The 71144-nt window shown below is 44.9% G+C and overlaps 2 protein-coding genes and 1 long non-coding RNA gene across 8 annotated transcripts; 2 read left to right on the top strand and 1 right to left on the bottom strand.

Moving 5' to 3' along the window:
- The first annotated feature begins 7960 nt into the window (after positions 1-7960).
- Positions 7961-16327, top strand: PGRMC1 (progesterone receptor membrane component 1). Its single transcript, XM_082716818.1, has 3 exons — positions 7961-8401; positions 11763-11918; positions 14995-16327. Exons 1-3 carry the CDS (start codon positions 8074-8076, stop codon positions 15096-15098), a joined length of 588 nt encoding a protein of 195 aa, XP_082572944.1. The 5' UTR covers positions 7961-8073; the 3' UTR covers positions 15099-16327.
- Positions 16328-18523: 2196 nt separating this feature from the next.
- Positions 18524-46762, bottom strand: LOC309856095 (A-kinase anchor protein 17B-like). 6 transcript variants are annotated; one of them, XM_082716815.1, is made up of 8 exons: positions 46464-46524; positions 45912-45988; positions 44860-44938; positions 40361-40465; positions 27990-28758; positions 26463-26590; positions 24744-25011; positions 18524-23083 (listed from the first exon to the last, which is right to left on the bottom strand). In XM_082716815.1, the coding sequence occupies exons 5-8, from the start codon at positions 28740-28742 to the stop codon at positions 21455-21457; spliced, it is 2778 nt and encodes a 925-aa protein (XP_082572941.1). In that variant the 5' UTR covers positions 28743-28758; positions 40361-40465; positions 44860-44938; positions 45912-45988; positions 46464-46524; the 3' UTR covers positions 18524-21454. The 6 variants fall into 6 exon arrangements, with proteins under 6 accessions (XP_082572941.1, XP_082572939.1, XP_082572940.1 ...); XM_082716813.1 differs by lacking the exon at positions 45912-45988 and having other exon boundaries at positions 46464-46637; XM_082716814.1 differs by lacking the exon at positions 45912-45988 and having other exon boundaries at positions 44860-44974; positions 46464-46530.
- Positions 46763-46965: 203 nt separating this feature from the next.
- LOC309856097 lies at positions 46966-59206 on the top strand. The gene is made up of 3 exons (XR_014307066.1): positions 46966-47150; positions 54592-54735; positions 58941-59206. It is a non-coding gene; the product is annotated as an uncharacterized lncRNA (long non-coding RNA).
- The last annotated feature ends 11938 nt before the right edge of the window (positions 59207-71144 follow it).

The raw sequence follows: 71144 nt of genomic DNA, 5'->3' as shown, positions 1-71144 counted from the left end.
TGCCTGCCTCTCTGCCTACTTGTGATCTCTGTCTGCCAAATAAATAAATAAATAAAAATCTTAAGAAAAATACTAGTTATCATTAACTTTTTCTTTTTTTAAGCATTACAATGTCCCTCTTTCTAGGCGAGGTAATGGGCAGAGACAATGAAAACTTGGTCCAACATTTCAAGCTGAAACCACTGTTTGCTTTAAGGACTATAGAAATCTGAGTTGCATCTTATTATGAAATTATAAAGTACATTCATTCAAATGACAGCGTAAAAGAAATTTTTAAAACGAAGAATATGTCCTCATTAGACATTTGCAATTGTTCTTTCCTAAACACATACAACTAGACACGGCTCTTAAGAATCCAAATAATCAGCTTGAACTTAATGAGGAATCCTATACTTACCCTAACGTGAAAGGCGTTCACACTGAGATGTTCCAGCCCCAACTTCTGCAGACTCGAGTGGAAGTTGGGACATGCTCTATTACTCCATGAAAAAAATTTCATTTACGTCGGAGGAAATTATCTTAGACTAACAGTTTAAATGAGCAAGAGCTCACATATGTTAGAGAAATCACCTTGTGCCTTACAAAGGCAAAATAAATTGTGTAGACCCCTTCTCTGGAGAGGCCATCAGCTCACTCTCAAGGCTCTGAAACTCAGTAAGCACAATCGGGGAAAAACAAGGCAGGCTCCAATATGAGAGTTGGCCAACCCACATTTCCCAAGGGAAGCAATTCCTGGTTGTTCTGGTTAAGTGTTCTCTTGATCCCCGAGCGCTTTTGAAACCCATTCCATTCTTGAGATCACTCTGAAATTGCCTCAATCAGATGCATGAACCCTTTTTTGGTAACTTTAAGTAAAACACACCTTTTGAAAATTGCATACAGTCAAAACTTTTCAAGTCCTGATACATAAAGCACAGAAGCCGGGGGTCTCCCTGGGACAGTCTAAGGCTTACTTTTGCAACCACCAATTGAAGTTTCCTCGACACCTAAGTTTGCCTTTGGGGATGAGAACTCAACACAGAAAACAAAGTCAGTTTTCAAATAGCTACTAATTTAGAACAAAGCTGTACGACACAACAAAACCCCATTTATTACATTTTATCTTCTGCAAACTTAAAAATGTTTAAATAAGAACTCCAGGCCCCAATGTAGACCATGAATCTACTATTAATTTTTTTCAAAGATTTTATTTATTTATTTGACAGGCAGAGATGACAAGTAGGCAGAGAGACAGGCATAGAGGGGGAAGCAGGCTCCCTGCTGAGCGGAGGCTTTAACCCGTTTTGCCACCCAGGAGCCCCTACTATCCATTTTTTTTTCTTAATTTTCCATCTTCCTAGAAGTATGGTGTTTGGGGGCAGACAGGTCAACATCAGAGATCAAATCTGTTGCCCCTGAATGCAACCTGGTAACATAAAACCGTTTGGTAAATGGACCCATGGCCAAGAGTCTAAGACTACAGAATTAGAGGCTTTCTTTTGGATTCTGTCCCTTAATAGGAAAACCATGAAAAGTCTTCCAGCTCAGTAGAGACCTTGAACAAAGCATGGTAGGGGTGCCTGGCTGGCTTGGGCCCTGGAGCCTTGATCTTGGGGTTGTGAGTTCGAGTCCACATGGATTGGAGAAATTTCTTGGAGAAAAAAAAATTAAACCTGGTAAAAGTGGGCAGCTTTGCAGACCCTGGGTAATGCCAGGCAAGTTCAACAGGCCAGAGGAGTGAGTTTTCATGATGGGGCTCTCACCACTTGCTGGTTTAGGACCAGTTTTCCATGGCCTCCTCCTCCGGCATCATTGTCCTCCCGACACTCATCTCCTGTCTGGTCCCCACGTTGTCCACGGCCATACTGCCTGCCTTCCTTAAAGCCTGCATCCGCATCTGTGCAAATGAGCGGGTCACACAGACGAGTTCCTTGTCTGCAGCTCACAGCATTTTCTGCACCTGCTCTTGAATAGGACTCCAGAACCCACATCCGGGTCCATCACGATATTCTTTATGCCGCCACTTTTGCTCAAGAGTTCATAGATGTGTCCTTCAGTGGTGTCAAAGGAAAGGTTTCCAGTATACAACGTGCAGCACTTGTTCAGTAATTTTTCCTGCTCTTCGTAGTCACCCCAGAAGACGACCCGTGGTCGCTCCGGTACTGGCTCGGCTCCATGTCAGAGTCACTGCCCAGCGTGCCTTTCCAAGGCCTCTGGGCATCAGGGGCAGACAGATGGACGCAGCACAGCCACCAGAGGAATCACGAGGTGGCAGACGCACTGTTGTCATTTACTATTATGCACATTTCCTTCGTGTCTTGTCTGTGCATTTTTGTTTCACATAGTGGTTTTCCATATTCAAATCAATTGAAGTCCACAAATATATTCCTGAGCACCTGCTATGCATCAGCCATGATTCTAAGTATGGGGATATGGTACGGAAGGAAATAAAATCTTTCTTCTTCAAATTGAAGGAGATTACCAAAAAAGTGAGTAAAGGATATTGTATATTAGGAAGCAGTAAATGCGATAGAGAAGAATAAAGCCAAGAAGGAGGATGGGGTGGGGGGGAAATGTTTCAAAATTAGAAAGCAGTAAAGGAATGATTCATGAAGATATCTGGGCAAGAACATTCCAGCAAAAGGAATCACAAATACAGGGTCCCTGAACTTGAAACATGCCTAGTTGTTCCCGGGCCAGTAAGGCGATGACTGCAGCTGGAAGTTGAGTGACCAGGAAAGGAATTGGGAAATGAGGTGCTAACATCCTAAATGTAAGGGTAGGGTGGGTGGTGTGAATCCTGTGTGTCCCTGTAAGCTGCTGTAAGGACTTTGGGCTTTTACTCTGAGTGACATGGGGAGCATCTTTGATAACTTAGGTTGTTTCCAGTTTTTGCTACCATCTATCATGCTTTGTGATTTTTTTCTGTTTTTTTTAAGAGTTTATTTATTTATTTGAGTGAGAAAGAGGCAGAGATAGCGAGAGAGAGAGAGAGAGCAAGAACAGAGGAGAGGGAGAAGCAGACTCACCAGCTGAGCAGGGAGCCCAAGGTGGGGCTCCAACCCAGGACCCTGGGATCATGACCTGAGACCAAGGCAGATGCTTAACTGACTGAGCCACTTAGGCACTCCTGTGATTTTTCTATATAAATCTCTGTTCACATCTTTGAGCACTTCCCTAAGAAAAAGTTCTAGAAGTTAAATTCTTTGGTCACAGGTTAGGAATAATTTGAGGCTCTTGCTGCATATTGCCAAAAGGGCTTTCCAGAAAGTCTATACTCACTCAAAATATAATTTAGTTCAACAATATTGAGTGCCCACTACTTTATTGGGATAGACATGGTCAAGGGACTTGAAATACACTGGTGAACAAAATCAATCTTTCATTCTAGCAATTTCACTCTTGCCAGCATTGTGTCAGAGTGTCTGCCTTTATTGTATGCTTGCCAACACCCTGTATTACCATTCTTAAAAAGCTTCAAGAAACAAAAGGCAAAAGAGAATGCTCCTGTAATTTGAATGATGAAAAGTGGTACCTTGTTATTTTGTTCTTGTAGATTTGATTACTAGTGAAGTTGAATTACTTCCCACACATTTTTTTTGCTCATCAGCCAATTGTCCTATTTTTCTTTAAAAGCTTTCGAAAACCTTTGAAAATAATTTAAAGAAGGCAGGAAGTTTAGAAACGTCAGCAGATTTAATATATATCTTGGGAAAGAAGTAGTGCTCAGGTCAAGTACATAAGCTTTAGAAATTGATCTGAAGCCAAAGAGCACATATAATGCAACTCTCATGTTCTGGAGAGGGCTTTTTAGTCAGGAGCTTCCTTCCTATTTCCACAGAATTTAAGAACTCTGGACAAGACCTTTCCACCGACTATAAATTAGAAGGGGGGGGGTGGTGCTTTTCCCCAACAATCTCAACATCCCAGTGTTTCCAGTGTTACTTAAGAGCCCACCTTAATATCAAATCTGCTTTGAGAGCATTTATATTTTCAAGCTGTCATTGCTCAAGGTTTTAAGTTGCACAACTTTTCTACCCTCTGTGTGAGGCAAGACTTCCTTCAATCTATTATCCAGGGGAATACAGAGATGTAGCAGAAAGGGCACTGTACTGTGATAAATGAAAATTATAAATAATCCCAGCCCTCCCTAAAGGCATTTCTCCCACTTTTTAAGATAAAATATAGGGATGCCTGGGTGGCTCAGTGGGTTAAGTGTCTGACTCTTGATTTCAGCTTGGATCATGAGCTCAAGGTTGTGGGATTGAGACCCACATCAGGCTCTAGGCTCAGCGGGGAGTCTGTTTGAGATTCTATCTCTCCCTCTCCCTCAGCTCTCCATCCCCCATTCTTTCCACTACAAAAAAAAAAAAGATAAATTAGAAAGTAAGTGAGATAACATATAGCATTGTGTAAGTTTAAGGTGTCCAACACGCTGATTTGACACATTTATATTGTAATAAAATTGTTATTGTAGCGTTAGCTAACACCTGTGTCATCACTTAATTTTAATTCCTTCTAGTGGTGAGCACAATTAAGATCTAGTCTCTTAGCAAGTTTACTGTTTAAGATATGGTTTTGCTGTCTAGAATCACTGTACTATACAGCTCTTCAGGACTTACTTATCTACTAGTTGTAAGTATGTAGCCTTAAACAACTTCTCTTCCCTTTCCCCACTCCTAGCGCTTGGTCGCCATCATTCCACTGTTTTTTGTTTTAGTTCCGTGTCTGTTTTTAGATTCCACATATAAGATATATCACACAGTATTGTCCTTCTGTGTCTGACAATGCCCCCACTTTTAATAGTACTTATTTTTGAGGAGAGAGAAGAAGGGCTTTAATATACTTTTTGTGTCTGTCCATAGTTTGAATTTTACGACCTTAAACAAATATGACTTTGAAAAAATTTCAGGGGCACCTGGGTGGCTCAGTGGGCTGGGCCTCTCCCTTCGGCTCAGGTCGTGATCTCAGGGTCCTGGGATCAAGCGCCACATTGGGCTCTGCTCAGCGAGGAGCCTGCTTCCCCCCTTGTCTCTCTGCCTGCCTCTCTGCCTACTTGTGATTTCTCTCTGTCAAATGGGTGAATAAAATCTTTTTTAAAAATTTCAGCAAAGGTTATCTGGGTGGGAACTGATGATTTATTCTTACTTTTTTTACTTTTTATCTGTTAGGGAAAAGACCCCTGGTAAACCATTTATAATTTTTAAATTTCCCTAGTTTTGTAAAACAAAACCTGTGTGTGTGTATAGGTGTGTGTATGTGTGTTTCACGTGTCTGCAAGAATATAAACCAAATTGCTAATGTGTGGGTCCCATTCAAAGATTGTCTGGGGAGCTGGGAGAGAGAGAATGAATCTCATTTTTTCTTTTATGCACTTAAGTATTGCTTAAGTTTGTTACAATGAGCATGTATTACTGTTCTACTTTTTTTTTTCACAAAAGTAATAATAAATCATTTTTTTTCCTCCTGGGGCTAGAAGTGACATGTGATCATTGTGGAAAACATAGAGAAGTACAAAGAAACTAACAATCACAACAGTTAACACTTTAGCATGTTTCCTTTTAGGCTTCCTTTTCATGCATTTTTTTTTTTACAGAGTTGAGTTTTCATACTGCATAGTTTTGTATCCTGTTTTTCTCTCTTAAGATTAAGACATAAGCATTTTCCCATTTCATGCACGTCATAATAATGTTTTATGGGTTTGTCACATTTCAAGCGGATTAATTAGCTATTTCTTAAAGTTTAACATTTAGGTTGTTTCCAGTTTTCTCATATTCAGAGTGATTTTCTGGGGTGTCTGGCTGGCTCAGTCAGTAGAGATGCAACTCTTGATCTCGAGGTTAGGAGTCTGAGCCCCACATTGGGCAAGGAGCTTACTACTCAAAAAAAAAAAAAAAAAAAAAGGTTTTCTGATAAGCATCTTAATATAAGATTTTTTTTTTTTGTATTTCTAAGTGTTTCCTTAGCATGGATTCCTAGGTCAAAGTACTGGACCAAACAGTAGATTTCTAGAAGTGGGATTAAAGGATAGAGAGCGTTTTTATGAATGACAAAAGATTATATCAATTTCTACTCCCAACAGTGTACAAGAGTCTCATTACTCTTGTGCCAGTCTTGTAGATCATCTTTTTTTCATTGCATCTTTTTGACAGGAAGGTGGTAGGTGAGTGATATCTCCTTTTTTCATTGCCAGCAAGACTGAACATTTTTCTTTTTTTTTTATGTTGTGGGCCAATACCATTTTCTTTTTTATTTTTTTAAACATATAATGTATTATTTGTTTCAGGGGTACAGGTAAGACTGAACAGTTTTCATATGCTTATTCACCATTGGTATCCCCACTTCTGTGGACTACCTATTTCCATTTTTTGCCCATTTATTGACTAGCATCTTCTGGATTTTCTTATCAATTAAAATGAGCTCTTACAAGGTATTAACCCTTTCTTTGTCGTTAGATGTAAATTAAAATATATTTCAAAAGTTTGCTTTTGGTTTTGTGTTTGGTTTTTAAAAGTATCTTGGCCATAAACTTTTGAAATAAAAGGTAACTAGAGTCTAACTAAGGCCTTGGGCCCTCATTTTAAGCCTGTTTTCCCTTGATTACATGGAGGAGGTTTGACAAAAGCTCTGTTAGGGCCATTTCAGCTAACCCTAAATTTAGATCTGTGAAGAAAAAAATGCGTAGGCCCCATTTAAGGATTATTCTGCTCCTATGCACTTTTAAATTATTTAAGAAGATGGGGTGGGGGCAGGGATGGAAGCAGTTGGTGCCAGAAATTTTTAGAATTCTGAGGTAAGACGCCAGTTCTCTCAAATCTCTTGCGTGTTGAGAGGCGGAATAAACTACGTGCAAGCAAACAGAACTCTTGGTGGAAAAGTACTGCTCTGGGCTGCAGATGTGTGCAGGACTTGGTTTTAATTATTTTTCCCCCTTCTCTCTATCCTTTCTTCCGCTACCCACCCCGCCCCCCACGCCCGTGACCGTGAAGAGGGCGGCAGGATTAGGGTTCTGAAGGATAGAGACGGCCTTTCCTCCGTAAGGCCTGTTCCTGCACAGACGGTTAGCCCATCAGTAGCCAGTGGACCAACTCCCGCCTTGTCTGGGATACAGCACAGGGTCATTGAGCCTGCCAAGGGTAGCTCGACAGACTACAAATAAAAGAACGCTGCCAACAAAGAAACTTCGGTCATTATTCCGAGCCAAAAAAGAAAAGGCGCAACAACAGAGTTGTGCGTTGGGACTGAGCAAATTTGTGATTGCGAAAGGGTTTAGATTTCCGAGAATGAACCAATTTGATCTGGCAAGCAGATCTGTCTCCCCCAAATACTGGGAGAGGTGTCAGGCGTGGGCGGGGGGGGGGCTGTGCGCGGACTTGAGCTACAAGGGGGTGTCCACACCACAGCCTCCAGCGGGGAGGATTGGAGAAGGTCGTTAAGGAGAGTGAAAGCGGGTTCCCAAGGTGGAAATGGGTAGTCTGGGCCTCCAAGGTGGAGAGAATTTCCCTGCTGTCCCCCCCAAGGGAGCCTCGCGGTCCCGGGGCTATGGACGGGGAAAGGTGAGGTTTCAGAATGGAAGGCGAGAGAGAAGCTGAAGCAAGAGGAATGGAGTCGTGCGTGGCGCGCATCAGGTGGCCGAGCGGGCCTCGGCCAGAGCTCTGCAAAGCCGAGGCTCTAGGAGCGGGTCCCGGTGCAAGAAGCCCGGGAGGGTGCGGAGGAGGGGTGCGCGCCGCGTCGCGCTCAGCTAGAGGCTGGAGCGGGGATCGCGTGAGGATAGGGCCGCGGCCTCGCAGGTAGGGCCGAGACGGGGGCTCCTCCCGCCGCCGCAGGGGAGGCGGGATCCGGCCGGGGGCCGGGGGGAGGGGAAGGACCGTCCGGAGGCCAGGTGGGGGGCCAGAGTCGGACCCTCCGGGCGCCCGGGCAGCAGAGGGGGAGGCGGGGCCTAGAGGCTCCGCCCCGGCCCCGCCCCGGCCCGCCTCCTCCGCTGGCTAGTCCTTGTCCGCGGAGCCCCGCGCGCCACTAGCTCGCTGAGAGGGAGGAGAAAGCCGCCAGTTCCGGAGCCCTCCCTAGCCCGGCCCAACCTTTGCTCCAGAGATCATGGCTGCCGAGGATGTGGCGGCGACCGGCGCCGACCCGAGCGAGCTGGAGAGTGGCGGGCTGCTGCACGAGATTTTCACGTCGCCGCTCAACCTGCTGCTGCTCGGCCTCTGCGTGTTCCTGCTGTACAAGATCGTGCGCGGGGACCAGCCGGCGGCCAGCAACGACAGCGACGACGACGAACCGCCCCCGCTGCCCCGCCTTAAGCGGCGCGACTTCACCCCTGCCGAGCTGCGGCGCTTCGACGGCGTCCAGGACCCGCGCATACTCATGGCCATCAACGGCAAGGTGTTCGACGTGACCAAAGGCCGCAAGTTCTACGGGCCCGGTAACTGCGGCCGCCCAGGGGACGCGGAGACAAAAGAACGGGCCCTGGCCCGGGGCTGGGGCCGGGGGGGGAGCGGGGCACCCCCCTCGGCGGCAGTGGACGAGGGTCGCTCTAGAAGGGCTGCGGCCGGCGGGGGACGCCGCCAGCGCCGGGATGGACGGGTGGGGGGGGACGGAGAGGAGGCTGGAGCGCCCGGGCCGGGGCGGGGGGCGGCTGCTGGAGGGGGACCTGCGGGGTGGGCGAGCTCGCCGCCCTGAAAGAGGGGGCACGGCCGCGCGCAGAGTTGAGGGAGCTTCGAGGGCATGGGGTTTGGGGGGTTCCTGGAAGGAGGGGCGGTGTCGGGCTGGAGAAGGGAAACGAGGGTGTCTCGAGGGAAGCGCGGGGGGGGGGGGGCAGGTCCAGCCTGGGAGAGGAGGCAAAGGCCGCTGCCGCCGGGAGGGGCCGCGGAGTGTGTGAAGGTGTGGGAGCCAGAGAGCGGGGGTGGGATGAGCGGCAGGTAGCAGCCAAGTGCGTGCCAGCGGGCGGTGTGTGAGTGCGTAGTCGGTGGCTGTGGCTGGCCAGGCGCGAGTGTGCGGGCGTGCGCGCGCTCGGAATGTGGCATGTGTCAGGTATGTGTGTGGCATGTGTTTGGTATGTGTGTGCGCGTGCTGTGTGTGGCCGACAGAAAAGCTGGAAGGTGAACGGGGAGGCTCGGTGGGGGGAGACGGGGCGAGCTGATGGAGGGAGGTTGGGAGGAGGCTTAACGTAGCGGACAATGGGAACGTGGCGAGATGAGAAGGTAATAGAGCATTTTAATCTATAGCGGGAGAGAAAGGACTAGAAGCCAAAAAAAAAAAAAAATTAAAAATGGAGGGAGGGAGAAGTGGGAGGATCCTGGGAAACAAAAGGGGTAGGGCTGTGAGGGCTGCTGGGTGTGGGGATTTCAGGAAGAGCCAAGCAGAGGGGAAATGAGGGTGGATGACTGCTGAGCCGTTGGAGGGGGGCAGGCTTGGAGGGCCGTAGGGATGAGGCTTTCTAAGCCTGGTTGCGGATCAGAATCACCTGATGCGCTGGAGAAAAAAAAACACCGATTCCCGGCTTAATCGCAGCCACGGTGGAGGAGGCTCTGTGGGGGAGGTCCAGCAATCTGCATTTTAAGCAGCTCCCCCAGGCGCATTTGAGAAGCGGCTGGGTTTGGAAAGTCGCGCCCTGTAGACTATTCCGGAGAGGGGGAGGAAGAGATTTTAGCTCCTCTAATACGGACTCCTAAAAACAAGGAGCTCAGGGAGTGTGTCCATATTGAGGGCCCTCTTCCCCACTGGTGTGGAGAGAGGGAAAAGGATAGAAGGTGGTGGTCTCTGTCATCTCCGCTCCTGCTTTGTTTTACCCGCCCAGCCCAACTAATCAAAATCAGATGGGTGAAGGTTCTTCAGGAACTGGTCCCCCTTACCAGTTTTTCCTTGTGGCTGATTTAGAAGACCTACTTTCTGTAGGCCATGTAACTGTCCAAAGAATGTGGGAACCACACCTTCGTTGTTGTCACTTCCCCTGTCACTTCCACTTTACATAATCCAGTAAATAGCTGTCCCTCCTGAGCTACACCATCAAGGACTTCAACCCAGTGCATGGGGTAACATCCTAGGATTATAATTTGCAAAGTCATTGTGAGGAATGCAGGCCTGTGCACAGAAACACAAAACTCGGGGGAGTCAGGCGACCTGAGTTCTGATCCTGGTTGGATTACTGACTAGCTGTGTGACCTGGTGCAAAGCATTGTTCCCTCTCTGGGCCTTAGTTGTCCCTCTGAAAAATGCTAAGGATGGCCCCCCATTGTGAGATCTCCTCAGTCTCTATCCTGTGGTATCATCCCGTGAGCCCATGAATATGTGACCTCACGTGCAAATGACCGTTCATATTATAGAGGATTTTTAAAAATTACTCATTCCAGTGCCCACCATTCCATGCACGGCGCTTTTGTGGATACTGGGAATACGGCTGTGAGCAAAATAGACACACATCTGTGCTTATGGGGCTTACATTCTAGTGAAGATACGTTCTGGTGAATAATCTCTATTCTCCAAAGACGTTTAATACTCCCCTTGAGCCATTTTTTAGTGTTCTGTGACCATAATCTCTGGAGTAGCACAGTCCAAACCAGAACAATTGGCCTGGTTTCAAGTACTAGATGCTACCATGTCCACTAGAAGTATATCTATTTATATACACACACATTTGTGAAAACCGTGAGATGGGTTCTTTTTTTTTTTTTTTTAACCTTCGTTAGACTCGATAGCATACAATGAAGATCGCAAGAAACTGGTTTTCTTTCGAACCTTATTTGCATTTAAAAGTTGATCATACATTTTGTATAATTTGTTAAAAAAAAATTCCTAGGAGATTGAGGTTTCCAGTGACCAGGCCATATTGAAACTGATCTCATACTTGGCATTACGGTTACCTACAAACTAATGTCAGAGTTGCTACCCAGTCTACCTGGGGGGGAACAGCATACAGTTGAAAGTACACTGGCTTCTTTTCCTTTACTTGTGCAATATTTAAATAAGTCTACACATCCACTTTAAGTACCTACAGAATAATTCACCACTCTCTTAGACAAAAGTTCAGTATAATATTATATATAATAGGATTCTAATGTTTTATATAATTTATAAAGTTATTTGGGGATATTGATTCAGCCATTTTTTTTTCCCCATGAAAGTCTAAGGTGTTTTGAATCTTCACACTCACCGGAGCGATGGAGCTGATCTCTGCTACCTCTTTACTGACAGTTTTGATGATGTAACATGGGGATAGATTTCTGGACCACTGGTACTCTTTATCAAATGATTACTGCTACAGATGCCACATGTTTAACAGAGTCTCACAACCAAAGATCACTACGAGATACTTTTGACTCATTTAAAGTACCAGAATACATTTTATAAGGAAGTGTTTTCATTATGCCTCAGTACCTACTATCTTAAGGAGCCATAACTGTCACTGATATAGCCCAAATGCCTAGAGCTGAGACAGGCTCTGGGTTCAACATCCTCAGTGAATTCTGACCTTTGGATTCAGTATTATCTTGGATGATTTCCCACCACCCCAGCACCCCCAGCAGATAATCATTTGTGGCTCGTTTTATTAGCTATTTGAGAATTACAGGAAACAGATGATAACGTATAGCATATTGATTCGTAAGAGTCTGATGACAAGAGGTCCTTTGGGAGCCGCCACATAATGGAGAAAGCACCAACATCACATGGAATTTGACACTGCCAAAGGGGGTGGTCTTTGTTGATGGGGAATTTTCTGGGTATGAACCACGGAGAAATTGACTGTCTAATAAAGAATTGGTCTTTGGTTTTGTTTGTTTTTTAAGAGGGGCCATACGGGGTCTTTGCTGGAAGAGACGCATCCCGGGGCCTTGCCACGTTTTGCCTGGATAAGGAAGCACTGAAGGACGAGTACGATGACCTTTCTGACCTCACTCCTGCCCAGCAGGAGACCCTGAGTGACTGGGACTCTCAGTTCACTTGTAAGCATTTTTTTAACAAATTGTGCCTGGATCAAATTTCTACCAGTAATAGGATTCACAGCAGTACAATAGTTATTACTAAGCAGCCTGGAACTGGGGAGCATTTTGATAGGCTCCTGAATCTTGGATGGATCAAGTTCATGGCTTGGAGTAATTGCAGCAGTGCTGAGTCACTTGCTGTGCTTGCCTCCAGTTTTGAGCCAGTTCTTTATGGGAACTTGGGTTTCTGTTCTTTAAGTCTTTCGACAGTTTCGCCTGGATTCCACACTAGGGTTTGGTGCTTGGTGTGTAGGGGAAAGGCTCTGTAGGGTACAGAGAGAGGGATTGGCAGAAGTCTTGTTGTTTAAAAGCAGCCCACATTTCTGTTGAAGAATGGGAGACTTGTGTTCTGCTACCAAACAGCTTCTCTCTGAATCTAATTGAGCCTAACTATAGGCCTCATCTACAAATGATGCTTATAATCTGCCCAGCAACAATGGTGTCTGCATTTTTAAAAAGAGAGGGAAAAAGGAGCCCCTTGTTTCCTGGCTTATGCTCCAAGGCTGAGGTCTTTGGGAGGAGGGGGGGAATGAGGATGGGGGTTAAGTTCCAACCTTGAGGCTTGAGGAATTGGCTTTGGTCAAACCGAAGTCTAATGATCACTTTAGTGATGCTGCACTAAGAATTTGACTAATCTTTCCCAGCTTTGATGGTATATAAAGACCATGACCCGCGCTTACAGATTTGTTATTTTACAGTGCATCTTCTCTATTTGCTCTTCTCTATAGCCAGTTAAATATTACTGACTCTTTTGGCTAAACCCCACCATTTTCTTTGAAAATACTGCTGACTTCAGAGTTTCTGGGTTGATCATTAGCCAGCTGTGGTTCCACCTTTAGGTTTTGGGTCCCAAGCAGACAGAAGTAGAGCTTTCAAGTCTAGAGGCAGGTCTTTTTACTTCAAAAACATAATTCAGCTACCCAACATCACCCCTGATTTTTTTTTTTTTTTGGTAGGGGGTATCCTAAGGATGCCTTTGTAAATACAGATTCTTCTGTGTGGGACCAACCCGTCATAATTTCTAACTTACACAGCTCTCTCTTCTAGAGCTTGCCTTTGTCAAGGAGGTGAAGCCTGGGTCTGAATGTTCTCCCCCTTAAACCAAGACACCCCCAGATCCCCTGGTGCCCTTTGAGCGCCACTCTAGCCTGGCATGGGAGCCCCTTAAAGCAGGTTGCCCGGCGCTGCCTGCCCTGTGTTTGTTGTGCGGCCCCGAGCACCCTGGGGACCTTTTATAACATGTTCCAATAGGGAAGTTCCCATTGTTCTCGGTGATTATTTTGCACAAAAGCAGGTCTGGCTACCTGGTTAGACGGGTTGGTTACTCCTCTCTAATTCCTACCCATACGCAGAAAGGGGAGACTCTCTTGGCCTGGGACAGCGATAGGATTAACCCCGCGTTAGGTGGGCCCCAAGAATACGGCCAGCCGGGGGGTGGGGTGGGGCGCAGTCTGTTGGCTCTACCCTTTCTCATCTCTTTCGGAAAAATGTTTTATTTCAATTCAGTTCAATTGACCTTTACCGTAGTACAGTAGTTTCAGAGGTAGAGCTCAGTGGTTCTTCGGCTGCACCTGGCTGCACCTTACACCGAGCGCTCACCCTATCACGTGCCCTCCTCCAAGCCCCGCGCCCGGTTCCTCTCCAGCAGCCGTCAGTTTGTTCTTTGCAGTTCAGAGTCTCTTACGCTTGGCCTCCCTGTTTTCGCCTTGTTTTATTTGTCCCCCCCCCTTCCCCTATGTCCACCTGTTCTATTTCTTAAATTCCGCAGAAGAAATCACGTGGTATTCGTCTTTCTCTGACTGACTTCGCTTAGCTGAATAGTTCTACCCGAGTCATTGCAAATGGGAAGGTGTAGTTCTTTTCGATGGCTGGGTTTCTGGTCTGCGCTCTCAGATCTGTTTCCTCCCGTGCTCTCCTGCCTCCTTAAGCACTCACTTAACTGCTATGCATAGCTCTTTCCTTGCGTCAGGGAAAAAAGACGTGGGTCTCCTGCTTTCCTCCATCCACCGGACTCCTCACCCCTTCCCTCCACCATCAGCCAACTACGAAGTGCTAACCCCTAACCGCTGCTTCGTTTCCTCCCTGCACCTGCTTAACTCCTGCCGCCGTTTCCAGCCCCACGATTCCACTAGGTTGCCCCTTCTCTGAGCTTTCCAGGGACCTGTTCCTTGCCAGCAGTAACCTGACTTGTCCAGCCCTTGCCTTGGATTTCCTGTCACGTGCCCTCCCCACCCCACCCCCGCCGAGAGTCTCAGTCTCCGGAGTCCCCGGGTTGGTCCATGGGAGCTCCAGTTTTAACTTCATTAACTCACGCTTCCAGTTTTCCTTTAAAGTAGCTCATACCCTGGCCTTTCCGTTCCCATGGACACCCTAGTACCGGCTCTTGTTCCTCCACACGCACACCTACCCGCTGGCCTCCTGGGCAGCCTGCACCTGCTCCCCTCGCCAGAATCCGCCCGGTAACGCCTCTGCCACCCCGTGTGCGCCAGAGCACTGGCTTCCTTTGTCTTAAACCCTTGCCACTTATGGGATCAAGTCCAAACTCTTCAGGCTGTCTTTCCACAACCTTCATGCTACACTGGCTTCTCCACCCTCACTCCCACTCTGTCGCTGTCAGCTTGCTCCCCAGATCTGTTTGGCCTCACTGGCCCGCCTTTGTACATGGCATTGTCACTTTCTGGAACCCCCTCTTGCTTCAGGTCCTTCCATGCATTGTCCAACGCACAGCTGCCTTCGTCAGGTGTTCGGAAGACCTCCTAAGGACTCCTCCGGAGCCCTTGCTCTGCTCACTGGCCCCCCTGCACACAGACATGACTCACTTGGACCTTCCCTCGCCCATTCTGTGCCCGAAATTGCTACCTGTTCGCTGTTTTTTCCAAACTCTTAATTCTTAATTCCCCGTTGACGAGGACGGTTTGGGGGGCGGGGGGTCCCGGGCGATTGACAGCTTTTCGGGAAGCCCAGCCCGCAGGCCTGCAACGGATGCTTTCAGGTGAAGCAGGACCGTGCTCATTTGTGTTTTCTTCTCTCCCTCCAGTCAAGTACCATCATGTGGGCAAACTGCTGAAGGAGGGGGAGGAGCCCACTGTGTACTCTGATGAGGAAGAACCAAAAGACGGGAATGCTCGGAAAAATGATTAAAGCAACCAGTGGAAGCATATCTATTTTTGTATTTTGCAGAATCATTTGTAACATTCCAGTCTGTCTTTAAAACATGGTGATTTCAATATTTAGAGCAGTTTCGAACTCGCTGTTAAGTTTTTGTAATTAACATCACTAGTGACACTGAACCAATTAACTCTTCCGTCTTCAAGTGCATGGCGTGTTTGTGTGTCACAAATCCAGACCGTGAACTGCAGTGCTGTAACCAAACATCAGGACTTTCCCCTTCTGTCTGTGGTTAGTGCCAGCTGCCTTTAAATTGGTTTTTTTCCTTGAGCGACACAGGTAAGACTTGGGTATTTCCCCCAAATAGGTTTAAGAAAAAAAAAGTTAACTGGGCAAAGTCCTAGCCTTGAGAACCAAGGATCAACTTCTTGTCCTCATGTTCTCAAGATAGCAAATCCCTTATTTCTCAATTGACTTAACTGCATGATTTCTGCTTTATCTACCTCTAAAGCAAATCTGCAATGTTCCAAAGCCTCTTTGGTATTGACAAAAGAGAGCTGCCCAGAAAAAAAAATTTTTAAAAAAAGAAATCTCAAAGCTGGGCCTGGTCGGGAAAAATACATTCACTGTGTTCATAGACTTACATCATTCTTTTTGTCCTCTGGACACTCAGATGCCTCCACTAACACAGCAATGTACAGTAAGGCTTAAAACAGGATCTGAACATTCAAAAGAAAGCTTTGGAAGAAATCCACTGGCTTGCTGAGAAACCTAAATACAGGAAAAAACGTAGAACTATCTCTCCCATTCCCACGTTCACGGTGGGACAAGAGTGATTTCACACAGTTTGCCAGGAGTGGGAGGGTATGCCTCTACTCTCCGGGGAGCCTTCACACCCTCCCCCGCCACCTCCCAGGAGTGAAGAAAGTATACATCACTAGCCAAGGGGTTTTTTAAAGTATATTCCTTAAGGTAACAGTTAATTCTTCTGTTACAAAACCATAGCCACTGCAAGAGTAGTAGGCCAAGTGTCTAGGTCTTTGATATTGGTCTTTTGGTTAACAATAAACTTCGCTTAAGTAGACTGTACAGTTGTATGAATTTGTAAAAGTATTATATGAACTAGTGAGGTTTCAAACTCTTGTAATTGTAGTTGAATAGTCCTTGTATTTTCTTGTGAACTGTGTTTAATGGTTTTACCTCAAATCAGAAAACAAAATGAAGTGCTTTGGTCAGTTAATAAAAAATGGTTTTACCCAGTACAGTGTGGTGGGTTTTTAAAACCTTTAAGGTTCTTTAAACCTTAACCTAAGAAACCAGATTCGATCATTTTATTTTAGCTTAATACTCAGTTTCGTGTGTGTGTGTGTGTGTGTGTGTGTGTGTGTATTCCTAAAGAAACCAGTAATGGGGCAAAACTTCAGAGGCCTCATACCACAAACCAAATACCAGCTTGTCCTGTTAAGAAATGGTGAACTGGGGCGCCTGGGTGGCTCAGTCATTAAGCGTCTGCCTTCAGCTCAGGTCCTGGGATGGTGCTGCACTGGGTTCCCTGCTCAGCGGGGAGCCTGTCTCGCCCTCTGCTCCTCCCCTCCACGTGCAGGCTCTCAAGTAAATATTTTTTAAAAACAGTGAATTGAGATTAGCTAAACTGTACTCATGAAAATGTGCAAATTGTCATTTTTAAGAAGTTAGTGAATTTATTTTTGTGACTTGTCAGTCTCTGCCCCTTAAATCAGAACTTTCTAAACTCGAAGCCACCTCTTCCTTGAGGTCCATAGCAAGGTTATCAAGTGCTAACTTTACTAAGGACATTAAAAGTGCCTTCGCAGGTTTGGCTGTTTCTGTTTTCAGATACCATCTGATCAGGAAGGCATTCGGAAATTCTTATATGCTAGCAACGTTAATTCGCCTCCTGTCAAAAGGTCAGATTTGCATACGCAGTTCGTTGTGTCAGCACAACTTCTCCGAATATTAGTGTTTTGCCATTCTAATGTTCAAATCGGCAGAGTTTTCTTTTCTTTTTCTTTTTTTGAGAGAGAGAAAAGGCACACAAGCAGGAGGAGGGCAGAGACAGAGGCAGGCTCCCTGCTGAGCAGAAAGCCAGATGTAGAACTCCATCCCAAGACTCTGAGATCATGACCTGAGCTGAAGACATCCCTTGGTCGAGTTTTCTTACAAAGGGATGTACTCCGACCCAGAGAGGGCTCGCAGCTTTCTGCTTTTTATGTTCCCAAACCGTTGCCTCTTTCTGTTTTTAAAAGGGCCCTGTCCCCACCCCCACTAGGTTTCATTCAACTGATCGAGTTGCCCATTTCGTGCCAAGTACCCTGTTACACCGTGTGCTTCAGGGGAAGGGGTGGAAGACAGAAGCTGGGCCACCTTGCAGCCTGAAATCTCATTCAGATGTGAAGATTAGGCTACTCCTTTTTCTGAGTTAAAACGGGTTTGATGCCAAGAGGAAACCGTCCAGAGCCTGGTTAAAGCTTCGATCTCAAATAGCTCAACTCCCTGCCATTCAGAGTGAAATCAACATTGTATTGATTACATGTAAAATGATATTATAGTAAGGCAGGACTTGGGTCTAAAAACTTTTCAAATCTAGCTGGCATATTGAGAAACCACATTACATAAAAGGCGCCATTTAAGATGGTGGGGCGTGGTGGTTACAGGCACCCAGCCAGCGGGGGTGGTGGCAGGTGAACCCCACGGGTTTGTTCCCCTACTTCTATCCAGGCCCCCACCCCCCCACAGAGGCACTGTGTTCTCTCCATGGTTTCCGTACCTCCCAAATCTGGCTGTGCATGCCACATTCACCTTACTACCTCAGAGGGCCAAAGAGGCTAATCCAAGATCTAGAACAAGCATCAGGATAGCCCTTGCTGTTTTGGAAAGCGCTCTGCGACCATCCTTCCCTCCCCCCGCCCCACAACAAGGACCCTTTCAGCTGTAAGGGAACCAGATGGAACTAAGGTACAGCCTTTCTTATAGAACACTGGGAGGCAGCTTGCACGCTTCACGTCAAAACGCAGTAACTCTGGACTGATCAGGGACCAAGCAGTGAAACCCTTAGCTTCTCCGACTAAACCCCCCGCCCCAACCTACACCCTCGCTGACATCAGGAGATTGTAGAACTCCTCCACCAGGTGCTACAGGGGTGAAGGGAAAGGCCACTGGGTCCATTTCGCTGCCTTCTAAGATTATTGATGAAACCTTTGCCGAAGGGAGGATAGTCTTCAGTCCAAATATTGTTATTTCAACTTATCCAAAATGAAGATAAAACCGTGATCTCCCAAGTGCATGAGCTCTGACATAGTCTGTTCCCAGACCTCGGCATCACGGAGGGAAAAGTCATGTAGAGGCCATATCAAAACCGGATGTGTGTGTCTATTTTCATGGAAAATGCTGGAGATGTGGGACATCCTAGCCAACGTGCGTGGCAAATGAACAGGCTCTAGTCACCTTGACCATTTTATTTTTAATATATCTGAAAATTAAATATGTACTATTTCTCTAACAATGCAAATGAGACAAAGGGTTGGCATCAGGAGTGCAAAGCAGCTTACTATAAGTAGAAACTCACCCCCCGCCCCATGGAATTATTAGCATTTATTTAAAACATTGTAGACAGTCTCACAACAAATAAAAATACATTTATTTGGTTCTTACTTTCAAAATTACCAGGTTATGTGGCTTTCTACCTGAGAAATTCAAACAAATTGAACAAAAAGACATCGACAGGTTTTTAGTTTTCTTGAAGCGCTATTAGCAGCACATACAAGGGAAACACAAGAAAACACCTATTTAAAAAGACAGAGTTTAAAGTTCAGGCCCTTACTTACTTAATAGGTCATAGAAAAAAGATGAGAAAATACTCTTGCACCACTTAAAGAACAGCACAATGAAGAAGAACAGTGTTAATTAATAGAAAGTGATCACAATATTTTCGGTTCTATTTCATTCCTTACTAAGCCACTCATTCCACTGAAAAGTACAGGATAAATTGTTCTTTTCCTCATTTAAGGCCTACACACACACACACACACACAAAGGTTTATTCAAATCTAAAACACATTACCACAAGACATATAAAAATCCAAAGTTGTACAGAACGTAAACATGAAACCAGTATTTTTACTTACTTCTAGGCCCCAGGATGGTATTTAGCAAACAAACAAAACCAGACAAAATATTAGATAGAAGTGACTTAGCACCGGTTCTATTGTCCCCCCCCCAAAAAAATTGCACATGCTGTATTCCGTAATTTTTTTTTTTATGTCTGGTTACTGAGAAGCAAATTGTTTTCATGCCCAAAAATCTCTGCAAAGAAAAATTATCAAATGGCAGAAGAAATGAAGATTTGTTTTCAAAACAAGCACAACTGCTTTCCATTACAAACTCATAATGTTCTTTGTTTCAGTGGCATGAAACATGAAAAAAAAAAATAAGGAGCAAGGGTCTCACTGGAGGAGAAAAAAATACCTAGTTACCAAAAGTTGTCTGACAAAACACAAGCTCTTAGCACTTTAAAAGGCTACTCTGGGCAACAGTACTTTGAACATTAACAGTCCTTGCTAGTCCTCAGAGGAGAAAAGGCACTCACCCCACGAGCCATTTTTTCAGATGTGACAAGCCAAGCCTAGTGGTGATGGTAGAGTCACTAGCTTGAAGTGGAACTGAACACGAGGAAGCCCACAAATCATTCGTTGGTTACCATCTCGTTAATAATAAGCATGACCTGCTACGTTACATTCATTTTTTTGAACTTCTGCATGAACTAGTGTATCTCTATTAAATGCGATTAGAAGAGATCAATGAAACAATGTGCGGTTCTTACTTTCGGTGAATTAGAAGATCGCGTGGCCCCTTCAGCTATCAGGCTGGTTCTGAGCACAGGACGAGCCTTGTTATTCGGGGCAACCCCACTGACCGGCATCCCACCCTTGGCCCTAACAGCTGGTACTTATCTACAGAATGTCAAGTTAAGACTGAAATGAACCACGCCCTATAAAAACATGGCCTTCCACTACTTCTGTGAATGGAAATCTCCTTTTCCTGCCGCAGCCAGTCTAACCTCATTGATGTCTTCCACTGCCGGGTCAGGTATAAGCTTTGTTGGTAAAAAAAAAAAAAGAAGGTCATCTACTGCCTCTGGGGTCCTAAATCCTATATAAGGCAGAAGGAATCAGCCGAGCTTTCAATAGAACATGCGCTGCATTGAGATGTAAGTCTTTACGAATCTATAAAATATCTCCATTTAAAAACATATTCAAGAAGTCCAAAACCAGTAGGTAAAAAGATAAATTGCTTCTGTTAAGAGATTACAAATCCTACACACATACCGATTTTTTCCCCAGCTAGAAAACTAGGGCTTTGCCCTTGACTCCTCCTAACTCCATGGCATTACAGAGGATCGAGGAGGCACTTGTTTGTGTTTGATAAAAGTCAGTTTGGGGATAGTCAGTGGCTTTTTACAAACTGATGTCACCCAACCCTGAGTGAAAGAATTACAGAACCTGAAATGGATTACTGCCGTGTCCCAGCTTCCGAAGAGACATTCATGGCACCCCGGGATCTTTCCATCTTGCCTTTTGCAAATCCCACTGGTTATTTTGCTTCAGTGCTCTTGCTTTTCGAGGATGGAATGACATGGGATACTTCTAAAAACAGCTTTGTGAATGGTCCGCTATCTGTTTAAGCATCAAGAGACAATCTGAGGCCCTTTCCGTGGATTGTTCCGAGTTTTGTTTCACAAAGGACAATTCTCTAGAGTACTGTGAACACGCTGATGAAATTAATTTCCTCCTGGTGGGTGGTCATGAAACCATCGGTGTCACAAATGAGTCTGTGATGTGTCCTAACTGTCATGTCTTCTGCTACCTGTCGTTATGTCTGGATAAAAGGAAAGTTTTGTGGCCACACCTAGCTTTTCTGACCAAATCCAAGCACGGGTGAAAAGATCCTAGTTCAGCTGCCGTTGTCCCCTTTGAAGGTAACGGACACTAAATGATGGTGTTCTAACAGCTAGAGAGCCGCAAGGGGGCTATTGACTCCACGCCATGTCCATTTGCTTTCTGGCTGGCACTGGTCTCAGGTTGCAGCTGCACTGTACGAAAGTCTATCCTTGGATCAAGCTGTACAGGCATGTGGTTTTACCAACCCTTGGAATCTGGATGTTTCTTATTTCCAAAGCTTACCAACACACCTGCAGTCATTTATGCTTTATACTTTGGCGAGGGAAACAAGGTTTTGCCTTTGACCTTGCCCAAGCTTTTAAGTGCTGCTCTCTTGCTCTGTAGTTCCTAACTACATTAGCTGTATTTGGTTTTAAGTGTTCTATCCTGCACATTGTTTGCTGAGAATGAGGGGGTTTCTGATCTATGAGGCCTTTAAAACATCTGAAAATACAAAGAACTAGCGTAGCCATTTCCAAAATAGCTTCCATAGTTGAGGTGCTCTTGACTGTCATGTCTAATATAATAATTACCAGAATTCAGCGTGGGATCTCTAGAACGCGCGTGTCTTTTAAACCTTCTGACCTCCTGGTTATATTCTGACTTCCATGGGGTCTCTCTTCTTTGGGCCAAATTCCCCACGTAGAAAACGTGACCACTTTTGGCTGATGCTACGGGCACACGAGCGGACCCGTAGTGCGCCTGCTGGCCAGATGTGCTGTCGCTGAGCCTCCTCCTCTTCCTTGTGATGTGGTCTAACAGACCTCCAGGACCCGATCCGCCGAGCAAGTATTTGGGGACTGCTGTTGCCCTCCTTTTGGTGGTGCTCTTCTCATTCTTAATGGGATGGTTTTCGCCCTCCAGCCACGAACATCTCCATTCACACCTGGACCTCTCGCCTGGTTTCCCCAGCTTGGGTTTGGAGGAGCTGTGCTCCCCATGGCGGCTCCACTTTGAATACAAGGCCTGCGGACTTGCCCTAATTTCTCGATCACTAGTGGTGAGGTCGTCATCATCAAGAGATCTTTTTTCTGGGGAGCTATCATATGTGGCCACAGACCTCTCCTCCTCCTCTTTGTTTACGCTAAGGGTTTCACTGAAGCATTCGGAATCACTACTGATTTCCTCTAAGAAATCTGTCAACTCCAGATCTAAGACGGCTGACCTCCTAGGTGAGGAAACTTGGCTGTGACTTGGGGAGTTGGAATCTCTGAGCTGGTGAGCTTGCATCTTTTCTAACAGATGGCTCTTTCCATCAGCTGGGGACAGGTGATCACCAGCGTCACCGGCTGTGTCCTTACAATGATTTTTCAACTCCTCGGTACATTCTTTGGCATGATTCACTTTTCCTCTCTTTTGTGGTTTAAGCTCCGGATCCTGAGTACAAACCTCGGATGGGGTTTCATCTTCTTGAACCCGTTCTCTTGCTGCCAGGTTTTGCATTTGGCTCGGACTGGTGGAGTGATGCTTCCGTTTTCTCAGATTGATCTGAAATCCATTTCCCTTAGCATGGACAGCCCTCTGCCACTGACATGGGATTGCTAGATGACTTGGTTCTAGGCAGATGCGGGCATACTCTGGAGTTTGATAGTAGTTTAATAGGTAATCAATAAATTCATCTGTTTCATAGATCTTCTGTTTCTTGCCGTGGCCTGGCTCAGATAATCTAGAAGCATTGGATTTGTTAGAACTGCACTGGTCTTCTCCCTCAAGAGACTGATCTTGAATCATCACATTCTGCAAAGAATTCTGGTCAGAGACCAAACTGTGACCATAGCCCTCGGTTAATAACTTTCCAGTTCTCTCTTTTCTAGCTGAGTATCTTTTTTTTTTTCTCCCAAGGTGGTGGGAAGATTTACGTAAGTGAGCCCTAGTTCTTTTCTTCATTTTTTGTTTTCCTTTATTGTCTGACTTGGCAACCTGATATTTTGGCATTTCCTCCTGATTTTGAAGATACTGGGTGTTTAACTCTTCTTGCTTCAGCATTTCCAGCGTGTTCCCTGGAGCCTGGTTCACTCTGGGGCTTGCATCATCTACCCCCTGTGGGTTAAACTGTGTGGATCCCTTTAAAGAGAAAGGTTAAAAATCTCAACATGAAAAACCTCACAGTGCAACAGTCTCAAAGAAGATGGGGCTTTCTGGCATGGTTCTGAAGAGGTTTCTAACATGTAAGGTAGATCCAAATTAGGAACGATATTGCCCGGAGGAAAGAGGACGTACGGGATTCAATCTCTCAGGCGAACGTAAGCTGTGTTTCTGAGGTCTGTGTGCATGATTTATGTACCTTCAAAACACATGACCGCTTTTTTTTTTTTTTTAATCTGTTCACAAACTGGTGAGGACTTCTGGTTCCAGGTCTTAGGCTAGGGGCTGGGGATAGTGAGAGGAATAAGAAATGCTCTACAGCCTTCCCAGAAAATCCTAGAACAGGAAATGTGTGTCTCAAAGGGAATCAGCTGGCTTACAAGAGAGCCTGCCTGTTTGTCAGCCCAGTCCCTTCCCATGGGTTAGGTCTGCCTATGCCGTCTGCTCTGCAGAACCGCAGGCAGGTGAAAGGTGGCCCATGGGCCCCACCCCACTGGGAGCGATCACACTGTGCTCTCGCTGACACAGGGGCACACCTCGGGACAGTGCCTACCCGGGACTTGAACCTGGGGGCTATGTCATCAATGTCAGGCCCCATCAATGGGAGGCAAGAGTTAGGCACCACATATATTTAAGGAGACAAATTCATAGAAAGGAGTCACCCTGGGCACCTGGGTGGCTCAGTTGGTTAAGCATCTGCCTTCAGCTGAGGTCATGATCCCCAGGGCCCTGGGATCTAGTACCATATTGGGCTCCCTGCTCAGTTGGGGAGTCTGCTTCTCCCTCTGACCTCTCCCCTCTCATGCCCCCCCCAAATAAATAAAAAAAATCTTTTAAAAAATGGTTTAAGTGACCAATTTAAAGAAAGAAAGAAAGAAGTCACCCCCGGAGGCCATTACAGTAAATTAAAAGATCCAGTGAGACTTATTGTGAGTGTAAATGTGAGATTCTTCTGACCCTGACTTCACTAAGTCTGGCAGTCCACACTCATGAGAGAAAGGCCAGAAATGCAAATAGCCATCAAAGTCCCTCTATCTGATCCTGATGTCACTCACTCTGCGTATTTGAAAACCCCAAAGATGCATTTTTAAATGAACCGCCTGCGAACCTTTCTGGCCTTTCCTCCAGGCCATCTGCGGAGTCCAATATGGGACATGATTATCTTTAGGAGGTCAGTAAAGTGGGGCAAACAAACAAACAAACAACAATTAAAAAAAATCCTGAAACTCCAAAACTGGAAACTCTCCAAACCAAACAAAATGCTCTGTGATGTCAGAAATTCCTTAGCAAATAGTTGAAGACCAGACTAACGGGTGCTCGCTACACAAAGGTCTCCGTCCAAGGCTCTTCCTTCCCATCCAGACCCGTTGCAGATGAATGGACAAGTCGAGTTAATGGAAGACTCCTACCAACCTCACACCCATGCCATCTGTCCCCCGCCTCTCCCCGGGGTATGAGGGGCCTAGAAGGATAGATTCAGTAGCTATCCTGCTCTGGGATGCACCGTCCCAAGACCGCAGGGCTAAGACAGCCTGTTGAAGACAAACCCCAAAGAAGGCAAACGATCTTCCATGGAGTCAATTTCAAATGGGCCACAGTGTCAGTGTCAAAGTGCGTCTCTAAGCGATCAGGTACCTACCGACAGTGAAGACGGACGGAGCAAGAGCCTTACAGCAATTTTCCTCAAGAGTACCCGCAGCAGCCGGAGGGCCTCCACCCGCCTCTGGGCCAGCAGGTACTTCCTCTCCTCCCACTCCTCCGAAGAGTCGGGCTCCCGGGCGCTGTCCACGGGGGCTCGGGCCTTTGGTTTCCTGCGCCGGTGTCTGTCTCTCTCTTTCGGGCCTCGTCTCCTCATCCTGGCCTTCTTCCTCTTTTCCTGGGCTCTCCTCTCCTCCTCTTTTCTTTTTCTGGACAACGATTAAGAGTCAGTCATTCAGAAGGCACTGGCTCTCCTTCTAGCTCCTTCCCCACTGCTGCAGGGAGGGTGGATGGGTTAGGTTTCCCGGAATCACGCAGTGCTAACCCCGGGAGTCTGACACGCAGAGCTAACCCCGGAGTCTGTCTTAGGGACTAAGACACCATGGGCGCATCAGTCAAAGGGGAAGGACCCAAAACTGAGCTGGTACAGGAGAGAGTATATAAAAAGAAGGCTACAGAATTCAAAGAAGGGGTTTCTCAAAGTCCCCGCTTTGTCAGACCACCAGCAGTCCAGCTTGTGGATTTAGCTGTCATAGCCGTCATTTCATTTCTCTCGAGATCAAAAAGCTTCCATGGAGTTGACTTTCTATAGGCTTAATAAAGGAATAATAAAGGGAAGTCAAGATACTCAGAAACTCTCACGGCTGAGTACTGGCCCTTGGCACCTATGACCTAACACAGGGCCTGGCATGGAAGAATATGGGCTGTTGTCCCAAAAATTCAACTGTTTTGCTTGGGCCCTTATGAACCGTGGCGAAGGGGAAGGAAGGGACAATTACCTGAGTGAGGACTTCGCCAGAAGCTAGAAGATTATCTCAACTACATGTTTAGTCTGGAAATTTGGGAGAACAGTTGCCTTGACCGGGCTCAAACTCTGGCCGAGTTTCACAGACATGATGTCAAGCAACTCCTATTCACCCCACCAGCCAAAAAAAATAAAAGACACACGGAAGGGGACTCTTTATCTCCTTTTTTGAATAACTATAATTTATACGAAAGACTGAAAGAGTAAACACGTGAGGGGAAGGGCCAAGAGGCCAAACTGGTTTTGAGAGCCCATTTGTACTTCTTGGCAAACCTTTGGCAATCCAATAGCCCTTTCTAGGCTCAAGTCCCTAAATTAGAAAACAAGGATAAGCTCAAAGAAATCAACATGGAGGCTCCTCAAATTCACCAAAAGAACTTAAGCCAACAAGAAACAGAAGGCCAAGAAATCCATGCCTTCCCGCTGAGGGGCTGGTTTGACTGTTGACCATTTTGTGGAAGAAAATCTCTCCCCAACCTAAAAAGAATTTTTTTCCATTTTAAATTAATAGGCAAGGTAAATTTGGGCAAATTGGGGGTGAACGGGTCAACTTTTTAATTGGGTGGGCTAGGATTTTCAGTGTAAAAGCCGAGATCCCTTTATTTATTTATTTTTTAAAATAATTTCTTCCCAGGTATCTTGATCTAGCTCGCTACCTATTGTCCCTGAGAAGTTGTTTTTTAAGTTTCTCATCTTTCAACCACATTTTGGTCTTGTAACAGCACAGCAGGAAGACTGTAACAATTCTGGCCACTCCCACCTCAAGGTCACCCATCTAGGGCAGCCATTCACCCGAAGGGATAAGCCCACACGTCAGAAGTGAAAACCCCCCTTGGTCAACGTCAGTCGCCTCACCTTGCAGCCTCCTCCTCATCTCGCTTTACTTTCTTCCTTTCTTCCTCTAGCTCTTGTAACTTCAGCCTTTCTTGATTTCTCCTTCTGATAGCCCCTTCGCTGAAATGTTTGGTCGTGTCAAACATAACCTGTGCACAAAACAATTCAGACTCTCATTAGGAAAGCCTGCCTGAGGCCTGGGTGTTGTTCTAGGCCAGCAAGATGAAACCAGTGTGTACTGAACAATTCAAAACTCGATGAATTCAAAATGTCCTCTCCCCATTACTGTTCTGCTGTTTCCTGGGCATCTGCTCAACAGCTCTGTGGGTTCTAGAACTGTCTTTGGCAGAACCTTTCAGGAGCTCTCACATGGCCCCATCGCCAAGTCATTATGGGCACAGGCTGTGAAGGATGTGAATTAATTCCCTCGGGCTTGTTATAAAAATCAACTGAGTTCAGGTATTTTAGTCACCAGAGACAAAAAAAAGACAATAAATAAATAAATATTTCAAATGTGGGGGATGAGGGTAGAGGAAGGATTGGGGAAGCAAAGATTCAAGAGAACTGACCTACTGGGATCCGAGATTGGACTGTAGTGATTACTGAGCGACTTTGCAAATCCCCCAAATAAGGTAAAAGCCCTCTCAAGGCACTCCAAGAGAATTTGCTTGAAAAATAAAAGGAGGTAAAAATAGCCCTTTAAACGGGCACAAGAAGTCTAAACACCAAATTCACGATCATAGCCACCTCTGCGGGGTGGGAGGGAGATGGTATGTAATGTAACAGGGAAGATTTTCAAGCCAACGGGTACCTGGGTGGTCACTAGAGCATGTGACCATGTCTGGCTGAATAGCTCATAATTTAAAAAAAAGATATATTTTAACATAAGTAGTTTCACACATCTCACACACACACAGACACACACACACACGTAGGAAGCTATTGAAGGCGAAAGTCCAAATTCATGCTCAAGGCTAAGTGAGAGAATAAGGAATGTTTAGCCCCATCTTTTCCTCTGCTGGAGTAAGAGGTCACAAAGGAGATGGGGTGGCCTGACTGGAGAGACAGGATGATCTCAAAAGGAAAGGATCCCAGTTTCCTGAGCTTATGTTCCAGCAATTCACCTGACAGACATTCCTGAAAATGCAAGCTGTTGCCCCCAAGAGTAAAGGGGGGTAAACTGGTCTCCTGTGGGGTCAAACTGCATAGATCCTCTCTCTCTCAGCAACTCAGGTGGAACAAGCCTAGGAGATAGCTCCATAAGGGTCAGAAGAATTCCTCAGCGCCCCAAGAAGTTGGCACAGAGCCCCGGATGATAAGAACCAACCCTTCCAAACCACAGTCGGCAGAAGAATGTCCACATCAGGATTAGTTTTCTTCTTAAACATCCATTTCTGAATGACAACACAAATCTCTACATCAGCCATCGCTCAGAGCCTAATGCGGGGGGGGGGGGTCTAAGGAAATTTGTTCTAGAGGCTTCCTTCCAGCTTTTGCTTGGGACCACCTGAACAGTGGGAAATGAAAGAAATCCTGGCTCCTTCTTACCTTGATGTTACAGGCCAGAGCTTTCCCATCATCTCCTTTCAGCATCAGCTTCATCCCTCGAAGGGACTCCATGGCTTTTGCGAAGTCCGTTGACTCCTGGTACTGTACGAAGGCCTCAAATGTCTGCAAGCCAAAGCTGAAACCCCCAAAGTTTCCACTGGTCATCACTTCCCTGTAGGGGTCCAGCATAGGGATGTCCACGTTCTTGATCTTTCCAAAGCTCTCAAAAACCACCCGAAGGATCTCTTCACAGGGCTTCTCCCCACTGGAACCTTTGGGCGCAAACCATTTGCAGGGCAAGCCAGCGAAATAGATAGAATCTGGGCTCTTATCCTGGTCCTGCTCTTCGACCCCATCGCTCACTGAGGCCTCCTTTTCCCTGGGGAAGCGTTCCCACTCTCCCTGGGCATCTGTAGCCACGACTTTTAAGTCCGTTTTCAAGCCATTCAGCTTGATGATCTTCCCATGTAACTTGGCCTTCAAGATCTGAACCAGACTACGCGTCTCGGCTTCGCCCTCAAATCGGATGAAGTCCTTTGTGCTCTTGGAGAGCCGAACGGTGGTAAACTGGTCAGGGCAAATCAGGCTCTTCAGCTGGTCCAGAACTTCCCAGTTGGAGAAGGGCCTTGTCGGCTCTGAACTTTCTGGGAGCAAGACATTGATCATCAGTTTTGCGATGGGCTTGAGGTAAAGGTGCTGAGCGGCACACAGCTCTGTGGCCTCGGAGTTATCGTACACCACGGTGACCGTCATGGTAGCCCCCGGAAACCTGAGAGGGCCAAAGAGAACATTTTCATACAGATGGTACAAAACACGGACTTGGATCTTGAATGGTGCTAGCACTCCTAGACTTCCACTCAATAGTAAGGGAAAGAGTACTCTGGGGAGAACTGAGACAATAGCATCTGTCTGCTTACTGGGTTTCAGAGTTTTCAAAGAGTTTCCATATACAGTGGACTCTTGAACAATACAGGGGCAAGGGGCATCAACCCCCCACCCCTGTGCAGTCCAAAATCCATGTATAACTTGTGACTCCCCCCAAAACTTAACTCCTAATAGCCTTCTATGGACCAGAAGCCTTACCAATAACAAAAACAACGGAGTAACAGCCACTGGGTATGTTACACACATGCTATTTGGTATTCTTACAATGAAGTAAGCAAGAGAAAAGAACATGTTTTGGGGGGTTTTTTTCCTAAAGATTTTACTTGTTTATTTGAGAGAGAGCGTGTGAGAGAGAATGAGCATGAGAAGTGGGAGGGTCAGCGGGAGAAGCAGACTCTCTGCTGAGCAGGGAGCCCGATATGGGACTTGATCCCGAGACTCCAGGATCATGACCCGAGCCGAAGGCAGTCGCTTAACCAACTGAGCCACCCAGGCATCCCAGAAAAGAACATGTTATTAAGAAAACCATAAGGAAAGGCGAGAAAAATGGGGGTGCCTGCCCTGGCTTTGTTGGTGGAGTGTGCCCCTCTTGACCTCAGTGTCGTGAGTTCGAACCCCACGTTGGGGGTAGAGATCACTTTTTTTTAAAAAATCATAAGGAAAAATACATTTACACCACTGTGTTTATCGGAAAAAAAAAAAAACCCACATATAAGTGGACCTGTGCAGTTCAAACTCATGCTGTTTCCAAGGGTCAAATGTACTGCTGTTCAGCTTCCTTCACTGAAAAATAGAGATTCTAGGATTTCCAAGAGGTTTTGTTGACAAGTACATGTGAAATCCTTAGGATAGCACCTGGCACACAGGAATTTCTCAATAAACACAAACTATATTGATTATTTATTCGTGGCAATAGTCTCACTTTATCTCATCTGATTCGTGAAGCAACCTGTGAGTAGGCATTGTCATGCCTGTTTTTACAGATGGGGAAATTCACACAGATTCAGGAAAATGAAATGACTTGCCCACACATTGAGACCACAGGATGCCAAGTCTATTGAGTGATGCTCTCAAAGGCAGAATACCGTAAGAACTGGCTGGGGTGCTACAGAAACAGGGCATTCACGAACACGCACCTGACTTTGCATTCTAGGACGTACGTGGACACATCGGCTCGGATGCCTCCAGTCTATTGACATGCAATAAACTGAACTCTAAGTTCAAGTACAGGGGAGACAACCTCCTCTAATGAGTGACCAAATGAATCTGCCCTCTATTCTGGGACTGGAAAACCTCCCAAACCTGAGTGCTGGCTGGCATTTCCTATTAACAAACTTTCTCAAGCTGCCCTGAGGTGAGTAAGATCGCTAATACTGGGAATTAAGGATTTCTGCTCCTATTTGCTGACTTCAAAGAGCACTTCCCAATAAAGGAGTTCTTCCTGAAGTGTATATATTCAGAGTCCATATAACCCGAGCTTCTCACTAATGTCAACTTCAGAGAGGTTTAGACTCAAACATATACAGGTAGCTGATGGAAATTTTAACACAAAATTTACTATTAAATCTTTTTTTTTTAATTTTTTATTTATTTATCAGAGAGAGAGAGGGGAAGAGAGCGAGCACAGGCAGGCAGAGGCAGAGGGAGAAGCAGGCTCCCCGCTGAGCAAAGAGCCCGATGTGGGACTCGATCCCAGTACGCTAGGATCATGACCTGAGCTGAAGGCAGCTGCTTTACCAACTGAGCTACCCAGGTGTCCCAATTTACTATTAAATCTTAGTTAACTTTATAGGTGCACAATTTTTAAAAATTTTTTTATTTAAATTCAATTTAGTTCATATATAGTGTATTATTAGTTTCAGGGGTAGAATTTAGTGATCCGTCAGGTGCATATAATAATTCATTTACAAAATAACTGTCCATAAAGGACAAGCCATATCAATTTCCTTGGGTTTATATAAGCTGGTTTTTTTTAAAGGCCTCCAAAGGCTGTATCTAAGATACTAAGGTACTAAGAATTCTTATAATAGCAACACTGAACTGGGATGTTATGAAAACAAGCATGTTTTCTTTCTCCTAAAACATTAACAAAATAGCAAAACGAAGAAGAAAATTCAGTTTTGCTGCAATTTGCAACCTAAATAAGAGTTAACACTAAGCTCCTTTAGGAGAAAAATTAATTTGATATCCAACTACAATATACTGAATTCCAAAATTTATCTATAGTCAATGGGTATTTGTTTATACAACCTAATTTAAAGCAACGGCTTTTTTTTTTTTAAGATTTTATTTATTTGATAGAGGGAAAGTGAGAGAGCCACGAGATAGGGGAGGGCCAGAGGGAGAAGCAGAGTCCCCCGCTGAAAGACTAGACCCTAGGACCCCGGGATCATGACCCGGAGCCGAAGGCAGACGCTTAACCGACTGAGCCACCCAGGCTCCCTTAAAGCAACAACTTTAAAAAAAAACATTCCAGAAAAAAAATAAACACAAAATAGTTAACCACTTCAAAGTAATCAGGTTTGTCATGCTCTTCCCACTTATTCCAGTGCTATTGCCTTTGTGTTAAACATCTCAGAATGTTTCCTTTCTGATGGATTTCAAAGTCTGGGTTAATGGATGTCAATTTTGAAATTCTTTTTCTCATGGCTTTGATATTTAGAAATTGTCAACAATTACCTAGAATCAAGAATGTTGCATAAAATGGGTAACTAAAAAGCAAACTGATTTTCTGGGCACCTGGGTGGCTCAGTCAGTCAAGCATCTGCCTTTGGCTCAGGTCATGAACCTGGAGTCTCCGGATCAAGTCCCATGTGCGGCTCCCCACTCAGCAGGGAGTCTGCTTCTCCCTCTGACCTTTCCCCCCTCTCCTGCTTTCTCTCTCTGTGTCTCTCAAATAAATAAATAAAATCTTTTAAAAAAACTGATTTTCTTAATTGGCTTATAACCACCCCCCCTAAAAGGAGATTCTAATAAAGGCTCTAATTCTTTCTTTTTTAATTCATTCATACACTGTTGGATGAGTTTAGAGCTTTGAAAGATGACACCTCTGAAGGACAACATTCATTTGGATGTCATGGTAGAACAGTTACAAAAATAATCCCAGGTCACCACCCAGCCCCATAGCCATACTCTGCAATGTGACTTCAAGTCATTGCTGCTGAGAGATAGACTCTCTTTCCCCCAAGTTTTTGAATGTAAGCTGACTTTCCCCACACACACACCACTAGAATGTGGCAAAAATGACAGAATGCCAGTTCTAGGCCTAGGTCTCAAGTGGCCCTTAATCTCCTGGAACTCTGCCATTCCGGGAGCACAGGCCTGAGCTGGCCTGCGGGAGGATTCTGGACCAAATGGAAAAGAGCCCCCTGGTGGCAGATGAGACATCCTCATTGAGCCAGACCCGGCCAACCCACCACCTGACCATGAACCCCTGAGCGAGCCCAACAGTCCAGCCAACCTATAGACCTGGGAGAAATAATAAATCACTATTATTTAAGCCACTAAGTTTGGGGCTGGTTTGTTACACAATAGCTAACTGATACAAACATCTAGCTCTTAATTAGTTTCAAGATACACAATTCCACTAATAGTTTTACACAAATGAATACAAATAATAAAAACCAATTTCTGGGAGAGTTTTGGGGAGAAAAACACAGGCACCTTCATATCTTGCTTAAGATAATGTACTTCATTCTTTCCTAGAATAATTTAGCAAAACAAACCAAGACTCATAAAAAGGCTCATCTCCTCAGACCAAGAAACCTGCCCTAGAAACTTATCCTAGAGAAATAATCAAAAATAAGAAAAAAAATATGGGGCACCTAGCTAGCTTAGTAGGTAAAGCGTGGACTCTAGATCTCAGGGGTGTGATTTCAAGCCCCGTGTTGGGCATGGAGCCTACTTTAAAAAAAAAATGCTCAAAGCTGCTTATTACAGTGTCATTTGGATATAATTTTGTCCAAACCATGTATATATGGGAGTAAAGTCCAGAAATTGTTATGACTTTTTGTATAGTAGTTTAAATAAAACGTTCTGCTGATGTAATGCAACTTACAACTGATGCGTTTTTAGTCACTCATTTCAAATGGATCTTCTTTAAAAAGTTCTTCTGCTTAAGGGGCGCCTGGGTGGCTCAGTCGTTGAGCATCTGCCTTCAGCTCAGGTCATGACCCCAGGGTCCTGGGATTGAGCCCCACATCCGGCCCCCTGCTCTTCGGGGATTCTGCTTCTCCCTCTCCCACTCCCCACTTGTATTCCCTCTCTAACTGTCTCACTCTGTCAAATAAATAAATAAAACCTTTAAAAAAATAAAAATTAAAAGTTCTGCTTAAAATTAAATTCACAAAGACTACTAAAAACCATCACTTTTGAGATTTACTGTATGCCTCATGTCCCTCACAAGGGTGATTTCTACAGACTAAAGCAAGTGTCGATATTTTAGCCAGATGTCTCCATTTTCCTGCAATGTCAAAAAGGCTCTTATCAAATTTGGAGAGAAATGAGTCAAATACTATGGCAGGTGTAGATGAGCTCTTCTTGGGATGAGAGAACAAAGAACCAATCACCATGGAAAGTCAACATTTGGCAGTCACTTAGCAGAGGAGGCCTCGGCAAGAAGACAGGAGCAGCCAGACGTGTCAGAGTGAGGAAAGGGGGTTAGTCAATGGTACTAACTATTCCTAAGAGGCCAAGTAAGATGAGAATAGAGAAACATCCACTGAATTTTTTATTTTATTTTATTTATTTATTGGACAGAGAGTGAGAGAGAACACTAGCAGGCAGAGCAGCAGGCAGAGGGAGAGGGAGAAGCAAGCACCCCACCAAGCAAGGAGCCCGACATGGAGCTCGATCCCAGGACCCTGGGATCATGACCCAAGCCGAAGGCAGTTGCCCAACCAACTGAGCCACCCAGGCACCCCTCCACTGAATTTTTTAAAATTTATTTTTAAGCAGTCTCTATACCCAATGTGGGACTTGAACTCACAACCCTGAGATCGAGGGCCACATGCTCCACCAACTGAGCCGGCCAGGTACCCCAAGAAGTGTCCAATGAATTTTGCAGCATAGAGGCTCTTGAGGGCAAAAACCCAAACTATAGTAAGTTGAAGTTTTAAAAAGAAGTAGAGAAGCAAGGAGAGTGTGTGGATTATGATTTTAGGAAATGGAGCAGGAGTGCCTGGCTGGCTTAGTCAGAAGAGCATGGGACTCTTGATCTCAGGGTTGTGAGTTAAAGCCCCACACTGGGCAGAGAGCTCACTATTTAAAAAAAAAAAAAAAAAGGAAAAAAAGAAGGAGAGAGAAAGAAAGGGGGCAATATTAGGAGCATGTTATAGGGTCAGTTAAGGCTTTAAGGATCAGGGGATATACTGTATGAGAAAGTGATTTGGATTGTAACTTGCTATGTACGTGTAAAGAGAAATCCAGAAAGAAGATGGCCAGGGACACAGCCCTGGGGAACACCCTCATTTAGAGTAGGGAAAGAGACTCGGAGGTGTTCAGCTCAAGACAGATGAGCATGTCTTCTGCTCTATGTAATTCCTTCGGTGCTGGGGTTTTAAGAAGGATTGTCTGGACTCCCCGACCTCAAGCACTTTATGTTCTATTGCTGTGTTTCACAAAATACAGTCATGTGAATCACCTGCATCCAGATAGGCTTGTCTTTTTTTTTTTTTAATTTATTTATTTGACAGAGAGACAGTGAGAGCAGGAACGCAAGCAAGGGGAGTGGGAGAGGGAGAAGCAGGCTTCCCGCCGAGCCAGGAGCCCAATGTGGGGCTTGATCCCAGGACCCTGAGATCATGACCTGAGCCAAAGGCAGACGCTTAATGACTGAGCCACCCAGGGCCCCCCAGATAGGCTTGTCTTAAATAAAAATCCAGGGTCCCACCTCAGGCCTCCTGAGTCAGAATTTTGGGGGATGATGCCAAGAATTGGAAAACCACTGTTCTAGAAATGTTTTGTTTATGAAGGGTCTTACCATAATTTCTAGAACCGCTCCTCTCATGGAGGGTCTGGGTTATTTTCACTTTGTTTCTCTTGTGGATACTGCCAGCATGGACGCTGAGGTAGTACCCAGCATAGGGATAAGACTGTGGGTTCCAGAACAGCACTGCTGGGATTTAAGCCCCAACTCTTATCACTTACTAGCTCTGTGATTCGGGGAAAACTGTGTAAGTCCTCTATACTTTGGTGTGTTCATTTTAGTATAGTATCACAATCACAGCGTGTAATTTAGCTGATGCAAGGACTAACAGAGTAACTAATTGTAATGTGCTTAAAATGGTGCCTGGCACATGATAAGCACTTAATAAATGTGGGCCATTATTATTATTATTAATACATATCTTTATTATTAATACATATCTTTGTGAATCTAGAGTCAGAGTTCTGTTAACTACTGCCCTAGGATAAAATCCCAGCATGGGATGACGGCATACGTTCCTTGGTGACAGATGGGGACAATACTTGTTGTGGTGAGCACTGAGTCACATAGAGAATTGGTGAATCGATATGTTATATATCTGAAGCTAATATAGCATGGTATGTTAATTACACTACAATTTAAAACTTGTAGAATATATATATATAGAGAGAGAGAGCACGTGCACATGCGGGGTGGGGGGTAGAGGGGTGCGACCAGGTGGTGCAGTCAGTTAAGTGTCTGACTCTTGATTTCAGCACTCAGGTCATGATCTCAGGGTCATGAGATCGAGCCCCGTATCAGGCTCCACACTGGGTGTGGCACCTGCTTGAGATTCTCTCTCTCCCTCTCCCTCTGCACCCATCCCTCTACTATAGATATATCTATATAGGACCTAGTCTGTACCAAGAAGTAGGCTTTTTACGTATGTCATGGATTCAATGGCTTCAATGCTGTAGGGATGTCACTGGCAACTTCTGACAGATCACTAAAAATTAACTAGACAGTGCCTAGCTTACAGGTGCCCAATAATTCCTGTTGTGATGCTTTCTCCTTAAGGAGACCTCAGCCAAAAACTAACAAAAAACAAAGGGCTAAGAGGAGGATTGCCACCATGAAGACAGGAAGGAGAGACAGAGGGAGGAGGAAGGAGGAGAAGGGAGATGGAGAGGAAGAAAGGGAGGCAGGACGGGAGGGAGGACTACTTCTGAGCTTCCTAACATGGAAGGACGCCGGTGATACTTATTACAGGGAAAAACGAAAAGCAAGTTACAAGGCTGGGAGCCTGGGTGGCTCAGTCGGTGAAGCATCTGCCTTCCGCTCAGGTCATGGTCCCAGGGTCCTGGGATCGAGTCCCGTGAGGAGTCTGCTCCTCCCTCTGCCCCTCCCCCTGCTCGTGCTCTTTCTCTCAAATAAATAAATAAAATCTTAAAAAAAAAAAACAGGATAATAATGTACAATGTGATCTTGTTTTTTAAAAGTCATATAATAAAGTAATGAAATATCAGTACACATGCATGGGTGTGTCCATGCCTTCTGCACATAAAGTCTGTGAAGAGCGACATCCCACTGTGAACACGCTTTCCCCTGTGAAATGAACTGACAGTAGAGGAAAGGAATGGGTTTGCCCTTTTCACTCTGTACGCTTACTGCTTTGATTTTGGGGTACTTGCAATAAGCATGTGTTCATTTTGTATTAAAGCTGTTTGGGGTTTTGGGTTTTTTTTAAAAAAATTTTTAGGTAGGTTCCATACCCCATGTGGGGCTTGAACTCACAACCCTGAGATTAAGAGTCACACGCTCTACTGACTGAGCCAGCCCAGTGCCCATGGCTAATATTAAAATTGTTTATGAAAAAGAGGAAACTCACATGATGATAAACAATGAAAAGTAAGCAGTTCACAGATGCTGATCTAAACTTGCCCGGAAAGGATCAAAACAGCCATGAAACAGCATCTCCAGTCGGAGACACCCCTCCATCTGCCATCACCAGAAAGGCCCACAGGCACCTGCACCCACAACCAACGTCTACGTGGGTTATGACCGAAGCCTGGAAGATTAGATCATCGGATAACGAGGAAGCACTTGGCCATGTTTCATAACATAACACACTGCACTTGTACCAAAACACTTTGATGAGTTTTGACCTAGGTTCACAAACCTACGGAACCATCACCACAATCAAGACAGTGAAAATGCTCGCCAACCCCCCAGTAGCTCCTCGTAACCCTTCCCCCGCCCCCAGCAACCACTGATCTGGCTGCAGAATGTTTAAGTCACAACTGATTTATTTTAGAGCAAAAGCACATGGATGTTTCTGGAAAACATTCAGAGTTACATGTAGCACCAACTAACAGATGCTTTCTTTGAAGTCACGATAGTTTCTCAACTCCAAGGTTCAATGTGCCAAGTCCCTGAATCTAGTTAAAACTGCAGAGGGCCCATGGGTGCTGGGGGACTGGGGTCGCTGAGTAATGCACAGGAAAGAGGCCACTTGCTGGGCTGAGCACAGGTGTTGTATGCAACTGACGAATCCCTAAATTCTACCCCTGAAACTAATAATATACTGCATGTGAACTAAATTTAATTTAAATTTAAAAATGTTTTAAAAAGCTGTACAGGGCCCTACTTTGCTCTTGAAAAATAGATCTAAGAAGGCTTATGCTTTCCCCCATACAATCCCTGTCTTTGACCCTGTTTAAACCAAATAAACATTCAGAAGACAATCTGTTCTAATGAGAAAATTATTTAGTAGAATAAATAGAATATAGCTCCATACTGTATGCATATTTATACACAGGAATATAACTATATCTAATTAAAATAGATGGAATCACTGAGATCTAGTTGTTAGGCCATGACAAAATTGGTTCTCTAGCACAACCTAATTGGCTTTAAATTCCCCTTTCATATATCTGTGCTTCCACTGACAGTGATGGTAGAATTCACTGACAATTTTCCCATCATTTTCACCCATCACTGTCAGCAGCCCGGATCACTTTATTCGACAAAGGTTTGAGAGCTTTGTATCAACCAAGCCCAGATGGCAAGGAACGCCATAATTAGGCCTCCACAGATTTTGAAAGCTGAATTTTAATAGTAATTTTAACTCTTCTCACATTCCCTTGTGTTCCACCATGACCTCCCCAATCTCCCCCTCTACCCCACCCCATGCCCACACCTTTCTTCTAGTCCTGTGATTAAAAGCAACACTTCTGGGGTGCCTAGGTGGCTCAGTAGGTTAAAGCCTCTGTCTTCGGCTCAGGTCATGATCTCAGGGTCCTGGGATCGAGCCCCGCATCGGCCTCTCTGCTCAGAAGGGAGCCTGCTTCCTCCTCTCTCTCTGCCTGCCTCTCTGCCTACTTGTGATCTCTGTCTGTCAAATAAATAAATAAAATCTTAAAAAAATAAATAAAAGCAACACTTTGGAGGAAGCTTACTCTTTAACACCTTTGCAGGGTCAAACAAGAGCTCCTCCAACCTTCAAAAATGATAGTCATTCAGTAATGTTTACACAGCGTGCATTCCAGCCGTATCTTGTGTACACACGCATTTCACTCAACCTGCTCCCAATGCCAGAATGTTTCTAGCAGATTCGCAGAGAAAAAGACTGCTTTCTCTAGTCACCAGTCTGCCTCACCCTCCTAGTCCCCATACCTAGTGGCAAAACTGACCAAACAGCATAGGATAAGAGAATAGAAAAAAAGAAACCGGTCTTGAGATGTCTCCACAATTGTAAAAAGGTTCTTTTGACCAGCAGTGAATATTACAGAAATTCTGCCAGGTCTGCATCCAAAGCCACTCTGACACCTTCTTTCACTTCAGAAGATACTCAGAAAGAGTCCTCTGTTCTGCCTCAGGCTTTTTTTTTTTTTTAAGATTTTCATTCATTTTATTTGACAGAAAGAGAGACAGCGAGAGAGGGAACACAAGCAGGGGGAGTGGGAGAGGGAGAAGCAGGCTCTCCACTGAGCAGAGAGCCCCACGCAGGGCTCAATCCCAGGACCCCAAGATCATGACCTGAGCCGAAGGCAGACGCTTAACGACTGAGCCACCCAGGTGCCCCATGTCTTGGGGCTTTTAGATCAGACGTATAACTTTACAACCTTAAAAGTATTTCAATCATAAGCTAAGGATGTGTCATTCACCCTCTCTTGCTTTTCCTCACGCTCACAAATATTTGCTATCAGAGTGCTAGAAAGGCCGTGTCAATGAGGCGTGTTTTTTTAAAAACAGTGGGAGAAAAAAAAGGAAATGGACAATCTGCACAACTGCATATCCTCTTTCTGTTTCCTTCCAGGCCTCTGAACTTTAAAGTTAGTCATTTTGAACACATGTAAGATGGATAAGATTATATCAATGTATTTATAGTCAATGGGGCAGCCAAAATGTATTCAGGTCAAAGCCTCCTGGCCACTTTCCAGTTTCCTGGCTAGTACAGAATCACAGGGACTCTTGAACAAAGAGAAATATTCCCTAGCTCTCTAGTCAAGAGGTCACGGATAAACATTCACGTGTCTGACGCATCATTAACCCAAACCACAACTTTCAAACTGAGGCTGACCATATGCTCTGATCTTGACATAATCAAAGATCACATCATTAAAATGAGTGGCACTCAGTGTTGCAATAGCAGGAACAGAGCCCATGCGGGGCCCATCAAATGACTGCAATTCAATTAGTGAGGCACTGGGGGCTTTGGGGACAGACAGAAAGGGGCTTCTGGGGACCCACAGCCATGTAGCAATGATAAATTAGTGATGACCACAGGATTCTGGAGTCCTGCTGAGGGAGAATCTCAACGAAGATCTGCTCTAAGGGAGAGTTCAGTTGGAATATTTTTTTAAATTATTAAGTTTCAGGTGTATGACCCTGTTATTTGACATCTGTTCACACTACAAAGTGACAGCTCCCAAAAATCTTATTACCATCCATCACGTACACTTGGCCCCCTGTACCCCTTTTGCTCCTCTCCCATCCCCCTTCCCCTCTCGTAACCACTCATCTGTTCTCCGTATCTAGGAATTTGGTTTTGCTTTGTTTTATTCTGCTTGTCTTCATGAGGCTTGGTTTTTAGATTCGACTTATAAGTGGTATCAAAGGGTATTTGTCTTTCTCCTTCTGACTTATTTCACTGAGCATAATATCCTCCAGGTCCATCCATGTTGTTAAAAATGGCAAGATCTCATTCTTTTTTACGGCTGAGTAGTATTCCTGTATGTGTGTGTGTGTGTGTGTGTGTGTGCGCGCGCAAGCACGCGTGTACATGCACATGAGTCTCTCCTGCTATCCCATGACAGGCACGGGACAGGTTTTGCCTATCCCGTGCGTCTCATGACATCATCAGTGTTTTCCTTCTCCAGGTTATCCTTCCCATCTGAAAATGACCAGCAAAACCCCGCCCACCCTTCGCCCCCTACAGGGGAAAAGCAAGCCTTACATGGGACAGGGCTTTGCACAACTGAGCGGTTCCTGAGAGCTGCAGTTATCTCCCAACCTCTTCATAATCCCAAGGTGAACTTATTTGACCACAAGTCCTACAGAAGACGATATTCCCCAATACCTTCAGGTGGAAATGTGATCAAGGAAGGACCGACTGGAGAAGCCACAGTTTGTGGGAACTCATCACGGTAGCCTGCTACGTCGTGGCATCTGAACCGGGGGGACACTGTCAGAGAGAAAGGGGAATGGAGTCAAAAGCAGGTGAAATGGTCTGAAAGAATAAGGCACCTGGATATTGACGACTTTGGGCACAGAGAGCACTGAGATTTACAGCTGTGCTTACAGACCATCACGACCTCACTTTTGTACCTGTTTAATAGCAACATGGTCAATGTGCTTCTCCTTTTCCACAGCCGCTGCAAATTTCTGTGGAAACTCTATATAGGGAGAAGCTCTATATGGAAGTACTGGAGAGACTTGCTGTGTGTTTGGTTAGCTAATTCCCCACCTCTGAGGATTTGCATTTTCTAATTGTTCTTTTTTTTTTAAGATTTTATTTATTTATTTGACAGAGACACAGCAAGAGAGGGAACACAAGCAAGGAGAGTGGGGGAGGGAGATGCAGGCTTCCCGCTGAGCAAGGAACCCAATGCAGGGCTTGATCCCAGGACCCTAGGATCACGACCCAAGCCAAAGACAGATGCTAAAAGACTGAGCCACCCAGGCGCCCCCCCAATTATTCTTTTTGACTGAAAGAGCATTCCTTCCAAAGGGGTACCACTGCTACTCTATTCTACGGCCATGGGAAAGGGGACCACTATGAACTTCTTTGTTCACGTCTCTTAACACATCGTTTCCTCAAAACATGTCACCACATCAAAGGGCAGGAATGGGCTTATATAGCTCATGACAGATTGGCCATCTGATCCTGTGAAAGATGATGGCACTTTATCGTGACATCGGCAGTATTAAAGGGCCCACCTGAAATGACTTGAGTTTGCACTTCATTTTTTATGCTTTTAAATAGAAATCAAAGGTTGGATCCCGGCCCATGTTGATAATCCACAGCCTGTTCGATGTCCCCAGGCTGAAGGTCCCATTCATCTCTCAAGCTAATAAGTACAACAGAACTCTTACGTTCCATGGCCCCGCAATCTGCTCTCTGCCCTCGCTTGCCTCCCGCACCCAGTGATTCCCATGTCCTGAACCACAGCCACCCTCCTCCCAGGCGCTTGGTCTCGAAACCAGGAGCTGTCCCTCACTTCCCCTCACATTCGACCTTTGAGCCGAGTCCTCCTGACCCCAGCTTTGCCACATTCCAAGGCCACATCCACCACTGCGGCTGCCCCCACAGCCAGCTGGGGTGCAAACCCGCGCCATCTGGAATGTGGCTTACTGCCACAGCCTCCCAACTAGTCTCTCCTGCTCTCCCGCCCCCACAGAGTCTCTGTCTGCTAAGTGACAGGCAAAATGATCTTTTTTTAAACCTCAAATCAGATCGTGTCACTCTGTTCAAAACCCTCCGACGGCTTCTCATCATGCTCCGAACACCATTCAAACGGCTAACCCTCAAAAGCCAGGCCCTGCTCACTTGCTTCTACTCATTTTGTACCCTTCTCCCTAACTGCTCTGGATCTCTGGCTTAAATATCACCTCCTCAGAGAAGTCTTCCCTGAGCACTCTCTTAAATAGCCCAGCCCCCTGCCTCGCCCCCAACCCCGATGGAGCATAGCACCCATCTTATTTCCACTGTAACAGTGACAGGCTCAAGTATCACGTGCGCTTGTTAACGTGGCCTGTCACATGCACCTGCCCAGCCCTCATCCCCAGTCTAGAATTTCCCTGAGGGCGGGGACGGCATCAGTCTGGGTCACCAGCTCATCTTCAGAGCCTAGAACCATGTCTGGGGTTCTGGCACGTGGCAGGAACTTCGTAAGGCTAACCGTTACCTCGGAGACGAGGCACATCTGCTACATTTCACTGGTGTTACTTCTGTATTGAAAATACCAATGACAGCGCCTAGAGCTTAACAGCGAAATGCTCCTTCAGGCTTCTGGAGCTATTCATGTTCATCAGGGAACAAATGTTGTCAAGAGCCACCCAGTGGACCTCCGGAGCAACCACTCCATTGAAGACCCTTTGTGTGGGGGCTATGGGGAGGAGTCACCCCCAAAGAATGGAGTCTGGAGAAAATAAGAAATGAAGACAAACCAGAACGTGAGGAATAAAATAGCCAGTGCCGTGACACGCAGAGGATACTTCTGGGCCACAGGGAAGTGAAAAGGGTGTGAATATCCTTTCATGTGAAAGGGGTGTCGGAGGCCCCAGGAATATGCTTCTACGCTTTTCCAAAGGGCTAGTACCGCCCGCTTCAAGAGCGCTGGGATGCGTGTAGCAACAGGGGGTTGTACAGGTTGTCCCAGGAGCTGGAAGAAGGAAGGACACCGCTGCCACGTGGTCGGCTGGGGGCCAGAGGTGCTAAGCGTCCTCCACACAATGAAGAACCCACCACCCCAAACGCCAGGGTGGGGAAACAGCTTATGCCTGTCCCTCCAGCACGCAGGGAGCACCCTCGGGGACTTGGGGATTAACATGATGAACACGCTAGTCTCTAGGTCATTGTTCCTGACTTGTTTTTCTCCCCCTGAACTCTTTTTACCCTCTCCACCTACCGCTCTACCCATCAAGTAGGCAGCAGAAAGAAAACCTGAGCCCAAGTGAAGGATGAGAACGGGAACAGCAAGTCCTGCCAAAATGTCTCCTTGGGGCCCTCGCATCATGGGCTTCAAAGTCCCAGCCCATTACCCATGTGGGTAACGCTCAGGCCCTGGCCATCAGACCAGACTGTCCCCAATGACACTGACCTCCCTATGTGGAAGACTTTATTCCCATTCCAGAGTCAGCTCTACTACATGTCCAGCAATTAGTAAGACCAGAAGCTGACCTTGAATCAGTCTTCCTGAGCAGGGGCCTGTTTCCCTAGAGCAGTGGTCTGGGGCCCTCAGCGGCAGCGGGGGGTGGGGGGGGTCCCAGGACTGGGCCCCAGCTGAGGGAGTCTGCCATGTACAGCTCTACCCTCTGCAGCTAGAATGTGGATCAAGCCTTCTGATGTTTCTAGAGAAACTGGAAATCCCAATTTTTATTGAGCTCTCTACCCGCCACGTGGGGCTCAAACTCATGACCCTAAGTGAGATCAAGAGTTGCACACTCCACTGACTGAGCCAGTCTTTTGGTTTTTCAGTGTGGACCCCTAATTCAATGGCTTTTTAAAATATTGTGCAGGCTTGGGGCATCTGGGTGACTCAGTCAGGTTAAGCGTCTGCCTTCGGTTTAGGTCATGATCCCAGAGTCTTGGGATCGAGCCCCGTGTCAGGCTCCCTGCACAACGGGAACCCTGTTTCTCCCTGTGTGATCTCTATCACTCTCACTCTTTCAAATAAATAAATAAAATTTTTTTTTAAATATTGTGCAGGCTGAGGCACACCCATCTGAGGCTGATCTGGGGCCCCTTTCCTAGCTTGCTCCTTCTAAACACTGAACCCTGGAATCTGTTTGGTTGCAGGCAACTGGTGCTCCCTGAGGGTTCAGGAAATTCAAAAACAAGAGTTAAATATGCTGACAACTGGGCAAGTTTCTTAAGAAACAGTGGGATGGGGTATAGGCTCAGGGACCCAAGGAGGGCCCGCCAAGGGACTGACACAGGTTTTGCTGTGCTCTTCCTTGGCGAAAAACTCTCAGAAACTCCTTAATTACTACGACATCAAATCCCAAGTTCCTGGCCAGGCTCTCCAAAACACAAGCCCCCCCACCCCCACCTCAGCAGCCTTATAGTTCATCGTCTTCCTGCATCCCTTCCCCATTCTAGTTGGGCCAGCCTTCTTTGAGCTCCTCCAAACTCAAAACCAGTGAACCCTTCAGCCAGATGTTCTCTCTCTGGGTATATAAATCCCACCCACCCTTCACGGCCTGGCTCACCTCCCACCTCCTTTAGGAAGCCTTTGTCACAAGAAACAGGACAGTGCTTCTGAGCTCAAGGGCTCATGCCAAATCCAGACTCTGCCCGGGTTCAAATCCAGACTCTGCCCTCAAGCCCCTGGGTGATGTACCAAACTTCTCTGAGCTTCCGAAGATGGTTCATCATAGTGCCTACCTTCCAGAAATCAGGAAGGATTAAGGCAAACGATACAAATAATATACTTAAGCTGTTGTGAGCCCTTCTTCCTATTATGGTCGACCTCCCCCTCCTCTAAGTGTCGCAGCCTTACGCTGTCTCTTCTGGGCAAAAGCACCAGTGGATTCCACGCGGCCCCCATTTGCTCAGGCTGAGCCCCCGGCGTCGGTCTACCTGTTCCCAGCTTGGCTTTAACGCTTCTTAACATTCCAAGAGCACGTTGGCTATAACCTAGAACTCACAGAGGCTCAAGCGGACACGACATCCGAGAGTTGCACAAGTAACACAACCCTGGCTCTGAAACGACTCTGTAGAAGTCCCCCTCTTGAGCAGCAGCAGAAATGCATGCCGGGAAGAGCCACACAGAGCCAGAGCCAGTGACAGAGAGAAACAGCCTCTCCCCTTCCCCCACACCGCCACCTTCACAGTCCCTGCTCTCAGCTCCTCACCTCTCCTTCTGATGCTGGAGATGAGACACGAATCCAGTCAGGGTCCACTCTCTTCACACCAGTGTACGATGGGGGAACCCTGGACAAATGGGCCACATGGCAAGTGTCACTTTGGCTGGGATTAAATGGAAAGCCCATGGCTCACAATGGGAGCCGGATGGCTTCTGTAGGCCCTGTCTCCCACCCCCGTGTGACTCCACCTCCAGTCGGGCCCATTCATCTTCCAACAAGCACCATGGCTGGGATCTCCCGGGCCCCGGAGCCTGCGGGCTTATCCTACTTGTCACTTTTCACTTTTCTCTGGGCTTAACAAGAATCGGAGTAAAAACGCATTTTTGCAATTTAGCCCATGTTTCCAGTTACCAGGGCTTTGAGTGACTCCCTCCGAAACAAACAAAAACAGGGCACAGAAAAATGTGACTCCTGGAAGGCCGAGTTCTTTAAAAAACAACCAAAAAAACAAACAAACACGCAAAAACCCTTGAGAGGTCCCGACCAGAGAATCCCAAGGAGTGGCTTCCTCAGCCTGAGGACCGAGCCCATGGATCATGGTGTACAAGTTCGCACTACTTCCACAGCAGGAAGTTGCAAAGTTATTAGCAAAGGTAGGCAGGGGAAAAAGCACAACGTGGGCATGATTTTTGAGACCCTATTCTCAAACTAGAAAAGACACAGGGAAAATGAAGAGACCTGAAAGATAAGAAGCCAGTGTTCCCAACACAAGTAAGTCATGCCTCAGCGTTAGCTGTGCTGGAAAGTTCTCCAGTAATGGTTGGCTTAAAAAAAAAAAAATCGCAGTAAAGGCAGGAGAACAAATGTGAAGACGCGGGTCCCAAGGATGAAGACTACCCCCAATTCCCTCACCTCCCCCCCACCCCGCACCACCCCCCAGTTGGAGAATGGTAGTTTCCCCTACAGCTTGGGCCTCTCCAACTTGCTCCTTCCCCTCGCCCCGCTGACCCCCAACCCAAGCTCAGGACCCGGTGCTTCGAGCCTTGTGGGTGAGTCCTGCTGTCCCAGGCAGACTGGAAATGGTATTATTCCACCCGTACCAAAATCTCAAGCGATACTCTTGACAAGTCCCCGTAGCCACGGACCGGGTCATCAGCCAGGCAGAGGGGGAGGAGCCCTGCTAATGATTAATTGGATGAGTGCCGGCCGAGCAGGGGGAGGAAGCCCTGGCCCCCGGCGTGTGGATCGAACAGGAGAGGGCACCTTCAGTTCCCATAAGCGGGATGCCACAGACAGCGTACCCCAGGGGAGTGCCTCAAGTGACCTTTGCTGTTAGAGGGGCCCGAGGGAGCCCCGGAGAGGGTGCGAGAGCGCCCCCTAGTGCGGCGCCAGGGCCCGAGGAGGTGCGGCACGGACTAAGGGAGCAGGGAAAGGACCAGGGGAACAGCCCAAGCACATCTCCAGAAAACCTGACGCTGCAGGGGCAGCTGGGGTGGCCCGGGTCTCCGCGCATCCCCTCCCCTGTCCCCACCGAGGGCCCCGCGTGGCTCTGGCTGCAAGGGACCGCAGATCCCCTAGGCCGGGGCGCCCAGGGCCAAGACGCAGCAGGACGTGGCCGCCTGCCTGCCTCGAGCCGAGCGGGGGACATTTACCGGGAGTCTAAGGAGCCGCCGCGCCTCCACTCGGGTCCCTGCTGGGGTGGCGGAACTCCCGCCGCCTCTCTCCAGCCGCCGCAGTCGCAACCGCCAACGCTCCCGGTCGCTCCCTGCGACTGTGGCCCGCGAGGCCAGCTGTTGAATGGCTCGCGTCGAGCGCACCCCGCGCACAAGCGTCCCCGCCGCATCCAAGTCAGCGACGCACGCGCGTGCCCCCGTGCCAACGCCCCGTACACCCCTCGCCCCGCTGCGGCCCTAGCGGGCTGGCCGCGGCGCGGCTTCCCGGCCCCAGGCTCCCGGCTCCCGGCTGCGGAATCGCTCGCCCGCCCGCCCGCTCCCCTCGGTGGGCTCTCGCCAAACCAATTGCCTCCTCTGGCCGGCTCCGCCCCCTCGCTGCCATCCCTCAACTGGCCCGCAGGACCAATGGCAACAATGGGCTAGTCCCGCCCCCTCGATTCCCCCGGGGCCAATCTCCTTCTCCTGAGGACCCGTTCAAGTAACCCCGCCCCTCTCGTGCGGCAAAGCTGCAGCCAAAGTTTATCCCACTGCGCGGTTGCTCCTGACGATGGCGAGGTTGTGCCCAGGCTTCCCCCGCCCCCCAACCCCCCCGCACGAAGTTACAGTGATTTCAAGGCTGCAGCTCACCTGCTCTGCCGACCCCCCACGCGACCTGTTCTTTTGAATGTGAGTATTTCAAAAGCTAATGAGAGAGGTACTGTTGTCCTCATCCCCCAGCAGGGCTGCCGCAAAACGTACGCGCGCCTGGCCAATACTTGCACATCACAGGGTCAGCTGGAATCTCGAAGGTCATCCACTGACTCTGTCCCCGGAATGCTGCGTTTTTGGTTTGCGTTTTGTTGTTGTTTGTCCTGTGTACAGGGGCTCTGCCCTCTAGGCTGGACGACTTCCCGTGACAAAGACTCACTGACACCTTGAACAGCCCCTTGGGTAGCACGAGGTTTAGTGAAACCGGCCCCCTGATAATTTCCGCCCCCTTGAACCCACACAAAGCCAGCTTTGCCCCCCTTTCCACAAGGGCCCAACAATTTGAAAACAAATCTGGCCCCACAGTTCTTCCAGGCTCTGTTGCTCCAAAGAACTAAGTTCAAGGCTCTTCTTTGAGTTTACGCCACTTCCTTTATTATCTTTCAAAAGCAGAATCTGGGAAAGAAGTCTCTCCCCGCCCCTCAACCGCCAGCCCCAGGACACAGACCCTTCTGCATAGAGCAGACCCAACCGCCACATCCCTTGTCTAGACGGTAGATTTTTCTACTCCATCTCCGTAGGATGGCATTTGCTTTCCTGACTGCCATATCATAGCTGAAGAATATTAGATTTACTGTCAGCTAACCCCCCAGGGCTCTTTCTCACTGCTGCTGCTGACACAAGGCTCTGTTTTCTACTTGATTAGCTGGTAAATGTCATTGGGGTTTTTTGGGGGGGGGTGCTAATTTCACTCTTTTCTATCAAGACCTCTTTGCCGGCTCCTTCTGTACTTCTCTCTGTCCATTTGTCTTGCTCCCACCGCCAAGCTCAGGCCCTCACCCCGTGTGCAGAACGGCCAAAGAGGCTCCTCACAGAGCACCTTACCCCTCGGCTTGTACCCCCCCTGGGCGGCCTTCCAGGGCTCCTGTCCTCATCCATCTGACACCAGAAGCCACAGTGGTCTCTAAAACACGAAAATAATCCTGTCACCCCACCCAGCCTAAAAGCCCACCCACAGCTTCAAAACCTTTCCTCCTCCTTTTCCACACACCCCCCACTTGGCCTCCAGGACGAGCTTCAGAACCCCCACAGAGCATGTGAAACCCTTGGTGATCTGGCCTCACCCGCCCAGGCCTCATTACTAGCTGGTTTACCTCCAACACAGAGCACTCAATACTTGAGATCGACTGACTTCCTGCTGTTTCTCAAATGAGCCGCGCTCTCCAACCATTTCTATGCCTTTGATACAAAGTCTGGAATAACCTGCTCCCTACCCCGCTAATCCTGACCTATTGATTCATTCACTGAATACTACCCTGAGCACCTACATGTGTCAAGTAGGGAGGTATAACAACGTGATTTTTAAAAATCTGGTTTGATCCCTTCATCAGGTGCTTCCCAGGAGAGGGTAATGATTCTGCTTCCATTCCCATCGCCGTACAGACATCAAGCAGCTATTTCTAATGACTGGACTTCAGATTCCTCCAGGCAGCTGAGACTGGGATTGTCTTCCTTGCAGAGTATCATTCAATACTAGTCAGCCTCATTCCATTAAGGTTGACGGTTTGAAGGCCAGAGGTCACGGCCATTTTCCTTCATTTCTTTCACTTTAGCTTACAAAACCCCAACTCGTTGTTAAGATGCTCGGTGTGTGAGAGAGTACGTGCTTATTGCCTATGTTGGGTTCTTTTTCCTCTTCCTTTTTCTTTTTTTAAGATCAGGATCAATCAGACCGACGCTGTACGCTTTGAACTTACACAACATTATCGGTCAATTACGTCTTAAACAATTAGATAAACAGATCAGGATAGCAATTTATAACATACCGTAGGCATTGATGTTTCTGGGTCCGAAGAGAAAGCACATGAACAGGACTGACTGTATGTTATAAAAATGAATCCAGGGACGTCTGGGTGGCACAGGTGGTTAAGTGTCCGTCTCTTGGTTTCAGCACACATTGTCTTGGGGTTGTGAGATGGAGCCCCATGCTGGGCTCTGCACTCACACTCCGTTGGGACTTTCTCTCCCTCTCCCTCTGCCCCTCCCCCCTTAAATAAATAGATAAAGCTTTTAAAAGTGAATCCACTGGAATCATGTAATTACAGAACTTCAGTGTTCGAAGGGACTTCTAAGTTAGTTTAATCAAACCCCACCCTAGCGCTAGAAACTACTATGTGGGCAGTTTTTCAGCTAAATTTCTTAGCTCCTTGGCCTCTGGAAGCAGGCTGTGCTCTCACTGTGAAAAAATTGTCTCCACATGACTAAGGCATTTGAGGGGTACCCAGAATGCTTCTCTGTCCACTGTTTTCTTTCCTCTAGAGTGAAATGTGTCCTCGGGATCCCTCCCTTTCAAAATGCAAACCCCACTTGGAAGAGCCACATGCTAGCATTTTTTAATTATTTAGCATAAGGAAAGCAGCATAGCTCAATAGAAACGTTTGAAGGTGCAGTTTTCAAAGTGGTTTCACTTATGTTGTCAAATTTGATCCTCAGAATAACCCGAGTTCTGAGGGTTGCTGGAGGGGAGGGGAGGGGGAAGGATGGGGTGGCTGGGTGATGGACGCTGGGGAGGGCAGGTGCTGTGGTGAGTGCTGTGAAGTGTGTAAGACTGATGATTCACAGACCTGTACCCCTGGGGCAAATAACACATTATATGTTAATTTTTTTAATGTTATTTAAAAAAAAATAACCTGAGTAAGATCTCTTGATTTCCATTTTACGGGGGAGGAAGCTGAGACTCATCTCCGTTAAATCACTCCTCGGGGTATTCAAATCCCAGCTCTGCTGTTAACCTTGGGCAAGAGACCGGGTCACTCTAGGCCTCAGTTTCCCCATCAATAAAATCAAATGAGATGCTTTCCAAGGTTTCTTTCAGCTCTGTCTATAATCTTTCCCCTCCTACAGGTCAAGATCAGGACACGGGGGCCCTGGGCCTTTTTAAGGGTGGCAGGAAATAACTGTGGCATTAGAGGCACATTTTGGAAAGGAGGCGCTCCAGCATGAGAGCAGAGAAAGAAAATCTGAGAAAGTCAGCACAAGATGCCCTGAACTCCAAACTTACCTATTCCTTGGATCTCTAATGCAAGCACTTCAATTCAAATTTTGTGCTAAAAATTCCATCTCATTTGCTCTAATGGTGAAAGAATGTTCTACGTAAAGCTGAATTAAAGTCTGCTTTGGGGAACTGTTTTTTTTTTTTTTTTAATTTATTTATCAGAGAGAGAGGGAGAGAGAGCGAGCACAGGCGGACAGAATGGCAGGCAGAGGCAGAGGGAGAAGCAGGCTCCCTGCGGAGCAAGGAGCCTGAAGTGGGACTCGATCCCAGGACACCGGGACCATGACCTGAGCCGAAGGCAGCTGCTTAACCAACTGAGCCACCCAGGCATCCCTGGTGAACTGTTTTATCATATTCAGATACAAATTACCAAACTCAATTCCATAAGCCTATTGTGCATCCCCCTGCTTATTCCATATAACAAAAGGGAAGATAAGAAACTGCAGCCTAAGGAAGTCATTGGGAAGGAAAACCAGCAGACAAATGGACGCATTCTAATAATTTATGCAAGTCGTGGGTGCCCTGCTACCCCTCCCCCACCAGCTCATTTGCTGAGAGCACTGAGATACAGCTAATCTAATGACTCCGTGTTTGCTTAATCTTACTAAGCAAAGACAGGCTTTATGCCTAATATAAAAGGAATTTAAGCTGCCAGGTGAGAAGTGGTGATCTTTAAACTGGTTATGCAAGAAAAAGAAAGCTAATTCCCAAGATGATAAGCCTGCTTAATCGTCTGTTCTTTTTGGACTGTTTAAAAACATGTTTAATTACAGTAGAATCAGTTTTCAATTATGGACGTCTGTCATTTTTTCAGTAAATGGCTCTAAAGTCAGAATAAATAACGCTAACCTACTTCGCCGAGTTCTTACAATGATTAATTAATTGGTTTTAAAGGGTTTCAGAAGTTTTATAAAACAGAGAGATGGAGGAATCAGGAGACCCAGATTTAGTCCAGACTCTGCCTTAGTAGCTGTGTGGCCTGCAGGGGTTTATTTTCCTTCCCTGGGGCTCAGTTTTCCCATCTGTAAGATGAGGGGGAATTGGGCTAGATAATCTATTTTTAGTCTAACATTCTAACACTCTAGGATTCCCCATCATTACACTTACACTTTTTTTTTTTTCTTTTCGTAGTAGTAGCTTAAAACAGCAATTATCCTCTTTTGGTTTTCCTCGAGTTGGATTCCCCAAAAAATTTCCACAATATCCTGCTGCTCCCCAGACACAGTCACTTAGGTATACCGACCCCCCCCCAAAAAAAAACTGTCCCAATATGAATAGTCCTAAATACAATAAAGATACAGAAAGAAGGGAAAAAATAAAATCTAGACTTTCTCATTCATGGACAAGGGAAGTCCTTCCTTAGAAATTGCTGACCCATGCTTTCCTCTTCCTGCTGTTTTATTTCCATGCTTTTTTTTCCCAAAGATTTTTATTACTCTGCCTCTTCTCTGAAATGAATGTGGGGCCCTCATTGCCAGCTCTAATGAGGGGACTTGAGAAAAGGTATTTTATTTATTTATTTATTTATTTATTTTTAAAGATATATTTATTTTATTTTAGAAAGAGAGAGCAAGCACGTGAGTGTGGGGAAGGGACAGAGAGAAAGAAGCAGACTCCCCGCTGAATGCAGAGCCCCGCGTGGGGCTTGATCTCAGGACCCTGAGATCGTGCCCTGAGCCAAAACCAGGAGTCCAACGCTTAACTGACTGAGCCACCCAGGTGCCCCAAGAAATGGGACTTTAAACGGAAAATGACAATATATGGAGAGGAAGACAAGCAGAACACAAAATTGTATGTTCAGTATAATCTCAATCAGACTAAAAAATAGTGCATCTACCATAGACTGGATGGCAAAACAAGGCTTAGATTTTTTCCCCTTTAGCTTGGGTTTTTATACTTAATGAGCATGCATTGTGTTTATAATATATATATATCTTTTTTTAAAAAAAAGATTTTATTTATTTGGCACAGAGAGAGGAGAGAGCACAAGCAGGGGGAGCAGCAGGCAGAAGGAAAGGGAGAAGCAGGTTCCCCGCTGGGCAGGAAGCCCAATGTGGGGCTCAAACCCAGGACCCTGGGATCATGACTTGAGCTGAAGGCAGATGCTTAACTGACTGAGCCTCCCAGGTGCCCTTACATTGATTTTTAACAGTAGGAAATGAATCCTTTTTACAGATAGCATAGAGCAGTACTTGAAATGGAAGGATTTAGCATCAGATTGCCTGAGTTGGACTCAAGGAGGACTTACCACCTTGAGTGACCTTGTGTCACCTTGGCCAAGTTACTTAATCCCTGTGAGACTGTTTCCCATCTATAATATAGGGATAATACTATTAAAGAACCTCCCTCATAATTTTCAGATTAAATGAGCTACTCCATGTAAGGGCTTGGAATAATGTCTGGCACATTGTAAGCTATGATTTAAAAGGTTAAACATGGGATGTCTAGGTGGCTCAGTCGGTTAGGCCGCTGCCTTCGGCTCAGGTCATGATCCCGGGATCCTGGGATCGAGTCCCGCATCGGGCTCTCTGCTCACTGGGGAGCCTGCTCTCTCTCTGCCTCTGCCTGCCACTCTGCCTGCATGTGCTCTCTCTGTGACAAATAAATAAATAAAATAAAAGGTTAAACACTTATTATAAATATAATGTATGCATGTGGTTTAAAAAAGTACAGAAGACATTAAAATAAAAGGTAAAATGAGAAAGTAGAAATAGTTTTCCCCTTTTGAATCCCCAGCCTTACTTCTACAAGTAATCACTATTACCAGCTTCTTACATTATCCTTCCAGAATTTTTAACGAGAACCGCAAACATGTATCTTTTAAACACACACTTCCGTGCAAATACAGAATCACAGCATACACACCATTTTACCCCTTGTTTTTTCACTTAATGATCTCCCTCAGGAATCTCTCGCTAGCAAACATCTAGATTTACTCATTTCTTTATCGTGGTAAAAAACACAGAATATAAAATTTACCCTTGTTATCATTTTTAAGTGTAGAGTTCCATAGTGTTAAGTATATGCACAAAATGGATCTCAGACCTGTTTCGTCTTGCAAATCTGACACTCTATACCCATTTTACCACCGTTTTCCCATGGCATTTTATTTCTCCATTCATATCCATTCATATGTACCCATTCAGTTATTTGTCCATTCACCCATCATATCCATATCCATTTATCCATCTGTTTCTTCATCCATTATCCATTCATTTATTTACCCGTTCATTCATCAGTGGCCTTGTGGGCTGCTTCCACCTCCTGGCTATTGTGAATAGTGCTGCCATGAACATGGGTGTCCAAATATCTTTCAGTTCTTTTGGATATATACCCAGAAGTGGGATTCCTGGGTCATATGGTAGCTCTGTTTTTCATTTTTCTTTATGAAGCTTTATGCCATTTCCCACAGCAGCCCAACATTGTACATTCCCACCAACAGGGCACAAGAACTCCAGTTTCTCCACATCTTCGCCGACACTCATTATTTTCTGGTGTGTCTCCTTTTGTTTTGTTTTAGAGTAGTCATCCTAACAGGTGGGAGGTGATTGACTCCTTATTTTTAACAGCTACATGGTGCTTCACGGTAGGGAAAAAACCTCTGTCAACAAACAGTTGGATGGAGGCTTGTCTTCAGCTATTTCAAATAATGCCACAGTCAACATCCATGTATGAATATCTCTATATACATGCGGGGTTCTTTTTGGCAGAGGAATTGCCAGAACAAAGAGTGTGTGCTTTTTTGGTAACTGGTTTTTTCCCAGCTTGACAAGAAATGGACTTAAGCACAGAATCATGTCTTGGGTGGCTGCAAAACAAGTACGTGTGTGCTATAAGATCTGCTCTTATAGCAATAGAGACTGGGAACACATGCTGGAAGGCAGCCTGGGAGGAAATGTTTGACAATCACAGTCCTATCTCTAGAGCAGATCAAAGATGTTATGCCCCAAGAACTTTTTTTTTTTTTTTAAGTAATCTCTATGCCCCGTGTTGGGGCTCTAACTCATGACCCTGAGATCAAGAGTCGCACGCTCCGCCAACTAAGCCAGCCATGTGCCCCCAGTCACTGTTTATTATAAAATAATTTCAGACTTACAGAACAGTTGCAAGAACTTCCGTGTTTCTTTAACCCAAGTTTCCTCAATTGTTAACACTTTGTTAATTTGCTTTATCATTTCCTTTTGATAGTACGATATTTCTTTTGTTCCTGAACTGAGGGTGGGGGCTTCTGGAATATAATTCAGGATCAGACATGATATTAGTCATTTGCATCTAGCCTCCCTTAATCTGGAACAGTCCCTCAGAGTTGTCTCTGCCTTTCAGACATGCCTTTGTTTTCATTATTTATTATTTATATTTTTTCAGGTTTTATTTTTAAGTAATCTCTACACCCAACGTGGGGCTCAAACTCATAATCCCAACCAAGATCAAGAGTCACATGCTTCACCAGCTAAACCAGCCAGTTAAAGAACAGAATGTCCTGGGTTTTTCTTCCTGAACTATCTGAGTGTAAGTTACCAACCTGGTGTCCCATCACCCCTGAATAATTCAGTGTGGTTTTGGGGGCCAACAAGGATATCTTCCTATTTATGACACAGCCCTCAAAATCAGGCAATTAGCAGTAATAGATTATTATAGATTTATTGATTGTTTTATTATTATTTTTATGTATTAATAATAATTATTATTAATTTGAAATTATCAATAGATTATTAACATCTAATCCTCATGTCCCACTCAAGCTTCATTGGTTATCCCTGTATGGTGCTTTTCTTTTTTCTTTTCTTTTCTTTTTTTTAAAAGATTTTATTTATTTGAGAGAGAATGAGAGAGAGAGAGAGAGAGCATGAGAAGGGAGAGGGTCAGAGGGAAAAGCAGATTCCCTGCAGAGCAGGGAGCCCAATGCGGGACTAGATTCCAGGACTCTGGGATCATGACCTGAGCCGAAGGCAGTTGCTTAACCAACTGAGCCACCCAGGCGCCCCATTTGGAGCTTTTCATCGTCACATTGTCTTCACCTCCTTGAGTCTGGAACAGTTCCTTGGTCCTTCATTGACTTTCAAGACCTTGGTACTTTTGAAGACTACAGGCCAATTATTTTGGAGAATGTTTGGGTTTGGGTTTGTCTGATATTTCCTCGTGATTCGGTTCAGGTTATGCATCTTTGGCAGGACTGTGATAGAAGGGGCACTGTAATCCACACCCCATCAGGGTGGAGTGCGATTTCTATGTGTCCCATTATCCATGATGCTCAGTTGACGATCATTTGACTCAAGTGGTATATGTCAGGCTCCTCCACTGGAAAGTTATGCTTTGTAATTCACAAATATTTTATGGGTAAGTGCTTTGAAACTGTGTAAGTCTTCCATTTCTCATCAACCTTTCACTTCATTTATTTATGTGGGGATAGATTTAATGGTTTCTTATCTTATTCCATGGGTTGTAATCCATTCCTTTCGTCATTTACTTTGATGCCCAAGTCGTCCTCAATTTGGCCACTGGGGGCGCCTTTGAGCTGGCTTTGGGTCTCTTTGACCTGTCCCCATCATTCCTTGAGTGCTTCCTTGCTTTCTGGCCCAACATAGTCCAAGCTCATCTTGTGCTTTCGCTTACTACGTCCTGAAATCAGCCATCTTTCTGAGAAACCTTGGTTCCCTTTAGTGGAAAATAGCCACTAAAAAGTTTAGGAGCCAAATCTGGATGCCAGTTGTAGATATTACCTGTGTGTTGCTGCTCCCTGGCCCTCTCAGAGGCTTCACTTCTATACCTTTACTCACATGCTTACACACACACACACATACACTCTCTCTCTCTCTCTCTCTCTCTCTCTCACACACACACACACACAGATTTTATATCTATAACTGCCTCTATAGCTATAGCTATCTCTGTATGTATCTAACCGTGAGTTCACTCTGATGTATCCTGTCCAACACCATGGGGCTAATTCCAGTGTGATCGCTTTCTGTATTTCTAACAAGTTGAGACAATGAGAGAACTAGTTTCTGGTTTCTATAAGGTATTCATTTTATCCATCCCCCTGTATGTAACTGTGCTGGGAAGTACCTTTTCTTTTTTTCTTTCATTCATTCATTCATTCATTCATCCATCCATGAAATCTCTAAGCCCAATGTGGGGCTTGAACTCACAACACCAAGATCAAGAGTCACATGCTCCACTGACTGAATCAGCCAGGCGCCCCTCTTTTCTTTTTCGACAGTAACTACCATTTATCGACTGCTTATCATACGCCAAGAACTGTTCTACCTGCTTCACCTGGAAAATCTCATTGAATTCCCAGTTTCCCTTGTGATGTGGGCATGAGAGGAAATTGAAGCACAGAGACAGTAAGTTACTCAAGGTAGGATAGCTAGTTTGGATGGAGCTTGGGTTAAACGAAAATCTAAATGACTTCCTAAGCACTGTGCTATTCTTCTTTCTTCTTTTTTATTGTGTAAGAACACTTCATGTGAGCTCCACCCTCTTAACAGATTTTTAGGCATACGATAAGCACAGGACTGGACAGATCACTAGAATACACTCATCTTACACGATGAAACTTTATACCCTTGAACAGCAATTCTGCATTCCACCCTTCCCCAAACCCCTGCCATGTTTCCATGAATTTGACTATTTGAGATACCTCATCCTAGCAGAATCATGCAATATTTGTCCTTCTGTGATCAGCTGATTTCACTGAGCATAATGTCCTCAAGGTCCACCCATGTTGTTGTTTATGCCAGGCTTTCATTTTTTTTTAAGATTTTATTTATTTATTTGATAGAGATCACAAGTAGGCAGAGAGGCAGGCAGAGAGAGAGGAAGGGAAGCAGGCTCCCTGCTGAGCAGAGAGCCCGATGCGGGGCTCCATCCTGGGATCGTGACCTGAGCCGAAGGCAGAGGCTTTAACCCACTGAGCCACCCAGGCGCCCCCAGGCTTTCATTTTTTTTAAAGATTTTATTTAGTTAGTTAGTTATTTGATGAGGGGAGCACAAGCAGGAGGGAGAGGGAGAAGCAAACTTCCACCTGAGCAGGGAGCCTGACGTGGGGTTCGATCCCAGGACCCTGGGATCATGACCCCAACCAAAGGCAAATGCTTATCTGACCGAGCCACCCAGGCGCCCCAGGATTTCATTCTTTTGTAAAGCTGAATAATAACCCATTGTATGTATATACCATATTTTCTTTATCCACTTATCTATTGATGGACACTTAGATCATTTCCATACTGTGGCTACCGTGAATACTGTTGCAGTGAACGTGGGAATACAGACATCTCTCTGAGATCCTAATTTCAATTCTTTTGGCTCTGTGCCCAAAAGTAGGATTGTTGGATCATAGCAATTTTCAATTTTTTTTGAGGGAACCCCATACTGTTTTTCCACAGTGGCCGCACCATTTTACATCCTATGAACAGTTCCAATTTCTCCTCCTCTTCGCCAACATTTACATGCTGCCTTTTGTGATAACAGCCATCTTAACAGATATGAGGTGATTTTGATTTGCATTTCCCTTATGATTAGGGACGTTGATCATGCTTGCTTATACTCATTGGCCATTTCCATGTCTTTGTTGAAGAAATGTCTATTTAATTCTTTTGCCTATTTTTACAATCAAGCTATTTGGTTTTTTACTATTTATATGGTTATAAGAGTTTCTTATATATTTTGGATATTCACTCTTTACCAGATGATGTTTGGCAAATAATTTCTCCCATTCCATAGGTTGCCCTTTCACTCTGTTGTTTCCTTTACTGTGCAGAAGCTTTTTAGTTTGGTGTAGTCTTATTTGTGTATTTCTGCTTTTCATTGTGCAACACCATAGGTGTCATAGGCCTTATTGCCAAGATCAAGGTCATGAAGTTTTCCCCTGTTTTCTTCTATGAGTTCTACTGTTTCTGGTCTTACCTTTAAATCTTTAATATATTTTGAGTTGATTTTTATGTATCTTTCAAGATAAGGGTCCAATTTCATTCTTTGTGTGTGGATATCTAGTTTTCTCAACACCATTTGTTAAAGGGACTATTGTTTCCTCATTGTGTATTCTCGGCACCCCAGTTGGCTGTTTACTGCACATGCATGGCTTTATTTCCAAGCTCTTTCTTCTGTTCCATTGGTCTATATGTCCATTTTTATGTCAGTGCCATACTATTTTAATTGCTGTCACCCTGTAATATATTTTGAAGTCAGGAAATGTGTCGCCTCCAGCTTTTTTCTTCTTTCTCAAGATTGGTTTGGCTATTCATAGTCTTTTGTGCTTCTCTAAAAAATTTAAGATTGTTTGTATTCCTGTAAATTCTACCCTAGGGATTTTCATGGGAATTGCCTCAAAACTGTAGATCACTTTGGATGGCTTTTCGAAGATGTCCCCCAACGATCCCTGCCTAGTAGTATTCTCTTACTTGTGTAATCACTTGCCCTTGACCGTGAGCTGGATCTAGTGAATCACTTCTAATGACAGAATCCAGAAAAATGTATAGGATGTCACTCACTCACAAGGTTACAGGAAGATTCTGGCTTCTAATTCCATAGGTTGCCTTTTCACTCTGTTGTTTCCTTTACTGTGCAGAAGCTTTTTAGTTTGGTGTAGTCTTATTTGTGTATTTCTGCTTTTCATTGTGCAACACCATAGGTGTCATAGGCCTAAAATTGCCTGGCTTGCTCACTTGTGCGCTCTCTCTCTCTCTCTCTCTTCCCCCCTCACTTGCTCTCAGGGAAGCTGGCTGACCTGTGGAGAGTCCCATGGAGCAAGGAGCTGAGGGAGCCTCCGGGACAACAGCCATGGAGGTACTGAGGCCCTGTCAGCAGCTCCTGAGGAACTAAATCCTGCTAACAACCATGTGATCAGGCTGGGAAGCAGACGCTCCCCAGGCTGAGCCTTCAGATTGGAGCTTTGTGAGAGACCGAGCCAGAAGCACCCAGCTAGGCTGTGCCCAGATTCCTGACACACAAAAACTGATTTAATAAATGTTTGTTCTGAGCCACTGAGTTTGGGGGTAAACTGTTACACACAGATAATGTAGTAAGCCATCTCCCACTTCCACTGCCTCCCTCCCCAACGCCATGTAGGCTTGCCCTGTTTCGGGCCTCTTGTTCTCCATCACTGGCCACCACCCCCCATAGATTCCCTCTTCGTCCCACTCAGGCTGTCACTCCCTGTCACGCCACTCCATCAGGGGGGTGCCCTTGTCAGCCCCCTCAGGCTCTGACTCCCCACATCACCTCTCCCCAACATAGATGTCCTCCTCATCCCACTCAGCCTCTAACACTTCATGCCACTCCATCACGGGAGGCCCTCATCAGCCCTCTCAGGCTCTGCTCCCTACACCAAACTGTCCTCCCCTGAGCATCCTCACGTCCTCCTGCTTGGACTCTGATCCCTCCTACGAGTCTGCTCCACAGGGACGCCCTTCATACCATGCTACCTCCGTGGGGAGCCCCCACACTCCCCACCATGGATGGCTATCCCACTATGCTTCACCCAGGGGCTTTGTTATTTTTAAAGTAGGCTCCCAGGGCTTGAACCCACAACCCTGAGCTCAAGACCTGAGCTGAGATTAAGAATCGGACGCTTAACCAATTCAGTCATCCAGGTATGCCTTCACCCAATGGCTCTGGGACTGAATTTTTCAGAAAGGCGAGGCAGAAGGATAGAGTATGTGCAGTTTTATGTTCAACATGCAGATTGCCAAATCACCCTCCAAAAATCTTACATCAGTTTACACTCTGGTCTCCCTCCTTTGCTTGTTTCACATGGTGCTGGTTGGCTTTTCCTGCCTAGCGCTGTTTCTAGGTTTCGTTCCAGTGAAATGTCAAATGGTCCAATTCTTTTCAAAAACATCTGCTGGGTTTCTCTGTGCTGGCATATCTAAACAGAGATCATTTCCCCCCTGAAAATGCAAATCCTCTCTCTCACTCTCACTGACAGTTATGGGCTTCTCTCCTCGCTCAGTGGGTTGTAATGCAAACTATAAAGGGAAAAAAAGTTATTTGTATTGAAAGAAGAGCAGTATGCCTTCCGACAGTTTGGGACAAAGATGGACATTTAAATTGTAGACCCGCGGGAACTTTTTTTAAGACTTCATTTATTTATTTGACAAAGAGAGACACAGCAAGAGAGGGAACACAGCAGGATTAGTCAGGGAGGGAGAAGCAGGCTTCCAGCAGAGTGGGGAGCCTGATGCGGGGCTCGATCCCAGAACCCTGGGACCACGACCTGAGCCTACAGCAGATACTTAACCACTGAGCCACCCACATGCCCCAACCTGCAGGAACTTTTTTAAAAAGCATTACCTGACCCCTTATTAATTTCTGAATTCATATGTATCTAGCTAAGAGGGGTCTGTTTCTTTCTCAGCCTATCTCTTTGTTTTCAGGTTGGAATTTGTGCATCTTTGTGTATTTACACTACCTGAAGCTCTAGCTATGTCTGGATTTATGTATCCATCCCTTAGAGTAAAGTAATACTTATTTTTTTAAGATTTTATTTATTTATTAGAGAGAGGCATGGAGGGAGCAGGCGAGCACAAGCAGGGGGAGCAGCAGAGGGAGCAGCAGAGGGAGAGGGAGAAGCAGGCTCCCCGCTGAGCAGGGAGCCCAACTAGGGACTCGATCCCAGGACCCTGGGATCATGACCCAAGCCGAAGGCAAATGCTTAACTGACTGAGCCACACAGGCGCCCCTCCTTATAATCAGCACTTTGCGGAAGGCTGTTAATTCATCCAGGCCTCAGAAGAGCATGATAAATTTGTTATTGCTGCCCCTATTTAATGCAAGAGACAAAACTGAATCTCCAGGGCTGTGACCTACCCAAGGTGGTCAGGCAGCTAGTCAGTGACAGAACGGGGGCTGGAAGTCAAGCCTTCAGACTCCAGACCCCGAAATCTTCCCACTCTGTTGTACTCACTCTGGGTTCTTCTCCTTCAAGAAAGTATTCATGAAGGTTTGAGCTGCCCTTCCAAACTGGAGCCTAGATATATAGAAAACTCTGTTGAACCTGATACACACTATTTGGCCAGACCAAGTCCATTCATACAAAAGTAATTTGTACTTGGATTTCCCTGGAGCTCTTTATTGTGTCATTAAAATACAGACTTAGGGGCATCAGGGTGGCTCAGTCATTGGCCATTTGCCTTTGGCTTGGGTCATGATCCCAGGGTCCTTGGATCGGGCCCCACATCAGGCTCCCTGCTCAGTGGGAAGCCTGCTTCTCTCTCTCTCTACTCCCCCTGCTTGTGTTCCCTCTCTTGCTGTGTCTCTCTCTGTCAAATAAATTTTTAAAAAATCTTTAAAATACATATATACATACATACATGCAAATTTATAGAAAGCCAAAGTAGCAATACTTATATCAGACAAAATAGGCTTTAAAACAAAGACTGCAGGGGGTGCCTGGGTGGCTCAGTCGGCTAAGCATCCAATTCTTGGTTTCAGCTCAGGTCATGAGATAGAGCCTGTCGTCAGACTCCCGCTCAACAAGGAGTCAGCTTGAGATTCTCTCTTTCCTTCTCCTTTTGCCCCTCACCCCCACTCATGCACCCTCTCTCCCTCTCTAAAATCAATCAACCAAAGACTAAGAAGAGACAAGGAAAGACATTATGTAATAATAAATGGGACAACCCAACAAGATATAGCAATTGTAAATATTTATGCACCCAACGTGGGAGCACCCCGCTACATAAAACAATTAATAACAAACATCATCCAGACGGAAAATCAACAAAGAAATGGTGGCTTTGAATGACACACTGGACCAGAGGCACTTTAGCTATATTCAGAACATTCCATCCTAAAACAGCAGAGTACACATTCTCTCAAGTACATTGAACATTCTCCAGGTTAGATCACATATTAGGCCACAAATTAAGTCTCAACAAATTCATAAAGATCAATGTCATACCATGCATCTTTTCTGACCAGAACACTATGAAACTAGAAATCAACCACAAGAAAACATCTGGAAGGAGCACAAATACATGGAGGTTAGGTAACATGCTACTAAATAATGAATAGGTCAACCAAGAAATCAAAGAAGAAATTATAGAGAAACAAATGAAAATGAAAATACAATGGTCCAAAATCTTTGGGATTCAGCAAAAGCAGTTCTAAGAGGAAGTTTATAGCAATACAGGCCTGGCTCAAGAAACAAGGAAAATCTCAAACAACCTAAACTTACCCCTAAAGGAGCTAGAAAAAGAACAACCAACAAAACCCAAAACCAACAGAAGGAAGGGAATGATAAAGATAAAAGCAGAAATAAATGATACAGAAACAAAGAAAACCAGTAGAACAGATCAATGAAACCAGGAGCTGGTTCTTTGAAAAGATCTACCAAACTGATAAACCTCAGCCAGACTCATCGAAACGAGAGAGGGAGAGAGAGGACTCAAAAAACAAAATTGCAAACAAAAGAGGAGAAATAACCAACATCACAGAAATACAAACAATTTATAAGAGACTATTATGAAAAATTATATGACAACAAATTGGACAAACTAGAAGAAATGGATAAATTCCTAGAAACATATAACCCCCCAAAACTGAAGCAGGAAGAAACAGAGAATTTTTTTTTAAGATTTTATTTATTTATTTGATAGACAGAGACCACAAGTAGTCAGAGAGGCAGGCAGAGAGAAAGAAGGAAGCAGGCTCCCTGCCCAGCAGAGAGCCCGATGCAGGGCTCGATCTCAGGACCCTGAGATCATGACCTGAGCCGAAGGCAGAAGATTTAACCCACTGAGCCACCCAGGTGCCCCAAGAAACAGAAAATTTGAATGGACTGATTGCCAGCAATGAAATTGAATCAGTAATCAAAAACTCCCAACAAATAAAAGTCCAGGACCAGAAAGCTTCACAGACAAATTCTACCAAATATTTAAAGACAAGTTAATACATATTCTTCTCAAACTATTCCAAAAATAGAAGAGGAAGGAAAACCTTCAAATTCATTCTATGAGGCCAGCATGACTCTGATACCAAAAGCAGGTAGGGACACCACAAAAAAAGAGAACTACAGGACAATATCTCTGATGAACATATATGCAGAAATCCTCAACAAAATACCGGCAAACCAATTCCAACAATACGTTAAAAAGATCATACACCATGATCAAGTGGGATTTATTTCAGGGATGCAAGGGTGGTCTGATACTCACAAATCAACATGATAGATCACATCAGTAAGAGAAAGAATAAAAACCATATGATCATTTCAATAGATGCAGAAAAAGCATTCAACAAGAGAGGAGATGGGAGTTGAGGGAAATTGGAGGGGGAGATGAACCATGAGAGACTATGGACTCTGAAAAACAATCTGAGGGTTTTGAAGGGGCGGGGGGTGGGAGGTTGGGGTAGCAGGTGGTGGGTATCATAGAGGGCACAAATTGCATGGAACACTGGGTGTGGTGAAAAAATAATGAATTCTGTTATGCTGAAAAGAATTTTTTTTTTAAAGATTTTATTTATTTATCAGGGAGAGAGAGGGGGAGAGAGCAAGCACAGGCAGACAGAATGGCAGGCAGAGGCAGAGGGAGAAGCAGGCTCCCCGCCGAGCAAGGAGCCCGATGTAGGACTCGATCCCAGGACGCTGGGATCATGACCTGAGCCGAAGGCAGCTGCTTAACCAACTGAGCCACCCAGGCGTCCCGAAAAGAATTTTTTTTTAAAAAGTATAACATCCCCATTCATGATAAAATACCTCAACAAAGTAGGTTTAGAAGAAACACCTTTTATTTCTTTTTGTTGTCTGACTGCTGACTTCTAGTACTATGTTGAATAATAGTGGTGGGATTGGGCTTCCTTCTCATGTTCCTGATCTCAATGGGAAGGGTCTAAGCTTTTTCCCATTGAGAATGATATTCACTGCAGGTTTTTCATAGATGGATTTTATGAAGTTGAGACATGTTCCCTCTATCCCTGTACTTTGAAGCATTTTAATCAGGAATGGATGCTGTATCTTGTGAAATGCTTTTTCTGCATCAATTGAGAGGACCATGTGGTCCTTCTCTCTTCTCTTACAGATTTGTTCTATCACATTGATTGATTTGCAAATGTTGAACCACCCCTGCATCCCAGGGATAAATCCCACCTGGTCATGGTGGATAATCTTTTTAATATACTGTTGGATCCTATTAGCTAGGATCTTAAGATTCTCGGCATCCATATTCATCAGGGATATTGGTCTGAAATTCTCCTTTTTGGTGGGGTTTTTGCCTGGTTTGGGGATCAAGGTAATGCTGGCTTCATAGAAAGAGTATGGAAGTTTTCCTTCTATTTTTTGAAACAGCTTCAGGAGAACAGATATTATTTCTTCTTTGAATGTTTGGTAGGTTCCCCAGGGAATCCAGCAGTTCCTGGACTCTTGTTTTGGGGAAGGTTTTTGATCACTGCTTCAATCTTATTACTAGCTACTAGTAATCTAGTAATCTTATTACTAGTTACTAGTAATCTAGTAATCAATCTTATTACTAGGTTTTTGATCACTGCTTCAATCTTATTACTAGTTACTATTCAGGTTGTCAATTTCTTGGAAGTTTATAGGTTTCCAGAGATGCATTCATTTCTTCTAGGTTGCTTAACTTATTGGCATATAGCTGTTGATAATAATTTCTGATTACTGGGGCCCCTGGGTGGCTCAGTGGGTTAAGCCTCTGCCTTCGGCTCGGGTCATGATCTCGGGGTCCTGGGATTGAGCCCCGTATCGGGCTCTCTGCTCAGCGGGGAGCCTGCTTCTCCCTCTCTCTCTGCCTGCCTCTCTGCCTGCTTGTGATCTCTCTCCGTCAAATAAATAAATAAAATCTTTAAAAAATAATAATAATAATTTCTGATTACTGTTTCTATTTCCTTGGTGTTAGTCATGATCTCTCCCCTTTCATTCATAATTTTATTAATTTGGGTCCTTTCTCTTTTCTTTTGGTTTAGTCTAGAAGGAACATACCTTGACATAATAAAGGCCATTTATGAAAAGCTTGCAGCTGACATAATCCTCAATGGGGAAAAATAGAGAGCTTTTCCCCTAAGGTCAGGAACAAGACAAGGATGTCTACTCTCACCACTTTTATTCAGTGTAGTATCAGAATTCCTAGTCACAGCAATCAGACAACAAAAAGAAATAAAACGCATCCAAATTGAAAAGGAAGAAGTAAAACTGTCACTATTTGCAAATGACATAATGCTATATAAAGAAAACCCTAAAGGCCACACCAAAATACTGCTAGAACTGATCAATGAATTCAGTAAAGTCACAGGATAAAAAGATCAATGTACAGAAATATGTTGCATTTCTGTACACTAATAATGAAGCAGCAGAAAGAGAAATTAAGAAAGCAATCCCATTTACAATTATGCCAAAAAATAATAAGATACCTAGGAATAAACTCCAAAGAGGTGAAAGAACTGTACTCTGAAAACTATAAGACACTGATGAAAGAAATTGAAGTGGACACAAAGAAATGAAAAGACATTCCATGTTCATGGATCAGAAGAATAAATATGGTTAAAATGTCTATGCTACCCAAAGCAATCTACACTTTTAATGCAATTTCTATCAAAGTACAAACAGCATTTTTGACTGAACTAAAACAAACAATCCTAAAATTTGTATGGAACCACAAAACACCCTGAATAGCCAAAACAATCTTGAAAAGAAAAACAAAACTGAAGGTATTACAATTCCAGACTTCAAGTTATATTACAAAGCTGTAGTAATCAAAGCAGTGTGGCACCGGCACAAAAATAGACACATAGATCGTAGAACAGAATAGAAAGCCCAGAAATAAACCCACAATTATATGGTCAACTAATCTTTAACAAAGGAGGCAAGAACATGCAATGGGAAACACAGTCTCTTCAACACGTGGTTTTGGGAAAACTGGACAGCAACATGAAAAAGAATGAAACCAGACCACTTTCTTACACCAGACATAATGGATTAAGGACCTAAATGTGAAACCTGAAACCATAAAAATCCTAGAAGGTAACACAGGCAGTAATTATTTTGACGTCAGCTGTAACTATATTTTTCTAGATGTCTCCTGAGGCAATGGAATTAAAAGCAAAAATAAATTATTGGGACTACAGAAAAATAAAAAGCTTTTGCACAGTGAAGGAAGCAATCAACAAAACTAAAATACAACCTACCAAATGGGAGGAGACATTTGTAAACTAGATATCCGATAAAGGGTTTGTATCCAAAATATATAAAGAACTGATGCAACTCAACACCCAAAAAACAAGTAATCCAATTAAACAGTAGGCAGAAGACAAGAACAGACATTTCTCAGGAGAAGACATCCAGATGGTCAACAGACACATGAAAAGATGCTTGACATCACTCATCATCTGGGAAATGCAAATGAAAGCCACAATGAGCTATCAGCTCACACCTGTCAGAATGGCTAAAATCAACAACACAAGAAACTAAAAGTGCTGGCAAGGACTGGGAGAAAAAGGAGCCCTTGTGCAGTGTTGGTGAGAATGCAAACTGGCGCAGCCAGTGTGGAAAACAGTATGGAGGTTCTTCAAAAAGTTAAAAATAAAACTACCCTACAATCCAGTAATTGCACTACTGGGTGTTTACCCCCAAAGTTAAAAAACACTAATTCAAGGTGATACACACATCCCTACATTTATTGCAGTATTATTTATAATAGCCAAACTATGGAAGTAGCCCAAGTGTCCATCAATTGATGATTAGATAGAGATGTGATAATATGTGTAATAAATTGTTATATAATTAATTTATATATTAATATATTAATTATATATTAATGTTTTAATATATAAATTAAATTATAAATAAAATTAATTTACTTATGAACATAAATTATAAATATGTAAATTAACTACTTAAAACATATATCAAATATAAATATCTTTGTATTATATTATATATAAATTTATAAATTATTATATATAATATATGTAATGGAATATTATCCAGCCATTAAAAAGAATAAAATCTTGCCATTTGCAGCAACATGGGGGGAGCTAGAGAGTATAATGCTAAGCGAAGTAAGTCAATCGAGAACGATTTCATTCATATGTGGAATTTAAGAAACAAAACAAATGAGCAAAGGAAATATAAAGAGAGAGACAAGCCAAGAAACGGAACTTTTTTTTTTAAGATTTTATTTATTTATTTGACAGAGAAAGATCTCAAGTAGGCAGAGAGAGAGGGAAGCAGGCTCCCCACTGAGCAGAGAGCCCGATGCGGGACTCAATCCCAGGACCCTGAGATCATGACCTGAGCCGAAGGCAGCAGCTTAACCCACTGAGCCACCCAGGTGCCCCCGGAACTTTTTTTTTTTAAGTAAATTCTATGCCACACATGGGGCTTGAACTCATGACCCTGTGATCAAGAGTCTCCTATTATATCGACCAAGCCAGCCAGGCGCCCCCAAGAACCAGACTCTTAACTCTAGAGAACACACTGATGGTTACCACAGGGTGAGGGGGGGAATGGGGGAACTAGATGATGGGGATTAAGGAGAGCACTTGTCCTGATGAGCACCTGGTGATGTCTGGAATCACTGAATCACTGTATTGTATACCTGCAACGAATACAACCCTATATGTTAATTATACTGGAATGAAAATTAAAGCTTAATAAAAAATACAGCTTTTTAAAAAAGTCTTGAGATTATTACTCTTACTGAAAAAAAAATACAAATATCAGTAAATTGTTATATTAAGCAAAAAATAAAAAATAAAAACATCCAAGACCTTCATCAGTAACACTCTGATAGGAATGATTTTTGCTATTCAGTGGTGAGCTTTAACTTAACAAGATAGGCCAGATGCCACTGAAACAAATCAAATATCCTTCAAAGGGGAGAGTTTAAATAAGTTGCAGGACAATAAAATACTATATAGATGTTTAAAAAAGAAGAAGGCCAATCAATATACGAAGTGATTGCCAAGCTATGTTGTTAAGTGAAAACAAATACAGATGAAAGCAATATGAATAGTGTCCTACCATTTGTGACACACGTATAGGTATGTGTGTTTGTATATATACATATGTCTGTGTGTGTGTGTATTTATATATGCATAGGATAATAGAATATCTCTGGAAGGATACACAAGAACTTGAGATAGTAGATATCCCTGAGGAGGACAAATGGGTGACAAGGGTGGGAAGGAGACTTATTTTTCATTGTCTATCCCTTTATACCATTTCTTTATATCATTTGAAATTTTTAAGGATTTTAAGTCATCTCTACACCCAACGTGGGGCTCAAATCCACCACCCAGAGAGCAAGAGTCATGAGCTCTGACTGAGCTAGCCAGGCGCCCCTCTATCATTTGAGCTTTTAAATATTTTATTTATCTATCTATCTATCTATCTATCTATCTATTTATTTATTTACTTGAAAGAGAAGAGAGTGAAAGCAGGGGAGGAACAGAGGGAGAGGGACAAGTGGACTCCAGCATGGAGCCAGACACGGGGCTCGATCCCACGACCCTGAGATCATGATCTGAGCCGAAGTCAAGAGTCTGACGCTTAAGGGACTGAGCCACCCAGGTGCCCCTCTCATCTGAATTTTTACCACATGCCTGGATTGCCTGTTAAAAATATTTTTAGTTATCCAGTGCTTTGCCATTTTTAAAGTATTGTTACATATGTGATCTTAATTGAATATACAGGCAGCCCAAGGTAGTAAGGCTTACAGCTTTCTCACAGAGCCCTCCGAGCTGGTCCCTGCCTTCAGCCCACTTTTTCGTTGCCCCTTCCCCACTCCCTGAATGCTGCAGCCACACCTAGAGAAGACTGAGCCACACTTTCCCTCTCTCCTGCCAGCAGCCTCCAGCTCCGCTCTGCCATCCCTTCTAATTAATGTAACTAGGCATTGTGTTCCATAATTACAGGGTTTGTCAGTGAAATCAATAGTTGCCTCCCTTGTGACAATGACATTTTAGTTCCATCAATCTCCCCAGAGCCCGGCAGCTTCTCAGAGCCGACAAAACTCCCAAGGTTATTAACATGTCCCTTTGCTCGCACTCATTTTCTTGCATGCAAGTAAATGAGCAGATTCTCAATTCACATGATTTCATACACCCTACCCGCGATTATTTGGAGATAAAATGCCAATCAAATGTATATTTTGAAGGCTTTACTGAGGTACGGTCTGGGTATTTAAAAATTGACCATCGTGTGCCTATGGTTCTTTTAGGAAAAGCAGAGTTGTGCAATCTCAAATACATTTTTTATAATGGCCTTAAGATTCTAACGTAAAATATCCTCGATCATAACAGGTTTCTGATGTGACTCAGTTTCTCTCTTCTACTCCCAAATCTGTCCCCTGACCTACTGCTTAATAGAAGACTTCTAATTCTATTGTTTCTTTAAATCTATAGCATGTCCTAGTTGGAAGGGCCCTTGGAAATCAACTAGACACACACAAAAAAATCAGCGAGACACGGGAAACTGACGTCCCTGTAAGGTACTCAATTTACCAAACGTCATATAATAGATAAATGGCAGAGTTAGGACAAAAATCCAGGATTCTTGTTCTTAGCCCAATAAACTTCCCATTCCATCAGGGAGCCTCTACTCTTGCTAATGTCGTAGAAATTACTAAATACACCATCATCATTCTGCTCACCCAGCTACATCTAAACCTTTGATGGTGGCAGAGGGGCTTGAGTTGAGGATGGGTCTAGAGAACAGGTAGGAAATACAAGCTTTTTCCTTCACGGCCCTTCTAGGTAAATTTCTTTCTTTACATTCAGCACAATTAACCAAGAAGATAGGTTCTTTCCTGTCCAGAGAAGGACCTTAGAGTTACCAGGCAATAGTATCTATCATTATTCTTATAATTCTTATCATGGCTGCATTTCTCTAGCTTATGACAGCAAGATGGAAAGGTGGTATGAAATGGTGGCAGATGAAACTACTGAGCACTACTTCCTGCTTTTGCCAAAAATTGCACTAAAATTAGCCTCTATTCCCCATAGATTTGAGCCAGGGAAAGCAATTTAGCTTCTCATATTGTTTTTCTAGCAATCGGTTTGTAACAATTAAACAACTGGTGATAGAGAGAGGAGTTTGCTTTATATCTTTGACTGACCAAGACTGAAGATGTGTTCTATGATCAGTTATAATGGAACTTGATGTCACCATAGTAGGAGGACCTAGGCCAATAATAGTTTTGTGGGTTTTTGTTTTTGTTTTTTTAGGATCTTATTTTTAAGTCATCTCTGCACCCAACATGTGACGCGAACTTATAGCCCCAAGGTCAAGAGTCACATGCTACCAACTGAGCCTGCCAGGTGCCCCCAATAGTTTTGAGGTACTGAATATAGCATTCTGAACTTAAGGAGAAAACTCTAAAACGTTCCAATGGGGATGGAATGACTGTCAACTATTTTCATATTTTTTATTAGAAATCATACTTCCCCAGGAATTTTCCCCAGGAAATATCCTTCTCCCCAGGAATTCACATTTTAAGAATGTATCCTAAGAAAAAGCCGAAATTTATGCACAAAGGTATTCATCACGATTTCTTTGTGCGTGAAATATTGAAAATAGTTAAAAGCAATCGGAGGTGTCAAATAAAATAAGATCATTCCAGTAAAGGAAATCTTATGGAGCCATTAAAATTCGCTTTGGGGGCACCTGGGTGGCTCAGTCAGTTAAGCATCTGACTTTGGCTCAGGTCATGATCTCAGGGTCCTGGACTGGAGCCCAGCATGGAGCTCTGTGCTCAGCTTCTCTCTTTTGCTCTGCCCCTCCCCCTGCTCATGCTCTCTCTTTCTCTCTCTCTCTCATATAAATACATAAAATGTCTGAAAATTCACTTTACAAAGATTTCATTTTTAACAGCTTTACTGAGGTACAATTTATCCACCATGAAGTTCACTGATGTAAAGTGTAAATTTAAAGCTTTTTAGTATATTTACAGAGCTGTTGAAGCTAT

Source organism: Mustela nivalis (assembly GCF_964662115.1).
Source record: "Mustela nivalis genome assembly, chromosome: X".
NCBI classification, from domain to species: Eukaryota; Metazoa; Chordata; class Mammalia; order Carnivora; family Mustelidae; genus Mustela; species Mustela nivalis.
Note: the sequence above shows the minus strand (reverse complement) of the source record. Positions and strands in the feature narration are given on the sequence as shown.

Excerpts from the sequence above, each read along its gene's own strand:
- PGRMC1 (XM_082716818.1), top strand. The coding sequence starts at position 8,074 with ATGGCTGCCGAGGATGTGGCGGCGACCGGCGCCGACCCGAGCGAGCTG. Across the intron at positions 8,402-11,762 it reads CCGCAAGTTCTACGGGCCCG|AGGGGCCATACGGGGTCTTT; the intron begins GTAACTGCGGCC and ends TTGTTTTTTAAG. Across the intron at positions 11,919-14,994 it reads CTGGGACTCTCAGTTCACTT|TCAAGTACCATCATGTGGGC; the intron begins GTAAGCATTTTT and ends CTCTCCCTCCAG.
- LOC309856095 (XM_082716812.1), bottom strand. The coding sequence starts at position 46,654 with ATGCGGCGGGGACGCTTGTGCGCGGGGTGCGCTCGACGCGAGCCATTC. Across the intron at positions 28,759-46,463 it reads GGCGGCTCCTTAGACTCCCG|GTTTCCGGGGGCTACCATGA; the intron begins GTAAATGTCCCC and ends TGGCCCTCTCAG. Across the intron at positions 23,084-24,743 it reads TCCGTCCGTCTTCACTGTCG|GGATCCACACAGTTTAACCC; the intron begins GTAGGTACCTGA and ends TTCTCTTTAAAG.